The 60,948-nt window shown below is 50.8% G+C and overlaps 6 protein-coding genes across 9 annotated transcripts in view; 4 read left to right on the plus strand and 2 right to left on the minus strand.

Moving 5' to 3' along the window:
• The window catches only part of ARMC5 (armadillo repeat containing 5), a 7,056-nt gene extending 152 nt beyond the window's left edge, over positions 1-6,904 (plus strand). The window contains exons 1-6 of the mRNA XM_061153306.1: positions 1-569; positions 2,593-2,700; positions 2,815-3,601; positions 4,484-4,980; positions 5,589-5,721; positions 5,822-6,904. The exon at positions 1-569 is cut by the window's left edge and continues 152 nt beyond it. Coding sequence (XP_061009289.1) covers positions 92-569; positions 2,593-2,700; positions 2,815-3,601; positions 4,484-4,980; positions 5,589-5,721; positions 5,822-6,641 — 2,823 coding nt within the window. The 5' untranslated portion in view covers positions 1-91 and the 3' untranslated portion in view covers positions 6,642-6,904. The remainder of the gene's footprint in view (positions 570-2,592; positions 2,701-2,814; positions 3,602-4,483; positions 4,981-5,588; positions 5,722-5,821) is intronic.
• On the plus strand, positions 5,623-15,284 carry TGFB1I1 (transforming growth factor beta 1 induced transcript 1). 3 transcript variants are annotated; one of them, XM_061153310.1, is made up of 11 exons: positions 5,623-5,721; positions 10,554-10,654; positions 10,779-10,831; positions 10,926-11,068; positions 11,342-11,429; positions 11,546-11,651; positions 11,768-11,962; positions 13,379-13,552; positions 13,817-13,898; positions 14,214-14,362; positions 14,589-15,284. In XM_061153310.1, exons 2-11 carry the CDS (start codon positions 10,592-10,594, stop codon positions 14,853-14,855), a joined length of 1,320 nt encoding a protein of 439 aa, XP_061009293.1. In that variant the 5' UTR covers positions 5,623-5,721; positions 10,554-10,591; the 3' UTR covers positions 14,856-15,284. The 3 variants fall into 3 exon arrangements, with proteins under 3 accessions (XP_061009293.1, XP_061009291.1, XP_061009292.1); XM_061153308.1 differs by lacking the exon at positions 5,623-5,721 and adding an exon at positions 9,170-9,241; XM_061153309.1 differs by lacking the exon at positions 5,623-5,721 and adding an exon at positions 9,171-9,241 and having other exon boundaries at positions 10,493-10,654.
• A 5,390-nt stretch (positions 15,285-20,674) lies between these two features.
• On the plus strand, positions 20,675-26,588 carry SLC5A2 (solute carrier family 5 member 2). Of its 2 annotated transcripts, XM_061153312.1 has the most exons (13): positions 20,675-20,746; positions 20,823-20,927; positions 21,964-22,128; positions 22,422-22,527; positions 23,254-23,334; positions 23,486-23,715; positions 24,041-24,176; positions 24,412-24,519; positions 24,647-24,797; positions 24,910-25,078; positions 25,156-25,371; positions 26,133-26,262; positions 26,350-26,588. In XM_061153312.1, the coding sequence occupies exons 1-13, from the start codon at positions 20,678-20,680 to the stop codon at positions 26,574-26,576; spliced, it is 1,893 nt and encodes a 630-aa protein (XP_061009295.1). In that variant the 5' UTR covers positions 20,675-20,677; the 3' UTR covers positions 26,577-26,588. The 2 variants fall into 2 exon arrangements, with proteins under 2 accessions (XP_061009295.1, XP_061009294.1); XM_061153311.1 differs by lacking the exons at positions 20,675-20,746; positions 20,823-20,927; positions 21,964-22,128; positions 22,422-22,527 and having other exon boundaries at positions 22,960-23,334; positions 24,412-24,437; positions 26,133-26,588.
• On the minus strand, positions 26,588-41,087 carry RUSF1 (RUS family member 1). Its single transcript, XM_061153313.1, has 13 exons — positions 40,717-41,087; positions 40,390-40,504; positions 36,433-36,478; positions 34,811-34,843; positions 34,624-34,729; positions 32,176-32,277; positions 29,848-29,918; positions 29,584-29,768; positions 29,445-29,502; positions 28,469-28,539; positions 27,640-27,783; positions 27,454-27,531; positions 26,588-26,961 (listed from the first exon to the last, which is right to left on the minus strand). The coding sequence occupies exons 1-13, from the start codon at positions 40,996-40,998 to the stop codon at positions 26,864-26,866; spliced, it is 1,389 nt and encodes a 462-aa protein (XP_061009296.1). The 5' UTR covers positions 40,999-41,087; the 3' UTR covers positions 26,588-26,863.
• On the plus strand, positions 40,515-46,894 carry AHSP (alpha hemoglobin stabilizing protein). The gene is made up of 5 exons (XM_061153314.1): positions 40,515-40,637; positions 44,982-45,189; positions 45,962-46,090; positions 46,237-46,311; positions 46,574-46,894. Exons 4-5 carry the CDS (start codon positions 46,237-46,239, stop codon positions 46,775-46,777), a joined length of 279 nt encoding a protein of 92 aa, XP_061009297.1. The 5' UTR covers positions 40,515-40,637; positions 44,982-45,189; positions 45,962-46,090; the 3' UTR covers positions 46,778-46,894.
• A 9,732-nt stretch (positions 46,895-56,626) lies between these two features.
• Positions 56,627-57,595, minus strand: LOC133063231 (olfactory receptor 7A17-like). The gene has a single exon (XM_061152352.1). The coding sequence runs from the start codon at positions 57,593-57,595 to the stop codon at positions 56,627-56,629; it is 969 nt and encodes a 322-aa protein (XP_061008335.1).
• Positions 57,596-60,948: the final 3,353 nt, after the last annotated feature.

The raw sequence follows: 60,948 nt of genomic DNA on the forward strand, positions 1-60,948 counted from the left end.
GAGAGGCGGTGCTGGCCACGCCCCTCTTTTCCAGTTCCGCTCCCTTGGATGAGCTGCGAGGAGAGGGGCGGAGCCTTAGGCCTGAGCCAAGATGGCGGCTGCGAAGTCAACCCCCACGGACTCGCTCTCGTTCTGCCTCGCGCAGCTCACGGCGGCGGCCGGGGAGGGTCTAGGTGGGGGAAAGGACACAGCTACCAACGAGACACCCTTGGGCCGTGCGCTCTTAGCCCTCCGTACGCGCCACGTCAAGGCAGCCGGGGGAATAGAGCGCTTCCGGGCACGCGGCGGGCTCCGCCCCCTTCTCGCGCTGCTACGGCGAGCGGCTGCAGCGGGCCCCGCCCCGTCCCAGGCTGGCGCAGGCTCCGCCCCCTCGTCGGTCGAGTCAGCGGCTTCTTCTGGCCCCTCCCCTTCGCCGGGCTCCGCCCCCTCTGCTGCGTCGCCAGCGACACCCTCGCCACCAGCGCGCCTGCGCAAGACGCTGGACTTGGCGCTCAGCATCCTGGCCAACTGCTGTACGGAAGGGGCGTGCCGGGCTGAAGTGCGCAGACTCGGAGGCATTCTCCCGTTGGGTAAGTGCTCCGCCCTCACTTCCTAGAAGGTTTCCACCCATACCTCTGTGTGGGCCTGGGCGGAGTCTCGAGTTCTTTGTGCTGCAACCTGAAAGATTGTGTTTTAGGACGGCGCAGCGCCCTCTGTTTTCTTGTTGTCGAGACCCGTGACGTCACTTCGCTTTCTAGAAATGATATGCTAGCCCTACTAGATCTGATAATTACAGCTAATTACCTGGGTATTGATTGAGGATCACCTCTCTCGCATCTGGGCTAGTGGAGGCCAAAGGGTTATTTGGTGACTTTGAAATGATTCTTAGTCTTCATTTATGTTCCTAGCAGGCACTCAGTGCCTGCAGTGTCTAGCCTTGTGCAGAGCTCTGAAATCCCATTTGATGAGCTAGATGTTAGGTGTAGTGCTTCAGAAAGTGGGCTCTGCAGTCAGCTAGACCCATCAGAGGATTGCAAAATGAGGTAATAATAACTACCTTAAAAAATTGGAATAGGGAGAAAATAAAATACAAAGAAGGAGCACAGATACTCCAAGTATGAACTGGGTACTGCCAGTTATTAAAAACTAGCAAAATAAGAACAAATTCTGGGAAATCCCTGGTGGTCTAATGGTTAGGACTTGGTGCTTTCACTGCTGGGACCCAGGTTCTATACCTGGTCAGGGAACTGCAAGCCTCCAGGCCCAGCCAGAAAAACTAGAACAAACCCTAAGCCAGTGTTATAACTAAAAATGGAATGTAACCTTTAAAATTTGGGAATCACTATACTGTACATCTGTAACTTATACAGTGGTGCTTCTTAGGTGGCTCAGTGGTAAAGAATCTGCCTGCCAATGCAGGAGATGTGTGTTCAATCCCTAGGCCTGGAAGATCCCCTGGAGGAGGAAATGGCAACCCACTCCAGTATTCTTGGCTGGAAAATCCCATGCACAGAGGAGCCTGGCAGGCTGCAGTCCCTGGGGTCACAAGGAGTCAGACATGACTGAGCAACAGAGCATGCAACTTATATAATATTGTGCATTGTCTACATTTCAGTTTTTCCAATGAGAACAAACTCAGAAGATAGCAAGCTTTTCTGTTTACTAGCTAAATTGGCACCTTCTAGTGGCAACATTGTGAACACAGCGTTCTTCATTGCCTGCTAGCTATAAACTTAGGCCTATTTTTGTGAAATCTTTATTTTTTTGATAACATAAAACATTATTTTCAGTTTTCATAAAATGTATCTGGACCATAATGTATTTGACAAGAGGCCTGCACATTAAGTCCTCAAAATATAAGTTTTGTTGTTAGTGTATAAACCCCATCATTGATTCACTGTTCTGTACTTTAAATATCTCCTGAATCCATCCCGCTGCTTTGCCTTTTTCCATCACATGCTCAGAGACTGTGCTGGGCTGTGCTGGTATCTGGGTCAACCCATCTTCTTACTATTGTGACAGCTTCTGGGTTGCTCCCTCTGCTTTACTGTTTTCCCCTGTAATCCATTCTCATGACTGCCAATTTATATCATGTCATGTCCATTCTTAGAACCCTGTATGGCTCCCAGTGCCCTCACATTCAAGTCCTCATTTCTTGACCTGATAAGGCCCTTTGTGAAGTCACAGCATAAACACTAGATCTCACTTCTGGGCCTTTGCAAGGGGTGCTACCAAACCCGAAATGCCCTATAACACTCCCATCCACCATCCACCTAGCAAACACCTACCTATTGAACCTTCCAGATCCCGCAAGTGTTAGGCCTATTCTGGAGGCCTTCCCTGACTCTCTGAGGCCACATTCTTTTTTTTTTTTTTTTTGATTTTAATTGGAGGCTCATTACTTTACAATATTGTAGTGGCTTTTGACATACATTGACATGAATCAGCCATGGATGTACATGCGTCCCCCATCCTGAACCCACCTCCCTCCCCATCCCATCCCTCAGGGTCATCCCAGGCCCTGAGCACCCTATCCTGAGGCCACATTCTTGAGGTGATTAACAAGAGAGACAAGAAGGGGTAGAACCCTCAAGAGGCCAAACTCTCTCGCAGTGACTATTCTTCAGTGTGTGAAGACAGACAGCATCCAGAACCGAACTGCCCGTGCTCTGGGGAACTTAGCCATGGAACCTGAGAGCTGCGGGGACATCCACTCTGCTGGTGAGTGGGCTTTGAGGGTGGAGCCGGCTAGGGCTTGGGGATGAAAGAAGGGGTGGGGGGGGCTGGGGTCTGTCCTCCCTCACCCTCCTTCCCTCCCCCATCCCCCACCCTCAGGTGCTGTTCCCCTGCTCGTGGAGAGCCTGACGGCCTGCCAGGACTCCCAGTGCCGCCAGAGTGTGGTCCGCGCCCTCCGCAACCTGGCGGACTCACCCCAGCACCGCCTGGCCCTGGCCCAGCAGGGAGCAGTGCGCCCACTGGCTGAACTTCTGGCTGCAGCGCCAGATCCTGCGCTGACCTTGGCCTTGGTCCGTGCCCTCCTGGAGCTGAGTCGAGGCTGCTCCCGGGCCTGTGCTGAGCAGCTCAGTCTGGGTGGGGGACTCGGCCCACTGGTTGGCCTGGCCTCCCATCCCAAAAGAGCCGTGCGTGAGGCCACCATCTTGATCCTCGCCAACCTGTGTGCCCAGGGCCTGGTGCGGCCTGCCCTGGGGAATGCTGGGGGCGTGGAGGTGCTGTTGGGTGAACTCCGGCGGCGCCGGGGCCTCAACGGGGCAAGCCCAGCCTCCCAGCAGCCCCTGGTGCGGGCCGTGTGTCTGCTGTGCCGGGAGGCTATCAACCGGGCCCGGCTGCGAGATGCTGGGGGCTTGGAGCTGTTGATGGGCTTGCTGCGGGATCCCCGTGCCAGCGCCTGGCACCCTCGTGTGGTGGCTGCCCTCGTGGGCTTCCTGTATGATACAGGGGCCCTGGGCCGGCTTCAGGCTCTGGGATTGGTACCTCTCCTGGCCGGGCAGCTGTGTGGTGAGGCTGGCGATGAGGAAGAAGAGGGAAGAGAAGCTGCTTCCTGGGACTTCCCTGAGGAGAGGACCCCCGAGCGGGCAGAGCCCGGAAGCTTCCGAAGCCTCCAGTGAGTTCCCACCTGATGCTGTGGGGTGGGGCCTCTTCACTACCCTCACTCACCCGGCCCCCACCCATTCTGTCTTCGTAAGACTTTGATTCTGACTCCTAATTCCTTGTTCTCACTGAACATGACTGCCTTCCAGACTCCAAATACACCTCTTCTCTCTTGGAGCCACCTTTGTTTGACCTTGGCTCTTTGCTGGTGGCACAGTGGTAAACAACCCACCTGCCAATGCAAGAGATGCAAGAGACCCGGCTTCAGACCCCAGGTCAGGAAGATCCCCTGGAGGAGGGCATGGCCACCCACTCCAGTATTCTCACCTGGAGAATCCCATGGACAGAGGAACCTGGCAGGCTATGGCCCATAGTGTCGCAGAGTCAGACATGACTGAAGGGACTTAGCCTGTGTGCGTGTTTGCGTGCGTGCGTGCGTGCGTGCGTGCGTGCGGGCAGGGCCTCTGGTTACTGTTACCTGTGCCCAGGGCACTCCTCCTCTGAGATGCCTTGATTAGATCTTACTTTCATGGGGACTTGATTTGAAATGTCAGCTCTTTCCTTACCACCTTCCCCTCCCCCACCCCTCCGTGTCTCGGTTCCCTTTTCATTTTCTCCACAAGTATCACTTCACACCGCTGAATAGAAACTCTAGAAGGTCATGACCTTTTTTTGCTGATGCTTCTCGGTAGTACCTGAAGCGCACTCAGCATGCAGGAGGCAATAGGCAGTGGGGAATTGCTGAATGGGGGTGGGTGGGTGTTGGGATTCCCTCCCTTTTTCCCCTGTCCCCCTCAGGCTGTCTCCTTTTGCCTCAGTCCCCTCTGGAGGACTGATCTTTAGACCTGCTCCCTCCCCTCGGCTCCGGGTTCCAAGTCCTTTCTCACCTCTGCAGGTCCTGGCTGATCTCCGAGGGCTATGCCGCAGGCCCGGGAGACATCTCTCCCGACTGGTCCCCGGAGTGCTGTCCGCCGCCGCCAGAACCGGTCGATCTGACCAGCCCCACGTCGCTGCGGACGCCCCGCGCCCTGCGCCCGCCCGGCCGCAGCCCCACCGCCTCTGCCGCCGAGGAGCCCTGGGGCCGCGAGGGGCCGGCGCTGCTGCTGCTGTCGCGCTTCTCCCAGGCTCCCGACCCCAGCGGGGCGCTGGTGACCGGCCCGGCCCTGTGCGGCCTGCTGGCCTACGTGACGGGCGCTCCGGGCCCGCCGAGCCCCCGCGCGCTGCGCATCCTGGCGCGGCTCACCTGCAACCCCGCCTGCCTCGAGGCCTTCGTGCGCAGCTACGGGGCGGCGCTGCTGCGTGCCTGGCTGGTGCTCGGCGTCGCCCCCGACGACTGGCCCGCGCTGCGCACCCGGCAGGCTCGCCGCAGCCAGCACCAGCACCGGGAGCTGGGTGGGTCCTGCGCCCCTCACCCTTCCCCTCCCACTGCACCTCGCCCACTCTCTTCACCTCCATCCCTGCGAACTACCTCAGCCACCAGTTGGTGGCCGAGAAGGACTCCCTTCTCCTCCATTGTCCTCACACACAGCTCTTCAACCTCTGACTGTATCTTGGGGCCCAGGGACCCCAGCACCAGGTTTGGCCTGAACAGCTTAGAATCTGCCTCTTCTTCCCCAGTCTCTTCTCATTTCCCCGTATTCCTAACTTCTGCACTGTCCTTGACTCCACTGGGCACACTGATGTGAACTGCGGCTCAGGCATCACATCCTCCCAGGCTCACGTCCTCCCAAAGCCCCCTTCCAACCCTGTCAGGGACTGTCCAGTCTTCTGTGCCCTGTTTTAGCCCCCGAGGGCCCAGAGTCATTCCCTAACCACCCCACTTCCTATTCTGGCCCTTAACCTTCCAGTTCCTGGTGTTGGGTTGCCATCCCTCTGGGGCCTGTGGTTGTCATCCTCTGCCTTGCCCTGAGGTCACCCCCTCCTTCCTCCCAGGGGCCTCTCTTGCCCACCCCCAGCCCCACCCCAGCTCCCAACCTGACCTGCTCTGCCCACCCCTGCAGGTGAGATGCTGCTGCAGAACCTAACAGTGCAAGCCGAGTCGCCCTTCGGAGTGGGGGCCCTCACCCACCTGCTGCTCTCTGGGAGCCCGGAGGACCGTGTGGCCTGCGCCCTGACCCTGCCCTTCATCTGTCGGTGAGGGAGACGTGGGTACCTCGCGGGGGCGGGCTCAAGATTGCTGTTCTCCAGCCCCGCCCTTTTCCACCTTCTGAAAGATTCTCTTTTCCCCTCAAAGGAAGCCCTCTCTGTGGCGCCGGCTCCTTCTGGACCAGGGCGGCCTCCGGCTCCTCCTCTCGGCGCTCACCCGGCCCGCTCCGCACCCGCTCTTCCTCTTTTTCGCTGCAGACTCCCTTTCCTGCCTCCAAGGCCTGGTGTCTCCCACAGGGAGCCCAGCCGACCTACCTGCAATCCCCTTGGACCTAGACCCGCCCTCCCCTTGCCTCTATGAACCTCTGCTGGGCCCAGCCCCCATGCCAGCCCCCGACCTCCACTTCCTGCTGGACTCAGGCCTCCGGCTCCCTGCCCAGCGAGCCGCCTCAGCCACCGCCTCCCCTTTCTTCCGGGCCCTGCTGGCTGGCAGCTTTGCCGAAGCCCAGATGGACCTAGTGCCCCTCCGAGGCCTGTCGCCCAGCGCGGCCTGGCCCATCCTGCATCACCTGCATGGCTGCCGGGGCTGTGGGGCCGCCCTGGGGCCTGTCCCTCCGCCAGGCCAGCCCCTGCTGGGCTCTGAGGCTGAGGAGGCCCTGGAGGCCGCTGGCCGTTTCCTGCTGCCAGGGCTGGAGGAGGAGCTGGAAGAAGCCGTGGGCCGCATCCACCTGGGACCCCAGGGTGGCCCAGAGTCTGTGGGGGAGGTGTTCCGCCTGGGCCGGCCGCGGCTGGCTGCCCACTGCGCGCGCTGGACCCTGGGGCCGGAGCAGTGCCCCCGGAAGCGGGCCCTGGCTCTGGTGGGGCTTGTGGAAGCAGCTGGCGAGGAGGCCGGGCCCCTGACCGAGGCCTTACTGGCTGTGGTGATGGGGGTGGAGTCGGGGGGCAAGGGTCCCAGCCTAGACTGTTGATGTATCCTGGGAGGAGACCCAGGGATAAGTTAGCTAGGAGAAGGTCTCTCTCGATGGGAGGAGGCTGAGCAGAAAAACTCACCGTCACGGGCCCGTGAAAGGATGGACCTGGAGCCCTGGGTGATGGTCTGAAGACTCAGGAGTGAGAAGCCAAGGCCAGGGTCTGGGCATGGGGCCCTCGAGATGGAGAACAGCTCAGGGCCCCAGGAACCTGGCCTGGCCCAGCTTTATGGAGTTGGAATTAAAAGCTTTGGAGTCGGCTCCCCCTGTTGTGTGGTGTCTGCTTCCTTTCCTGCGGGAGTACCCGCACCTCTTAACCCATGCAGCAGGGTTGTGTCCAGGTGTCTATCTCAGTGGCCTTGTCTGGTGGCTCAGGGGTAAAGAACCTGCCTGCTCATGCAGGAGACACAGGTTCAATCCTGGGGTCTGGAAGATCCCCTGGAGAAGGAAATGAGAACCCACTCCAGTATTCTTGCCTGGGAAATCCCATGGACAGAGGACCCTGGTGGAGCTCGTAGAGAGGACATGATTTAGCAGTTAAACAACAACAACTGTGTCTCAGTACAGGCCAACCTTGGCGTTCAGGAGTTTAATAAGTAACTGTGCAGGTTCCTGGAGCCCCTGGATATGCTGCAGTTGCCAGGCTGCTCCTGAGGATGTGGTTTTGGGCCCCAAGGGAAGCCTGCTTCCTGCTCAGGCTACTTCATTGCTCAGGCAGCCACCCAGCTGGATACAGACCCTGATCCCGGCTGAGGGGATGTGTGGGTGGGGATGGATGTCCAAGACCTTGGCACTATCGTTTCATCACCCATCACCCATCATGGACCTTCTGTCTCTGGGTCCATTTTCGTCTCTTGGACCAAGTGTCCTGCTGTTTTTCTGAGAGAAGACCTATTGTGTTCTTCAAGTCCCTGAGGCCACTGGTCACGCCCAGAGGGAGCTGGAGCCCTAGGCTGACATTGCTTTGGTTGCCCCGGCCTGGTCTCCATAAGCCTGGCTCCCAGATCATTGACCACTTAGGTGGCAGCCTGACTTTGAGGACAGGGCCTGGACTGGGGCCGTCCACTAACTTATGGGAAGCCAAGGGGGCCCCTTGCTGCCTCTGAGAGTATCCACATCTCTGTTCTCAGGATGTCCTTTACAACCATGCAGAGTTTGTTTTTTTTTTTTTTTTTTAATGGAATATATAAATATTTATGTAAGGACTTACTCATTTCTCTCTCCAGCTTTTTTTTCTTCCTTTTTGGCTGCATGGCATGGCTCGTGGGATCTCAGTTCCCTGACGAGGGGTCCAATCTGTGCCCCCTGCAGCGGAAGCTTGGAGTCCTAACCACTGGACCACCAGGGAATTCCCCAGAAAACTTTTTTAAAAGTACTGATGCCCAGGCCCTTTCTAACTGAATTGGACTGAGGGGAGAGTGCCTTAGGCATCAGTATTTTTTAAATTTCTTTTTAATTAGTGGATAATTGCTTTACAATGCTGTGTTGGTTTCTGCTGTATAACAATGCTTATCAGCCATAAGGATACATATGTCCTCTCCTTCCCAGCGGAGCCCCCTCACTCTGCATCAGTATTTTTTTAAAAAGCCCCTGAGTTGCCATTTCTGTGCTCACTTCTCGACCTGTGTCTGAGTTGAGACCCACAGTCTGTCTGCAGCACTGCTGTGTCCGCCCACACCTATCTCTAGAGTTTCTCATTTCCAACTTGATTTCTCAGTCAAGGGGAAGCCTCTTGTTCCTTTGTGGCCAGAATCTGTGTCTTGCTTTCTTCTCTATATTCATCAGTATCTTGGGAAAGGGCTCTTGGGGGACAGGTCTGGGTCACCTCGGTGCAGGGGACAGCTGGCTGAGGTCTAGCTGCCTGGAAGCATTTCTCCTGAGTCTGCGTGGGAGTTGGGCCTCAGGTTCTGTTTACCTGTGTCTGTATGTCTGTTTCCAACTATGGCTGACAGTCTGTGGATGGGATCATCATCTCTGTCTCAGAGATTTCTTTGTATCCAGTTTGTGTGCCTTTGGGGACCTCTGTTTATGTCATTGTCACAGTCTCTTAGGGAAGATTTCTGAACCTGGGACCTGACAGATCCTTAGAACATCACCACTGCCTCCAACTCCAAAATTCTGTCTAGAGCAATCCTCTGGGAATAGCAGGGGGTGGGAGACAAGCTCTGTCTAGGACTCAAGGTACTAACTTTGGGGATGGGGGCAGGTGGGCTTGGGGGCCTCAGTCTAAGAGTCTCCCTGAGCAGAGGATCCCGGGCTTTTCCTGGAGGAGCCACTTCTCTTACTCTGACTCTGGCCGCCTGGGGCTCCCTGCAGCTGAGGCCAAGGCTGGGGTGTGGCCGTCTGCGCAGCAGGCAGGCGGGCTGGGCCTGGGTGGGCCGGGGCCCTCCCTCCCTTACAGGCCCCCACCCCGGGTTCTCCCGTTCTCCCCCCCCCCCCCGCCCCCCCAACAGCCTTATCCCAGCGGGTCCCGGCTTCCTTACATGGTCACGGCTGGGCCTCCAGCTCCCGGACGTCCCCCGCCCCCCGCCCCCACCGGACACGGCCCCCGCCCTGCTCGCCCCGCGCGGTCTGCCCGCGCCCCGTCATGGAGGACCTGGGTGAGTGGGGTCCGGGTCCCCTTGTCCCCAAGCCCCTCACCACTGCCTGGACCCGCTTCCCCATCCTGGGGCCCCCTCGCACTCCCGGCATCGCCCCATCCCTGCCTCCCGGTCTTCTCGCTTCTGGTCTCTGCCGGCGCCTCCTTTCCGACTCCACGTCCCCCTTCCTGCCGCTCCCTTCCTGCCTTTGCCAGACTGGTCGCTCCCTCCCTTCTTCCTTCACTTCGCTCCCCCGTCGCTGGCTGCAAACGGATGGGCAGGGAGGTGCAGCGCCCGCGGACGCCTGGGTTCAGGAGCTCTGGGAAGGGAGGAGTTAAAAGGACCTTGGGTCCAGGGACTGGGAAAGTAATCGGGAAGGGAGACTATGACAGTAAGTTCTGGAGAAGAAAATAGGCTTGCCCTAGGGTTTGGGGAAGGAAAGAGTTAAGGGCCCTTTAGTATGGTAGGGTCAGGTCCTTGGGGCAGAAAGTAAAGATAATAGATGGGTGCTGAGATGCCAGGGAGAGTCCAAGGGTTCCATCAAGGCGCTCAGGGATGCAGAGTAAAGGGGCAGGGACTTTAAATCTGGAAGGTAAAGAGTTCAAAGATTCTGGATCTGGGATGGAGAGGGGGAGAGTTGGGTTGTGTGCTTTGGGGGGTGGTGCTGTCTGTCCCTCCGACTTGGGGCAGAGAGAATGACCCACGCATCTCATCCTCCCTGTCCCTTGGAACTGGGGCACGAAGGCTGTGCGCTCTGTGGGAGAGAAGGCGTTCCAGCACCCTGCAGTAGGGGGTGCTGCTCAGAATGACTAACGGGCTCGGGTACTGAAGAATAAACCAATCAGAAAGCAGGTCCCACCAGACTCACCAATGAGGTGCATAGGGCGGAGCCCAGTGGCATCTGAAGGTGGGCCAGGGCTGGGAGGGGCCTGTTTAGGTGTAGGGGGTGTGGCAGAAAGAGGATCCAATCAGAAAGCAGGTGTCAGGAATACAGCCAATTGAGCAATTTGGGGTGGAGCCAAATTTGCCTCCAGTGAAGAGCCAATTTTGACTGTATTACCGAAGATTCAGAGAATTAAAGAGTCAGGTAGATGAGTTTGTAAATAACTCTTAGGGAGAGCCACGTGGGATGTTGTGACCGTAAATAGTCCTTGCTGCCCTTCCACATCTCTGCCATGGTCTGCCTTGTATTTCTTCTGATTCTTGACCTCTACTCTTAATAGTGGCTTCTGTCCTCAAGTACTTAGAACGCTTATTCTCTGATCTCTTAAGGCCCTGTCTCTGCCTTAACCTTGACTTCTCAACCTCTCACCTTGACGGCCTCTCCCTGCAGATGCCCTGCTTTCTGACCTGGAGACCACAACCTCACACATGCCAAGGTCAGGGGCTCTAAAAGAGCGGCCCCCAGAGCCCCTCACGTCTCCTCTGACACAGGTGAGCTCAGATGCTGGGGAGAGGAACAACCACTCGGGCCAGGTTTGGTGAGAGGAAAGGAAACCCAGGCCTGAGTAGGGCAGAGTACAGGCGTATCATCCCATACACATGTCCTTCTCTATAGATGGGGCCTGGGGAATCTTCAGGAGCCTCTGGGGACAAGGACCATCTGTATAGGTGAGAAGACTGGGTATGGGGGGATGGGGTGGCCAATTGAGATTCGGGCTTGTATTCCCCACCCCTGAACCCAAGCTCCCACCCTCTTTCCCAGCACGGTATGCAAGCCTCGGTCCCCGAAGCCTGCAGCCCCTGCCACCCCTCCATTCTCCTCTTCCTGCGGTGTCTTGGGCACGGGGCTCTGTGAGCTAGACAGGTTGCTTCAGGAACTTAATGCTACTCAGTTCAACATAACAGGTACCAGGGTTACTGGGACAGGCCTTGATGGGATGGGGGGCAGGGCAGAGCTGGGCAGAGACTAAGTGGGGTAGCCATTCCCTTCTCCCAGGGGATATTCCCAACCCAAGGATTGAACCGGGGTCTCCTGCCTTGCAGGCGGATTCTTTACTGTCCAAGTCACTAAGGAAGCCCATAGACTTCCCAGGGTAGCAGCTAAAGGGATGTGAGCCTTAACTGGGAAGGAGGCTAGAGCATGGCCCCAGGCCCAGTGCCCTTCTCTCCTCTCTGCAGATGAAATAATGTCTCAGTTCCCATCTAGCAAGGAGACAGCAGGGGAGCAGAAGGAGGACCAGTCTGAGGACAAGAAAAGGCCCAGCCCGTGAGTCTGGCATTGCTGGTAGGGTTGGGAAAAAGGTGGTCAGTTCTGGACGCTGGAGTTATTGGAGGAAGCGTTACCCTGAGACTCTGAGCTGACACAAGTTGTGTTCTTCACAGCCCTCCCAGCCCCTCCCCTGTTCTCCCAAAGCCTTCAGCCACCTCAGCCACCCTGGAGCTAGATAGACTGATGGCCTCACTCTCTGACTTCCGTGTCCAGAACCATGTGAGTCACTCAGGGAGTGGGGGTGGACCACTGTGGATTTATGGCTCTCAACCCATCTGAGACCTTCTCACCTGTGCTGCCTTGCTGACTCAACTCTCCTGTCCTCACTACTGCAGCTTCCAGCCTCAGGGCCCACCCCACCACCATTGCCAAGCTCCGTGAATGAGGACACACCCTCCCCAACAGGGCCCACCAGCAAAGGCAGCCTGGACACCATGCTGGGGCTACTTCAGTCTGACCTCAGCCGCCGTGGCGTTCCCACCCAGGCCAAGGGCCTCTGTGGCTCCTGCAATAAACCCATTGCTGGGCAAGTAAGTGAAGCTCTGCGAGTAAGGGGGCAGAGACCCATGCGTGCCAAGTCACTTCAGTCATGTCCAACTCTTAGTGATCCTATGGACTGTAGCCCACTAGGCTCCTCTGTCCATGGGATTCTCCAAGCAAGTGTACTGGAGTGAGTTGCCATGCCCTCCTCCAGGGGATCTTCCCCACCCAGGAATTGAACCTGCATCTCTTATATCTCCTGCTTTGGCAGACAAGTTCTTTACCACTAGCGCCACCTGGGAAGCCCAGAGACCTATAGACCCATTTCACTTGGAGCCAGTGAGTATTATTGTTATTCATATTTTGTGGATGAGGAAACTGAAGCTCGGAGTCAGACAGCAAGTGAGTGGCAGAGTACGAATTCCAACCCAGGTTTTATTTATTCTAGTCCTACTTGTGCCAGGCATTATGCTAGCTCCTTTACAAACCCCCATGTAATTTTTTAAATTAATCAATTTATTTCATTTCTCGTTGTACTGGGTCTTCATTGCTGTGCGTGGGCTTTCTCTCCTTGCAGAGATTCAGGCTACTGTCTAGTTGTGGTGCGCAAGCTTCTTATTGCAGTAGCTTCTCTTGTTGCAGAACTCTAGGCACAAGAACTGCAGTAGTTGCAGCCCATGGGCTCAGTAGTTGAGGCTCATAGGCTTTAGAGTATGTGCTCAGTCGTTGTGGTGCTCAGGCTTAGTTGCTCCGAGGTATGTGGGATCTTCCTGGAGCAGGGATCAAACCTGTGTCCCCTACATTGGCAGGCAGATTCTTATCCACGGCACCACCGGGGAAGTCCCCTATCTCATTTAATCTTCACAAAAGCCTCATTGGCTCCACCCACCATCTCTTCGGGACCCACAAAGACTGTTTCTCCTCCACCAGTCTGGTTTGGGAGCTCCAGTTCTTGGCTTATTGACTGAGCAGATGTTATCAGCAACTGTGCCCAGTGGCTGATCTAGATCCTCCTGCTAGATAAAGTGCCCTACCGCCATCCATTTTGCTGAGAATTTCCAATCTCAGCAAAACAGGGTGACATTATGAATTTTCTAAGCACTTTCACCTTCATGGGCCCCTTCCTCCATTAAAAAATACATAAATTGCATTTTATGACTATTGGAGTGAAGATGAATACATTAATATGATATATTAAGTCATTTTCTTCTAGCTCATTTTTTTCTTCTAATTTTAAAAGAAATTATAACATGTTTGTGACCTACAAAACATATGGTGGGCCCAAGGTACTGTGCTGGAAGCCAGCTTAAATCTCCATCGCTTTGGGATTGAGTGACTTGGACATTCGATACTTCATCCTGACTTCTCAGAGATTAGATGTGAAAAGTGCCACGTAAACCTTGGCTCACTGGGCATCTGGCAGCCCAACGGCCACTCTGACTCACGCCTCAACCCCCAACTCACAGGTCGTGACGGCGCTTGGCCGTGCTTGGCATCCTGAGCACTTCGTTTGCGGCGGCTGTTCCACCGCCCTGGGAGGCAGCAGCTTCTTCGAGAAGGATGGAGCTCCCTTCTGTCCTGAGTGCTACTTCGAGCGCTTCTCTCCGCGATGTGGCCTCTGCAATCAACCCATCCGACACGTGAGCCCCGCCTGGACCACAAGCCCCGCCTCTGTTTCACCCGAGGAGCTTCATCCACTTACGCATTTCCCATCCCCATCCCAGCCGCTTCCAGGGTTCTCTTCCTCATCTCTTCGGACTCTGCGCTCTTTGATTCCCAAGTTCCTGCTTGGGTCTCCCGCAGCTTCAAGTCATACTTCAAGCCACTCATTTATTGGTTCAGGGTGGAAGGGGAGAGGAAATGGGCGGGGAGGCACGCTGAGTGTTCCCTTTCATTCCCCGCAGAAGATGGTTACTGCCTTGGGCACCCACTGGCACCCGGAGCATTTCTGCTGCGTTAGTTGCGGGGAGCCCTTCGGAGATGAAGGTGACAGCTTGACTCCCATCTTGAAAGTCGCGGGTCCGCTCGACATCCAGCCCCGCTCCCTTTGGGCCCGCCCACTAGGACTTCCGAAATCCTCAGGGGCCTGAATTTTCTCCTGCTCTCTCCTGGCCCCGGCCTATCCCACCTGTGGATTCCCATCCCACTCGCTCCCGCTCTGCCCCCACCCAGACCCTGTCCCTCTCCACCGACTGCGTCCTCTCACTGCGCCGCTTCCGGCCCCCCAGTCTCCGATCTTTGTGGGCTCCCGGTACCACCTCGCACCCTTTTCCTTCCTCCTTACTCTGTTCCCGCTCCTAGGTTTCCACGAGCGGGAGGGCCGCCCCTACTGCCGCCGGGACTTCCTGCAGCTGTTCGCGCCGCGCTGCCAGGGTTGCCAAGGCCCCATTCTGGACAACTACATCTCGGCGCTCAGCGCGCTCTGGCACCCGGACTGTTTCGTCTGCCGGGTGCGCAAATGTGGGGGGGCGGGGCCTTGGAGGGAGGGGCCAATGGGGGCGGGACTAGGAGTCGGGGCGGGACTTTTCAGAGCGGGACCCCTGGGGAGGCGGAGTTTCATGCTTGTTGGCGGTGCGAGGGGCTGCGGAAGTCTCTGGGAGTTATTCAACTCCAAAAGGGAGTTATTTTGTCTGGAGGTTGGCACTGACCCATCCTTTCGCGGTTGCCCTTCCCCAGGAATGTTTCGCGCCCTTCTCGGGAGGCAGCTTTTTCGAGCACGAGGGCCGTCCGCTCTGCGAGAACCATTTCCACGCGCGGCGCGGGTCTCTGTGCGCCACGTGTGGCCTCCCGGTGACCGGCCGATGCGTGTCGGCCCTGGGCCGCCGCTTCCACCCGGACCACTTCACCTGCACCTTCTGCCTGCGCCCGCTCACCAAGGGCTCCTTCCAGGAGCGCGCGGGCAAGCCCTATTGCCAGCCCTGCTTCCTCAAGCTCTTCGGCTGACCGCCTGCCGGGGTCGCCCCTCCGGGAGAGCGCAGCCCCAAAGACCTCGCCCTTACCCCCCCCCCCCCAAAAGATCGGGCTCTCCAGGCCTCAAGGCCTTGCTGTTGGAGCTTGGGGCTCCACCAGCCCGACTTCTTGAGGCCCCACCCCACTGGAGGAACCGGCCCCGAAGGTACTGTACGTTCTTCGTGGGCGAGTTCAGAAAAGGCCCTGCGAACCCTTACGGCCACACGCCTCCCGAAGTGGGTCCGTACACTGACCGATCCCACGTGAGCCCCTCACTTTGTTCCCAGCCTTGAGGGAGCCCCCCGACTGGAGGAGGGCCCTTGCAATTCCCACGAATCCGAGACCAGGCCAAGACGTCCCTCTCCCCGCCCCTCACTGTTCTGTGCACTTTTTTCTACCTACATAAACACACATTCCACGTCACGTCGGTGCTGTGTCTCTGCGCGGGAGTGGCTGGCTTCGCGACGTCCCGCCCGTTGTACTGCTATGGCCGCCGTGGGCTCTAGGCCGCCGCCTTGTGGCGGGAGCCGGGCCTGCAGCCTCAGCCCTTCAGATGAGCCTGAGGCTGGAAAGGCCGGCCACGTGCGCAGGATTGTATAGATGGCGGCCAGCCAGCCGGGACCGGAATTCGAGCAGAGCCCCATCAAACCTTCCTGTTGCCAACCCCCGACCCATCAGTTCCTTATATTCTCGAACTAAGCACTTAATCTGTACGCACTCTCTTCACTCTTGCCACCTGTCTGGTCTCCAGATTTCCCCCCTCTAATAATTTTTTAAAATCTTTTTCTTTTTGGCCACACTGCACAGCATGTGGAGTCTTAGCTTCCCCACCAAGGATCGAACTTGCACCCCCTGCATTGGAAGTGCCGTTTTAATCACCTGACCACCAAGGCAGTCCCACCCCCTTTCTTAAAAGACCCTCAGAGATGGGGCTCCATTCGAAAGTGCCAATTTATTCCCACCCTTTGGATCTGAGCATTAAATTTCAGCTTCTCTCATGCTAGTATTGACTTATAACATCTCCTTTAGGCAGAAGATGGCACTTAGGGTGGTCAGGGCACTGACTGAGGGAAACTGGGAGCTGTACGAACTAGAAAGAGGCTTCTAACTCAGCTTGGAAGTCAAGGAGGGCTTCCTGGAGGAGGTGACACAGGAGCCAAGCCCCTGCGAGAAGGGTGAGACCAGGGGTTCTTAAGTGCAGAGAGGTTCAGGCTGCATCTGAATCCCCAAACCCTAGGGGTCTTTGTAAGCCCAGTTCCCTAGGAAGGGGGCCTAGATTCCTGCTCTAACTACAGGGTTAGTTAGGGTTTGAGGCTGGAAACAATGGATCCCCAAAGGCCCTTCCAGCTCAAAGAGGGGCTAACAGCCAAGGAGAACAGCTGTGGTGAGGGCAAGAGCCAAAGGTGAGGTTCTTTGCCTTGGCTTTGGGCAAACCACCTTCCCCAGATTGTTTCCTCTCTGAAGCTCCCGTCCTGGGTCTTCCTAAGCCTCTGGCTCTTCCTCTTTCACAAATCCTCCCTGGAGAGTGCTGTCCATCCCTTGGCTTGTAACTGCCTCCCAGTCTTGAGCCATTCATTTCCCAAGAGTTCATTGACCACATATTGTGCTAGGTCCATGCTGGTGCTGAGAAACATGTTCCTTGGACTCCTGGCCTTGTAGGAGAGACAGATGGGAAAAAAAAAAAAAACAAGAAACAAAACTGCAATGACAAGTGTGGTAAAGTAACAGAAACTCCCCTGATGGCCTAGGTAAAGCTGGTTCTTCTCCCTAGTTTCCACCCATAGCACCTCCCTAGTCCCTCACGTATCACTTTTGCAAACAGGTATTTGTTGCTTGTTCATTTATTTATTTATGTATTTTACTGGCCTCTGTAGTTGCGGCAAGTGGGCTTAGGTGCTCCTAGGCATGTGGGCTCTTAGTTCCCCGACCAGGGATCGAATCCTTGTCCCCTGACTTGGAAGGTGGATTCTCAAGCACTGAGCCACCAGAGAAGTCCATGCTTGTTTATTTCTGAAATGAAGGCAAGCTCTTGGGAGCTTGTCTGTCAAACGACACATTTGTTTTGCTGTTATCTGTCCGGTGTCCAAGTTGCTGTCTAGCAGGTGGTAAGTGCTCCAAAAATGTTTGCTAATGAAGGAAGGAAGCGAAGGAGGAAAGGCGAGAAGGAAAAAAAATAAGAGAACTGAGAGAAAGTGGGGAAGGAGGTACGTGAACCAGAGCCTCAGAGAAAGCCTCTGTGAATATGTAATATCTCCATTGAGACTGAAGGTTGAGGGAAGAGCCTGCCAGGCAAAGAGCCTGAGGAGAGCACCCCAGGCAGAGGAAAGAGCAAGCACAAAGGCCAGGTGGTAGGAACGAGCTTGGTGTGTTGGAAGAAAGGAAAGAAGGCTGATGTGGTTGATTAGAGCGAGCAGGGGAGAGTCGTAGGAGCTGCAGTCAAAGAGGAACAAGGTGCCACATCACACAGCACTCTGCAGGCTCTGATGAGGGCAGGTGTGTGCATGCTAAGTCACTTCAGTCGTGTGTGACTCTGCGACCCCATGGACTGTAGCCTTCCAGGCTCCTCTGTCCATGGGGTTCTCCTGGCAAGAATCCTGGCGTGGGTTGCCATGCCCTCCTCCAGGGGATCTTCCCTACCCAGGGACCAAACTCACATCTCCAGCGGCTCCTGCATTGCTGGTGGATTCTTTACCGCTGAGCCACCAGGGAAGCCACAGAGATCTGATTTTAAGTGCCTACAACCCCAATGTGTCCTCTGATACTTGCCTCTAGATTTTTTCCTGACCCTTGATTTTTAAAAATTATTTTATTTGGCTGTGTCGGGTCACCCGACACAGTTGGGGCGCATGAGCTTCTCTCTAGTTGTGCTGCTCGGGCTTTGGTGTCCCACGGCATGTGGGATCTTATGCCACCCGACCAGGTGGGATCTTGACCAGGAATGGAACTGAGTCCTCTGCATTGCAAAGTGGATTCTTAACCACTGGACCACTCAGCCAGACACTTCAAATTCATCACCCGCTGAAGCAGGTGCTGTGGGTGCCCTGCCTGTATCCACCTGACCCATCTGGGAAGTCATATGCAGACACTTCCCAGCCCCTCAGTGTCCCTAGATGCTCCCTGAGTTTCTGTCTGGAGGAGGGCCTGGGTGGATGGGTGGGATTCTGTAACCTCGGAACCTCCAACCAGTTAGAGATAGGGATTGGTGAATAACTATCCTAGCTCTCTGGTTCCTGGGGATCAATTCTGAGGTGAGTTCCCCACAGTGTCTCAGAGGGTCCCCACTGGGATTGTCAAAGTGGTAACTTCTTTAAAAAATATTTTATTTATTAATTATTTATTTATTTGGCTGCACTGGGTCTTAGTTGTGGCATGCGGGATCTAGTTCCCTGACCAGGAATCAAACCCCAGGTCCTCTGCATTGGGAGCTCAGAGTCTTGGCCACTGGACCACCGGGGAAGTCCCACAGTGGTAACCTTTTCATCAACACACTGTTTATTGGCTTTTCTCCTTTCTTTGTCTCTCTTCCTCATTCCTTCACAGCTCTGACTGTGATCAGCTCCCCAATACAGTTCTTGCACCCCAATTCCCATCTTAGAGTCTGTTTTTGAAGGGACCATAATGAAGGCATTCCTTAAACAACTCATCACCTTCCCCTAAAATATTGTTCTCTGTTCTCATTTCCACCGTGAAGCCGACTACTATAATCAGACACCCAAGTCTGGTCAGTTCTTCTAGAAAGATAGAGGAGCGGGTATCTATTTATCAAGCTATTCCCTTCTCACGTCCAGCCCTGTGCTGAGCAATGGGACTCCAGGGATGAATCCAATCATCTCCTGCTCTTGGGGGAGTCACTGGTCTACTGGGGAGGCAGATCTGGGCCCAGGCAAGGTCCACACAATGTACTCAGAACTGTGTCAGGAAAGTCAGAGAAGTCTTTCCCGAAGAGATGCCATGGGCTGAGCACTGAAGGCTGAGTAGGAGCTGGCCATTTGGGAGGCAGGGGGGTGTTCCAGGCAGAAGGCACAGTTTATAGAAAAGTTCGGAGGGTGTGAGAATCCAGGGGCTGGGGAGGGCACGGGCATGGGAAGGAAATATGATTTCATCCTTGGTTTGGTGTGGAGGAGCAAGGGGAAGGGTGGGCAGGGGTCGGGGCACGGCAGGCCTTAAACCTCAGGATGAGAGGCTCCTGCCTCCTCCTGGGTGTGATGGAGAGCTCTGGAGGTTTCCTGAGCAGAGGAGTGACACTGTCAGATTTGAGTCCAAAAACAATTCCTTGGGACTTCCTTCACAGTCCAGTGGGGCAGGACTCGGCGTTCGGGTTTGATCCCCGGTCAAGGAACTAGATCCCGAATGCTGTAACTGAAGATCCTACATGCCGCAAGGAAGATCGAAGATCCCACGACACAACCAAATAAATAAATATTTCAAAAAGAAAGAAAAAGTCTCGGTGGTAAAGAATCTGCCTGCCAATGCAGGAGACACAGGTTCGATCCCTGGTCCAGGAAGATCCCACATCCCACAAGTTGCCACGGAGCAACTAAGCCTGTGCGCCACCATTACTGAGCCTGCGCTCTAGAGCCTGGGAGCTGCAATTAGTGAGCTCACACACCGCAACTACCAAAGCTCAGGTACCCTGGATCCCATGCTCTGCAACAAGAGAAGCCGCCAGAAGGCGAAGGCTGCAACAAAGAGAAGCCCTTGCTCGCTGCAACTAGAGAAGAGCCTGCACAGCAACGAAGACCCAGCACAGCTAAAAATAAATGAAATTATTTTTAAACAATTTAAAAAAAAAGAAAGAAAATTATTCCTCTGGATTAGTTTGAACTGGGGGCTAGCTCAGCCAGGTTCCTTAGGTCAAAGCTGAAGGATAGGCATTTTTAGCTGGTGAAAGAAATCATTTTGAGCCCAAGTGTCTAGAGAATAGATGGGTCCTAAGGCCCAGGAAGGGGAATACCCTTGAATTTGAAAGTGTCCAGCTCCCCAGGACCACAGCCCTCAGCCTCTGTGAGGCCTGATTCAGCTAAACAAAGCCGGGGAGTGGGGGAACTTGTTGGCTCACTGCCCCTGGGGTAACCATTAATCCTTACCAGGGGGGAATCCAGGGGCTAGTGCCCTGAGGGGCAGATCGTGGGCAGAATGGAGGAGCACACAGAGGCAGGCTCAGCACCAGTGCTGGGGGAACAGAAGGCTCTAATTGACAATCCTGCTGATATCCTAGTCATCGCGGCTTATTTCCTGCTGGTCATTGGTGTCGGCTTGTGGGTGAGAAGCTGGGAGATGCTGCTAGGGCCCTGCTTCTGGAGCCTGGGGGGCAGTCTCAGGGAGCCCTATGTGTGGTAGGGGAAGGATGCCTGGATCTTTGAGGGAGAAACCCGGTGTGGGACAAGTAATTCTTCTTTTGATAGTTTCAGGGCGGCCCAGCCCACTTTCATTCACGCCTTGTCTGCCCACTTTGGGGCTGGACTAGTTTTAAGGTGTCGGTGGCTTTTCATCGGGACAGCATTCTAAATGAGGTCTCTGTTCCCCTGTCTGCATAACAGCTAGCTGAGCAGAAACCCATATCCAGAGCCCACAGGAAAGTCAGGCCCCATCTAGCCACTTTCGGGCTTGGGAAGCTGGATGCTTGGTTAGGGCCTGGGTGGATTTGTGTCTTGGGAGGAGGCTGGGGATGGAGTCCGGTGGGGGAAATCATCAGGGGAGCCGCATGCTGGTTAATATTCAGCCTGGAACAAGGCTGAGGAATGTGTTGAGGAGGCTAATGAGGTCCAAAGATGTGCCCCGAACCCAGGCCTCTCCCCACTCCCATCCCCCAGTCCATGTGCAGAACCAACAGAGGCACCGTCGGCGGCTACTTCCTGGCGGGACGGAGCATGGTGTGGTGGCCGGTGAGAGAGGCAAGGCTGTGGTGCGGGAGGAGGCCTGGAGAAACAGTCTGGCTCACCCCCACCTCTGGCCACCCAGGTCGGGGCCTCTCTCTTCGCCAGCAACATCGGCAGTGGCCACTTCGTGGGCCTGGCAGGGACCGGTGCGGCGAGCGGCCTGGCGGTAGCTGGATTTGAGTGGAATGTGAGTCCCTCCTTTTGGCTAATAACCCCCACCACCCCCCGGAAGGGTCACACCTGGAGAGGCTCCAGGTGGGGATGTGAGACCAGAGTTGGGACTTCCCAACTGTGCTGTGAGGCTGGGCTTCGAGTGATGCTCAAGCAGCCAGCTTGGAGGCAGAAGCGGGTGGGAGATCCCAGGATCAGGGCAAGGGTAGGTCCAAAGGAGGAGGTCCAGTGCTGATCATATCAGCATTGGGGGTAAGATGCTTGAATTCATAGGAAGGAGTCTGTTAGTAAGCAGTGTTTTAATAACAAAGTTAATCATAGTATGGCTGTAAAGAAAACTGATCACACAAATAATAGTGTTCGATACTGTGATATGGCAGGTGGTCTGATTCACTATTGCTATGTGAGCCGAAACTAGCCACACCCTCATTGGCCTCGATTTACTCCTCTCTGAAATGGGGTGAACAGTCTCAAAGTTGGTACAGTGCTTCTTCTGATGCTCTTGGAAGCGGTGGCCTATGAGCATCTTTAGGCCAAATGAAAGCCCCTCGCAGAAAAGGGCAGGAGAGGAAGCTCTGGGACTGAGGCTTGCCTCGGACACTTGGGGAGATCAGGGCTTTGAGCTCAGGGCTGCCTGGAGGAGGAGGCCTCTGAGCTGAGCCTTGAAGGATGGAAGGTTTGGGTGGGTAGAGAGGAGAGGGGAGGCAGAGGCTGGGGTTGGGCTGAAGGGTCTGTACTTGGATTCAGGTGCTGGGGGTGGGAGGAGGAGGAGTCTAGGGGTCATCTTGGGAGAGATGGCCAGGGGTCATGGCCTAGGAAGGCAAGAAGGGCTGTAGTTAAGGGCCCAGTAAAGTATCAAGACCTTGTCCAGAAAGCCCAGAGCCCAAGGTCATCGTCTGCATTTGTGTCCTCTGGGGCCCTGGTGCAACCTTGCCTTGGAGTAGCATGTTCCCCAAGAGAGGAAGGTTCTTTAGACCCCGTGCGGGTGAGGACGAGCTCAGAGCAGGATCTGGGGCGGGGAGTCACCCTCCGATGTCGCGCTGTGTCCGCAGGCGTTGTTCGTGGTCCTGCTACTTGGCTGGCTCTTCGTGCCGGTGTACCTGACCGCGGGCGTCATCACCATGCCGCAGTACCTGCGCAAGCGCTTCGGCGGCCGTCGTATCCGCCTCTACTTGTCCGTGCTCTCGCTTTTTCTGTACATCTTCACCAAGATTTCGGTAAGCACGCGTGATGGGCGGAACGGGCCCCTGGAAGAGTGGGACCACCCAGTGGCGGTCTCTAGAAAGCCCCTGAGGGGGCACAACTAAGGAACCATCGCTGTAACAACCCTCATGGAGGCAGGGCCTGGAAGGAATCGGTTTCTGGGGCTACAGCCATAGTGGGAGGTATCAAACAATGAGCGCACTTTTGAGGTGTGGCCACGTTGGGTCGTGATTCTGGGCAGGAGGTGGACCTGGGTTCCCACCCTGGCCCCTGGATCCTGACCTGCGCGCTCGCTCCTTCCCCCAAGGTGGACATGTTCTCCGGGGCAGTATTCATTCAACAGGCTCTGGGCTGGAACATCTATGCCTCTGTCATCGCGCTCCTGGTCATCACCATGATCTACACTGTGACAGGTGGCGGGGGCGGGGTCTTAGGGAAGGGAGCCGTGCTAGCGGCATGGACTGTAGGCGGGGCTTAGGGGTGTGGAGTGTGGGCGGGGCTTAGAGGAGTCACCAAAGGTAAAGAGGGCTGGAGAAGTGAAGTGTGATGTGAGCAGAAGGATCTAATTCTTTGGAAAGCAGATTGGTCCGGAAATTCATAGCTCCGAGCCCCTCTTGGGCTGGACAACAAGGAAGACTTAAGTTTTTATTAACGTCTGGTAGGGGAGAGTGGACTTGGCCAGACTCCAGGATAGCTCACCAATCCCAGTGCAGGTCCGGGGGGAACGGGGTGGGGTCTGAGGCCTGACGCTAGACCAGAGTGGGCGGGGCCTGATGCCAAGGCCTGTTGTACGGCCCGGCCCCTAGGGATGGGAGGGAACTGAGAATCGGACCTTACAGGATCACCTCCTTCTGTTACACAGACGAGAAAACCTGGACTTAGAGAAGGGCCTGTAGTGGAGGTTCTACACGGGGGGCATCTGGCATCCGTGGAACCCCAAACTCAGCCCCACTGTGCTCACCCAGCCCTGCCTCCTGATGCCGGAGTGCAGGAGCTCGGAGAATGGGCCATCATTCTGAAATTTGCCCTCCAGGAAAATTAATTGGAAAAGGGGAACCCTTTTCCAATTCGCGCAAAGACAATCTATGTACTAGAGGCAGCCTGTCTGGGCTGTGCCCTCTGACCCAGGCCGGTTGCAGGAGGGCTGGCGGCGCTGATGTACACGGACACGGTGCAGACCTTCGTCATTCTCGCGGGGGCCTTCGTCCTCATGGGTTACGGTACGGGCTCAGCCCATGGGGGAGGGGCGCGGAGGTCGCAGGTCGCAGAGCTCCCCACCTGGGAGCAGGGACATCGCGCGTCTGGGGCGGGGTGGTCCGAGGGAGGGCCTTGTCGCGGGCGCCGGGTCCCCTGACAGCCTTGCCCTCACAGCCTTCCACGAGGTGGGCGGGTATTCGGGGCTTTTCGACAAATACTTGCGGGCAGTGACGTCCCTGACGGTATCCGAGGATCCGGCCGTGGGCAACATCTCCAGCTCCTGCTTTCGACCCCGGCCGGACTCCTACCACCTGCTCCGGGACCCTGTCACGGGGGACCTGCCATGGCCCGCGCTGCTTCTGGGGCTTACTATCGTGTCCAGCTGGTACTGGTGCAGCGACCAGGTGAGGGGTCGGGGCTGCGGCGGGATGCGAGGCCGGGGTAGAACCTGCGGGGGTGCGGAGCTGAGATGGGTGGAGCCTGAACCCACCTGGGAAGCCAGGTGGAAGGCGTGGTCCGGGCGAGGGGCGGGGCGGGCGGGAGGCCTGCCAAATAGACCTACCCAGATGGAGGCGGTTCCAAGGGGCGAGGTCTGCTCTTGGAACTGAATTGTCCGCCTCGAGGGGCCAGCAGCGGGGCCCGGATTAGAGAGGCGACTTGGGGTGAGGCCAGAGAGACGGCGAGTTACCCGGGACTGGACGCAGGTAGTTTGAAAGCACCTCGTCGCAGGTCATCGTGCAGCGCTGCCTGGCTGGGAAAAACCTCACCCACATCAAGGCGGGCTGCATCCTGTGCGGCTACTTGAAGCTGATGCCCATGTTCCTCATGGTCATGCCGGGCATGATCAGCCGCGTTCTTTACCCGGGTAACGGTAAACCCCGCCCCGACCCCGAATCCTGAGCCCCATCCAGCCCCTTTCTCAGTGGAGGATACAAGTGCCCGTCTCCCATTTCCGTTCCGGTTTGGAAGATGTGGGCCACCCAGTCCCGCCTCCCACCTGGGGATCCCATTTCTCCACTGGGATTCCCGGTCCCCACTTCGGCGATCCGAAGTTCCAGACCCGGCCGCGCCCTAGCCGCATGGCGCCCTCCTTCCCGCAGACGAGGTGGCGTGCGTGGTGCCCGAGGTGTGTAAGCGCGTGTGCGGCACCGAGGTGGGCTGCTCCAACATCGCCTACCCGCGGCTCGTCGTGAAGCTCATGCCCAATGGTGAGGGCGGTCCCCGGGTTGCCCCCCATGCCTACAGGCGCCAGTGCGAGGCGTCACCCCTCGCCCGGCCCGCACCCTTCGGGCGCCCCCTCGCGGCCGCAGGCTCACGGCTGCAGTTCTCCCGCAGGTCTGCGCGGACTCATGCTGGCGGTCATGCTGGCGGCGCTCATGTCCTCGCTGGCCTCCATCTTCAACAGCAGCAGCACACTCTTCACCATGGACATCTACACGCGCCTGCGGCCCCGCGCGGGCGACCGCGAGCTGCTGCTAGTAGGACGGTGGGCCTGGGTTTTCCATCTCCGGCCCTACGACTCGGCCCCGAGGGAGGGGCAGTAGGGACAGGGGGAGACCGGGTCCTGGGTGAAACCTCCCGTTGGCCGCCCACCGCAGGCTCTGGGTGGTGTTCATCGTGGCCGTGTCGGTGGCCTGGCTGCCCGTGGTGCAGGCGGCGCAGGGCGGGCAGCTCTTCGATTACATCCAGTCGGTCTCCAGCTACCTGGCGCCGCCGGTGTCTGCCGTCTTCGTGTTGGCGCTCTTCGTGCCCCGCGTCAACGAGAAGGTGAGCGTGTGTGCACATCGGGCGCTGGGGCCGGACTTGGACGCCCGAGGAGACTGACACGCTCTTGGGCCCCGCAGGGCGCCTTCTGGGGACTGATCGGGGGCCTGCTGATGGGTCTGGCACGCCTGGTTCCCGAGTTCTCCTTTGGCTCCGGCAGCTGCGTGCGCCCCTCGGCGTGCCCCGCGCTCCTCTGCCGCGTCCACTACCTCTACTTCGCCATCCTGCTCTTCGTCTGCTCCGGCCTCCTCACCCTCGTGGTCTCACTGTGCACACCGCCCATCCCGCGCAAGCACGTAAGTGCAGGCCTCCCGTGGGGGCACTAAACTTGGGCAGGTGTGGCCCCTCTCCACCCCGAGGCTGCAGTCTGCTTCCCATGACTCCCAATGGGGAGGACCTGAATGTCTGTAAGGTTTGGTGAGGGCAGACCAAGGAGTCCAGTTTGAAGCTTTATTTGCAAAGCAACCACAATGTTTTTATTTAAATCATATTTATTTGCGGTGGTTTGGAGGTGGCCTGAAGATCATGGGGGAGGTGAAAGCCCCCCAGAGTCTTGGCCTGAGTGGTGGCCGGGAGGGACCTGGTACTATCCCGAAAGCCCCCAGAGGGCTTGGTCTTGTGCTGCGGGAAGGTGGGTGCCCCAGGACAGAGCTAATTGGGGGGCAGGACAAAAGAGCTGGGGCCCAGAAGGAGGGGCAGGACTCCACAGGTGCAGAAGGGGCAAAGGCAGCAAGAGGAAGCCCTGGTAGCAAACACCCACAGGGAGGAACACCGCATTGGCAGGACTGGAAGACTAAAGTACTAGAATTGAATTGTGAGTGTAGACCGGGGACATGGGGGTGATGAAGCCGAGGGCAGAGCATGGCGAAGAGTTTTTAAACACTCAGTTGAGGAGCTCGGGTTTAGCCTGAGGGCAGCCATGGAAGGTGGTCCTGGGCTGCTGTGCAGGCTGGACAAAGAGACGTGAGGAAGTGCTGGTGTGGACGGGAGACCTCCTGCTCTGGGGCGAGGTGGGGGGACGGCACTCCCACTCGGCCTGTGCTCCCCCCTTCCCCAGCTCCACCGCCTGGTTTTCAGTCTCCGGCACAGCAAGGAGGAGAGGGAGGACCTGGATGCTGAGGAGCTAGAAGGTCCGACCGCAGCCCCCGTGCAGAACGGGTGCCCTGAGCATGCAGTGGAGATGGAGGGTAAGGCACTGCCCCCGGGACTTGGGGCTGGGGAGCTGGGGGAGCCGAGTGTCCTCAGACTCACTGTCAGGCCTCAATTTCTCCCAGCACCCCCAACCCCAAGGCCAGGCCTGTTGCGGCAGTGCCTGCTCTGGTTCTGTGGTGTGAGCAGGGGTGGGGCGGGCAGCCCCCCACGGCCTACCCAGGAGGAGACAGCTGCTGCAGCCAGGCGGCTGGAGGACATCAGTGAGGACCCACACTGGGCCCGCGTCGTCAACCTCAACGCCCTGCTCATGATGGCCGTGGCCACGTTCCTCTGGGGCTTTTATGCCTGAGGCCCACTGTGTTGGACACCCTGAACCATAGCCTTGAAATGAGTCGGGGTGGGGAGCCCGCAGCGGTGAGAAGGGCCTGGGGCCGGAGAGTAGCGGGGAGGCCCCGGGATCCCTACTGTCTGCCTTGTTTCTGCCCGGGGCCCAGTCCATTTGACTAGTAGCCACATCCTGTGAGGCCTTGGCCAGCTGGCCACTGTGGTTCCCCCAAGAACAAATAAAGCTGCCTTGCCTAGGTCCTGCTGTGGCCAGTGTCCTTGTTCCAGGCCCCTGTCTGAGACCTGGGCTGCTCACAAGACCTTCTTTTCTGGGCTCAGGAGCCACGTGGCCCTCCACTCATCCACCTCTAGCTGGTGCTTCTCAGTGCTCCAGCCCGCATCCTGTAGACCTGGGGAGAGGGCAGAGGGGTGGTGCTGTGGGGGAGACTCTGGGCTAACCCTGGGGAGAGGGGTAAGGCGCAGCACGGGCTGGGTGTGCTGCTCAGGCTCCCCTTGCCTCTGCGGGGTGATCTCTGGTGTAAAATGAGGCTAAAACCTCATCTGGTTGCCATATGAATTCATTAAGCAGCACAGGGAAAAGGGCTAGAATGGAGTAGGGGCTAAATGAAAGATCATCAGTAATTGTGAGCCTTCCCCCTCCCCCCAAACCCTCCACCCCACTCCTCTTCTCCAGTGCCAACTGGGTTTCCATAGTCTGTCAACACTGAGTGCCTCACAGACCATCCTAACCTCCCCATCCTGCAGACAGGGAAACTGAGACCCAGACTTGAGATCACAGAGAGAAATCCAGGTCTTCCACCTCCCAGATAGAGGGGTAGGGATGGGGCTAGGCAGGGCCTCTGGGGAGAAGGTCCAGGAGCCGTGGAGCAGAAGGATGTTACCTTTCAAGAACTTCGGGAAGAGCCTGTCCAGCACTTGGTGTGTCTCCCTGACAACGAGCCAGCTCTCCTTCTCAGGACCTGGACGGGGTGAAGAACCAGAAGCTCCCAGGTGTCCCAAGCCGAACAGGCTCCTTCCCCTCTCCACCCTGCTTTGGTCAGCAGCAGCCTAGACTGCGAGGCATTTACCTGCCCGTACTCGGTTCCTCAGTTCCTCCAGCTCTCCTGGGAGGGGTCCATCTCCCCGCAGGGCTCCAAGCACCAGCCCGTGAGTGGCAGCCCTTAGAATGGCCTCAGGTCCTGCCATCTGACTCAGGACAACCTGTACCTGGTCTGGAGAGACCCATGGACAGACTGGTACCAGGGAAGGGCCAACTCTGAAACTCTCTCAGGCCTACCAGCCTGCTTCATCCCTGTCTGGCCCAAAGGCCTTGGCCTGGCATGAAAGGCCAGCTCCCACCCTTTCCTTTCCAACTTCAGCTCCTGTCGCTCCCCAATGCTTTGGTCAAGCTAAAATGCCCAATTTCCAAGATACAACTTCAAAGCAGCTCCCTGAGGTGGGCTTATTTTGCATGTCTTTAATAGATAGTAAGAATAAGCATCTTTTAACATACAACCAGCAGACCATTAAACTTTAGTGCCTGTTTCCTCAAGAGGTGACCTGAACAGGAGACAAAAGTGGTTCCTCAGGGAGAACCAGAGGCCACAATCTCATTTGTGTGTGCTACAATGTAAAAGTGCTTTTACATAATTACCTTCTTTGATCCTCACAGAAACCCTGAAGATAATAAGGCAGGTATTATTAGCTCCACTTTACAGAGTGGTCAAGGGAACTTTACAGGGGCATGCAGCTATTTAATTTGAATGAATTCGATCTCAGCTTCAAGCTCCCCTGAGGACAGCAGGCAGACTCCAAACTGTCCAGCGTGTGTCCAGAGCTTGGGGCCCTGGGGCTGGAGGAATGAGAGGCTGAGCCCAGGAGGGTGAGTCTGAAGCTGGGAGAACACAGCACACTTACTTCGTGACTGGTCCCAGCGAAGGAGGTAGGGTTCCCGGTGCCCCTCAAGCAGCTGCTGCAGCTCAGAGACACTGAAGGAAACAAGAGTGTGCAGTCGGTCGGGGGCGGGGAGAAGACAAGGCAGGCTTGACCATGCAGTCACTGCACAGCCACCTAATCGTTAACCAGAGCTGTCCTGCACCTCTTTCCCATCTGCCCCTCAGCTGTTACCCTCCCCCGCATCCAACAAACACATCAACAAACATGTCTTCTTTGTCTTACAATAGTCACTTGAGTAGCCCTACACTCAGGCAAGTAAACATCCGCAGAGTAGAACTACTTTATTTGGTGGTTCAGAAAGGCCAATCTGGGATTTCTCTAGCGCTCCTACTACAAGGGGCATGGGTTCAATCCCTGATCAGGGAACTAAAATCCCACATATTCATGGTGTACACCGCCTGCCCTCAAGCACCCACAGTGACATCCCCCCCACCCCCCACCGCCAGTGGAAATGAAGAACCAGAGAGGTAGGGCTTGGTCAGGGGAAGCCAGTGATAATCAGAACAAGGAGCGCAGGCTTCCCTGGTGGCTCAGTGGTAAAGAATCCACCTGCCAATGCAAGAGACATGGGTTCGATCCCTGATCCGGGAAGATCCCACATGCCACGGGGCCACTAAGCCTGTGCACCACAGCTATTGAGCCTGTGCTCTGGGAGCTGCAACTGCTGAGCCCAAGTGATGCAACTACTGATGCCCTCGAATCTTAGAGTCCATGCTCTGCAACCAGAGAAGCCACCACAAGGAGAAGCCCCTGCACTGCAACTAGAGAGTAGTCCCTGCTCTCTGCAACTAGGGAAAAGCCCTTGCAGCAATGACCAAAAAACCCAGCACAGCCAAAAATAAATAAATAAACTTATTTAAAAAAAAAAAAAGAACAAGGAGCACATGGTGGGGGGCGGGTGATAGCGGTGATGGGCGGGAGACATTGGGCCGCTCACCTGGACGTCACGCAGTGTAGGGGGACCCCCAAGGATAGAGACATAGATGACCAGAAACCTGTGGGAAGCTGGAGTCAGGATGCCGGGGCAGAGGAAGGAGCTAGGAGACATAAGGCTTGAGCCCAAGGGGTTGGGTCACCTGTCCACAGTGGCTCCATCTGATTGGCTGATGTGGGGCCAAGTACCTCTCCCCGCTGGAGGAAGTGCCTCAGGGCCAGCCAGAGCCGCTGTTCATTCAAGGTCTCTATGACAAGGGCCCTGACGGCTCGGTAGTTGGCGTAGATGTGGAGGGCAGTGAGGAAGAAGAAACAGCCGAGGCTTAAGCTGGGGCGAGAGAGTGAGCGGGTCCGTGGGAGCAGAGGCCCAGCTGGGCGCCTCCTCCCTGCCTTGGATCCCGGCTTACCTGGGGCTATCGGACACCAGGGGCAGCATCAAGAGGCTGACCAGGAGCCCTGCCAGGTTTACCAGCGTCTCCTGGAAAATGGCAGAGGGGTTGGGAGCTGGAGGCTCCCCTCCAGGCCAGACTGAACATCCCTGAGTGCCGTTCACCACAGTCCTCCCTGCCCCAGATGCTCCCTACACTGATACGGGTGCCTAGGAAATTTTTAATGTTTTTGATGAGTGAGCCATCATGTAAGATACATCTGCTTCTCTGCCCAGCTAGATGCAATGCCTGTGGAACATTTCTTTGTTTTGCAAGCATCACCTGTGTAGCCCTACACTCAGGCAAGTAAGTGTCCACAGAGTAGAACAACTTTATTTGGTGGTTTAAAAAGGCCAATCTGGGACTTCCCTGGCAGTCCAGTGTTTAGGACCCCATGCTTAACACTGCAGGGGCCATGGGTTCAATCCCTGGTCAGGGAACTAAGAATCTACATGCTGCATGGTGTGGCCAACAAAAAAGGCCGATCCCCCCAGCCCCTTGGTATGCAATAACAGGCAGATACTTCTGCAAAGGGGTCAACGAACCACCTAGGAAGAAATGCACAAAAATTCCAACTTCCCTGGAGAATCAATGTTATCAGACCCCACTGATGGCCCAAGATGGCCTGACTAAGCCTACCTTAGGGGAAAAGACCCATGGCCACGACCCCTGATTCAGCAGGAGGGAGAAGAAGTCTGAACTGGGGCCCCTGACTACGGGGGTCCCTGGGATAGGCGGTCCTGGTGCAGAGGGGTATGCTGTGAGTGTAAACTGGGGGTCAGGGGCCTTGGGAGCTCAGGAATCGAGGGCCCTCCCCGGGGTGGGAACAGTCATCTCCAGCAGCCGCATGGAGTGGCAGCAAAGCAACAGTTTCAGAAAGCAGAGGCCTGGTCCTGGGCTGAACACCGGTCTCGGGTGCCCCAGTGGCCTTACCGCCTCTGTGAACTGAGGAAGCCCCAGGGCCCTGGAAAATGGGCCTGGAGGTTAGAAAGAGAGCAGGCAAGACAGCAAGCATGGGGCTGGGAGATCCTAAAGAGCAGGGCCTGGTGTACTCACTCCCTAACAACCTTGGAAGAGACAATGGGGAAGAACTCGTCCAACCATTTCTTGAGAGAAGAGACAAGCCCGGGGGACCCAAGGAGATTCAACCTTTCTGTGTCTTTTTTGCCTCAGCTGTAGAGTGGCGAAAATGACACCCTGCATGAATCCACTGTAAGGATTTCATGAGTTCAGACAAATGAAATACTTGGCACATGGTTAATGCTTAAAAAATATTAAATTGTGTTGGGATTTCCCTGGTGTCCAGTGGTTAAGACTCTGCTCCCAGTGTAGGGGACACAGGTTCAATTCCTGGTCAGGGAACTAAGATCCCCAATGCTGCACAGCATGGCCAAAAGAAAAAACAGAACTTGTGTTAATATTATTGAAAAGAGTTAATTTTAATTTTTTTAAAATGAAGTTCTATTTCACAGAATCATATAAGAGAAGGCCAGAAAGTAGGACTGGAGAGAAAAGAAGTTTTTTTGTTTTTTGGCCAAGCCCCCCACTCTACCACGTGCCCCCGACCCCCACCCCAGCATGTGGGAGCTGAGTTCCCTGACCAGGGATCGAACCCACGCCCCCTGTACTGGTGCGGAGTCTTAACCACTGGACCACCAGGGAAGCCCCGAGAATAAATGTTTCTAAATTGCTTCAGTGTCAAAGAAAACCATGTCACACTTGTGACCTCCCTGGGCCTCACTTTCCACATCTGTAAAATGGAGATAATAATAGTATCTATCTTAGAGGCTTGGTGTGAGTTAAACAATTCACATAAGCACTTAGCACGGGGGGTACAGAGGGATCCCATTCCTTAATGGTTTGGCCCTCGGAATGTCCCCACCCCGACTCCAGGCTCCTCTGGTCAGGCGAGGGGCTGGGCGGGAAGGGCCTGCTTAACTGCCAAGGGGAAGCCTCTGGCCAGTGACTCCAGCCACCTCACTTTCTAACCTGCCAGGAGCTTTAACATGTGGGGCCTCACCTGGTCAGAACACGTACCTCACAGGGTGAGGTTCTGCTTAAGGAGTACAAGGTCCAGGGCAGGGCTCACTCCTGGCCACAGGGGCGGCGCGCAGGGCCTAAGATGACCGGCCTGGCCTTGATGCCACGGAGTCCGAGCCCTCACACCTGATGACCTGTCCGCAGACTCACCGACACTTCCTCCCGCCTGTCTCCCAGCTCCCCCCAGGAGCCCTCAGCCGGGTCGCTTCACATTCCCACACTGTGCCCCCACCGCCCCGCTCCTTCCCTCCAATCCCGGCTGCTCACCTGGCTGCCGTCCTTGGCTGACACGTCGGCCATGTTGTTTCTCCGGGCCTGATGCATGGTCAGTGCGGCCCGAGTGGCCCCGCCGGCCACACCCACGAGGCACTGGGTGGGGAGGGGGAGAGTGAACGTCAGAGGGGCTGTGAGCTGCGGCAACACGAGCGTTTCTGGGGGTGAGCAAACAAATGGCTCAAACCAGTTTGGAAAAAGTAGGCCTCAGGCCACCCCACACTGAAAGCCTGAACGCTGTCCCTGGCCTCCCATTCTCACCCTGCGTTTCCACTAGGCCCACCTCCCATGCTTGTTCCAGGAGAAAACTAAAGGTGTGCCGGCCATGCCACCCTGTGGACCCAGCTCCAACAAACTCGCTTTCTTCCCCCAAGGTAAAGACCCGAAGGCCATTCTTAACCCAGAACTTCCCCAGCCTCCAACGTCTGCTCTAGCTGCCTCTTCCCCTGGCGGAGCTCCCAGGCCCAGTCTGGCTTGCAACTTGGCGCTTACATTCTCCCTGCCTGGAACTAATTCCATTCTCTTCCTGCCCCAGTCGAGGCCTAGCCAAGCCTTCCAGGCCAGTTCAAAACCCACACCAGTGGCCCTGACCTCCTAGGGCTCTCCCTCTGAGATGGGAGAGCTCACTGATTAGGGCCACTGAAGGCTTTCACTCATTTATCACATCTCTCAGACGTCAGATACACATTTCGGTGCTGTGGTAGACTTCAGATACAACTGCTGCCCTCCTGAAACTTAGAAATCATCAGACAGTAAACAAATAAACCAGTGATGACATGATCAGCATCTGTTCAAAGTTAAGAGGAATGCGGTGTGAAAGGAGGCTGCTGTGATGGGTGGGGACCTGATCACACAGAACCACAAACGCCTCGTTAAGGTCTTTATACCAACAGCAACAGGCAGGGGGGGTGACCTGATTTGATTTCCACTCTAATAAGGACTATGGGGTTGCTCTGAGGACTGAAGAGGGGTGAGAATAGATTCAGGGAGATTACCTCGGAAAATTACTTTTTTTTAAGCAATAAGAACCCACCAGGTGACATGGGGATGCAGTCATTAAAGGACTGGAGAGATTCAAGAGGGGAAAATACAGTCGTGAATGGAGGCTTAGGTGAGGGTGACAGGCGACAGGGGGAGGAGGCGAAGGCATGGATGACAGCCAGGCTTCTGGTTGTTGTATCTGGGGGATGGAGGTGCTGGTCACCGGAGACTAGAACTCTGGAGAGGGGTGGGAAGGGTGGAGGGGGAGTTCACAGCCGTGTTGGAGTCCCTTATTTGACAGATGAAGAGACTGAGGCCCTCAGAGCAGAGCTCAATGCAGTATTTTGGCAGAGGTCACAATCTTTCTTTCCTCTGGGGTTTCCTGTCCTCGAGGGGGAGGGGTGCTCACAGCATTCAGTTCTGGGCCAGGGAGCTCAGCGGCCTCCACCATAAAGAGCTGTTGGCTCCTAAATGTCAGTCATGCTGCGTGGAATAACACACAAGATTTTGAAGGGATGGTTGGGCCTTTGCGATAGGTCTTAGGTCTTTTTTTTTTTTTTGCCACACCACAAGGCATGTAGAACTTCCCTAACCAGGGATCGAACACCAAGCCTGCTGTGGTGGAAGCATGGAATCTTAACCACTGGATTTCTAGGGAGATCAATTACGTGTCTTCTGGACTCTTTACTCTGTGCCAGGTACTTAACCCTGTAGGGAAGACAGGCTGGGCCTCAGGTTCGGTCTTCAGATGAGGCCAACCTGAAGGAACCACCAGGGTGAGCAGCCTGGCAGAGAGGAGGAGCCCAGATTCACCCCACTTGCCCCTCCAGCCGCGCTGTCTGGTCTGCACTCCGTCTTGCCACTGGACCATGACCCACAATGCTCTTTCTGCCCACAACGCCCACCCTGCAGCTCACACTCATTCTTCAGGGCCCACTCTCAGGCAAGACCTTCCTACATCCCCTGAGCAGGCCAGAGTCCCTGCTGACCCTTCCTGCAGTCCTGTACTTCTCATCTGAAATACCTATAGCTATCATTCAATAAACATTTAATTATGTGTAGCTTTCTTTCAAAGATGGGAGGGCCTGTATTCTGCGCCAAACATGCAGCAGGCACTCTAAATATTTTATGGAAAAAATGAAAGGTGGCCAGAGGGCTGGTCCCACGATGTTGACAATGGATCTCCCCTTCTATCTCTTACTCAGAGGTCTCTCACCCTCTCACCCATCCCCCAGCTCCAGACACCACCTTAGACCATCTCAGACTCTAGAGGGTGTCTCGCTGGGGAGGAGGATCAGAATACACTGCTGGGTCCGAGAAGAGACATCTGAACTTTTTCACTCTTCTAGAAGTGCCTTGAACACAGGGCCCAGGCTGGGCTGCCCTCGGGGCTCCAAGTGAGCCCCACAAAGCACCACCAGGGCAGAAATCTTGGGTATGGGGGTGCCCCAAGATGGGTACCTTGGCCAGGTTGCTGATGCAGATGGTTATGGTGAAACAGAAGGGCAAGATGGGAGCCATTATCTCGAGGAACATGGCGATGTCATTGAGGACGTCAGCAAAAAGCCTGGGGAAGGGATAAGGGGTCAGAGGTCAGAGACCTTCATGCTAGAAGACTCCCCTCTCCTCGGTTCCAGCCCTTTCTCACCTCCACTGCTTGGCATTACAGTCCATTTTGCTCCTGTGGAGGAGAAGACACTGGTCAACAATTTGGATTTAAGGGGAAAACACATCCTGTGGGCAGTGCGGGCCATCCGCAGGACTTGGGAAGGTCTAAAGGGCTCAGAAGAAAAACCTACACCCTAGCCAGACCTCTGTTCCCACACCCTGTCACTGCTGCCTGAAATGCTACCATCAGCAGGGAGGACCTTCAGTGGTCACTCACATTTCCCCCTTACTAACCCATGAGACACGGAAGGAAAAAACTGATTGTCCCGTGGCTGCTCCCCATCCCCTGACCCTCCTGGGAGAGAGGCCATCCCTGGGTTCCTCTGCCATCTGCCCTCCTCTCTTCCTCCTGCTTCAGAGGGTACCCAGCAAGAAGCCCGCATATCCTGTAAGCACTACATTTAGCGTAAATGCTGCCCTGCGTGTTACAGACAGCCAGCCTGGAGAGGGGTACAACTGCCCTCAGATCACGTGGAGAACAGGGATGGAATGGCCAAGAGAAAGAGCCAGGCTCTGACACCCAGCCTAGGACATCTCTATTTCGCGTCACCATGGATGGTTCCCTCCTCTGCAGGTGGAGTGACTCCTGGACCCTTGTACAAACCCCCAGAGACCCCTTCTCCAAGATCCCAGTGGCAGGAGACACTATAGCCCCTGGGCGAGCTCAGACTTTGCAGCATTAACACTCACCCTGAATGTGAAATCTTCTAGACAGAAAGAGAGCATTCCTGGGTGGGGCATGGGGTGCACATGGGGAACTCCTGAGGGAACTAATACACAACAAAGGCAGGACTAGAACCCGGGGGCTCCGATGCCTCAGAAAGAGCAAAGGCTTTAGGTTCAAATCCCATCTCACCAGTTACAAGTTCTGTGACCTGGTCTATCTTACATCTGGACAAGGTACCCATTCGATCCTACTCTCCATAGGTGTTAGAAGGATTAGAGAGGATACACAGAGAGCTGGTGAGGCCCAGTTTGGGTTGGTAATCACAGCTGGCGTTTACTGAGCACTTATTACGTGCTAAGCACTTTGTATACACTAGCTCACTGCACCTCACAACCACGATTGATGGCAGATATTAAATCATTCCTGAGGTGCTCTGGTACTGACCGGAAGAGGAAGCAGGCAGCACAAGGCCCTCAGTCCCTTCTGGGTAGATGGTGACATGTATCCCATGTGGGACAGGGATTCCGATGACCTCCCCAAGCCCACTCTCCACAATTCAACCACGTGTCTAAGCCACCACACTGCAGGAGGGTCATTCCTTTTGAGCTGAGCACTGTCCCACCCAGGCATCTCTTTCAACAAGCCAGCAAAGGATGCTCAGAGCATCCTGGCTCCCTCTGTTTTTTCCCATGATGGGCATCAGAGGGGCCAATCAGTGCTCTTAAAGGCAGATCTCATCCTGGCAGTGGCTCTATGGCTTCACTGCTTGGTGACCCCAGGAAGCCACCTGTACTGGGTGCTCATTAAAGACTCCTTAGCTCTGATGTACCTGCTAAATTTCCCCTCCCTTGGAGATGGGTAGGAAAGAGGGGGAGCTGAAAACACAGCCAGGGATAAGACAGACATGACTCTGTGGATCAGGAAGAAAAACTCACCCCATCCACCAGGCAAAGACGATGCGGCCCAGCATGCCAGTTGAATCTGGGGGAAAGAGGCATTGGTAAGGAACAAGCAAGAGCCTTGGGTGCTGTGGGGCCTGGCACCAAGATGGCTTTCCATCTTGGGTCACTGCCTTTGGGAGCTTAGTCCAGTTGAGTAAGTTCTAGCTGCACGATGGGGTCAGAAGTGCCTAGACTTAGTAGTCCCTCAGTACGTACCCCAGATAACTAGGTACCCACACACACCAAGAGACATGGACCAGAAGGAATCTTTGCAGCACTGTTTATAACAGCAAAAAACTGGGACACCGAATGCTCACCAACAGGAGAATGCATAAATGAATTCTGGCTCATTTACTCAGGGGCATATTAGACAGCTATGAAAATCCAATGGACCACAACTACTCACATCAGCATGGATGGATCCTAGTATCATCATCCTATATGAAAAAGTCAGTCATGAAGACTACATACAGCACAATATGCTGTTTGTAAAAGAAAAAAAATCCCTGATGCTTTCATAAAAGAAAAGACCCTGATGCTGGGAAAGACTGAAGGCAGGAGGAGAAGGGGGCAACAGAGGATGAGATGGTTGGATGGCATCACTGACTCAATGGACATGAGTCTGAGCAAACTCTGGGAGATGGTGAAGGACAGGGAGGCCTGGTGTGCTGCAGTCTATGGGATCGCAAAGAGTCAGACACGACTTAGTGACTGAACTACAAATGCTCTTCATAAAGCTTGAAGACAACTGAAACTAAACACCATAGTGTTGAGGTATATACATCAATATGGTAAAACTTTTTTTTAATAAAAGCTGGAAACCCTCTGTGGAAAATTCAGAGGTTATTGTTGATATTCTAGCTATTAGGCTGGAAAGTGGGTTCACAGACGGTCATTAGAGTATAAATAAATGAAAAGGATTTGAACTGCAGGTTGGGGACAAGAGAGCTGGGAGTATAGGGCAGAAGGAGAGGCTTCCTCAGGCTGGGGTGAGTCAGAGAAATTTCTGGAATCCACTAGACTTTCATTTGCACAAGTGCTTACTGGCTGCCCACTGTGTGACAGGTAATGAGGGTCTGGCTGGGAGGTGTATGTGTGGCAGGGTGTAGCGGACCACAGTGATTCAGAGAGTCATGGTTCCAGGCTCAAAAGCAGAGAGCAACCATGATGAAAGACATACATACGTGACAAGGGGACTATTCTACTGGAGGCCATCTGCAAAGCCCTTGTCAGATGTGGAGGCTGGCACTAGGATACAATGATGACACACATCCTCCCTACTGCCTTTGAAAGTCTACACTGTACACCACTCTAGGAAACTTAATTCCTACCTGGTCCTCTTTGCCTCACTTACAATTGGCTGAACTGCAAGATCCAAAAACTTTCGAATCCTAGTAAGGGATCAGCTGTCCACAAATTGTACTTGGCTCCCTCTGAAAACTCTAATTGGCAAAAGAGTGTGGCGGTTAAGAGTGGGACACAGGGGCTTCCCTGGTGGCTCGGTGGCAAAGAAACCACCTCCCAATGCAGGAGACATAGGTTTGATCCCCAGTCTGGAAAGATCCCATTACTGAGCCTGTGTGTCTAGAGTCCATGTTCTGCAACAAGAGAAGTCCGTGCAACGGAAGTAGAGAGTAGCCCCCGTTTTGCCACAACCAGAGAAAAGTCTGCACAGCAGCAAAGGCCCAGCACAGCCAAAAATTAAAAATTTAAAAAAAAAAATTTTTTTTAAACAGCTGCTAAAAAAAAAGTAGGAGGGGACATATGTATACCTATGGCTGATTCATGTTGATGTTCAACAGAAGACAACAAAATTCCATAAAACAATTATCCTTCAATTAAAAAATAAATTTTAAAAAAATGTAGGACACAGGAGTCAGTCAGTGTGGGTCCAAATCTTGGCCCTGTGACCACAGGCAAATTGCTAAACCTCTCTGTGCCTCAGCTTCCCCTCTGGAAAAGGAATTCATAACAGCATCTACCCAGTATGGCTGTTGCAGAGATTAAGCTATATACTACATGTCAGTGTGCAAAAATGCCTGGCACACAGCAGGCTGTCAAAATACTGGCTGCTCGTAGTATTAATATCACTAGTTATGACAGTTAACACCATGTTCCATAAAGAGACCTGTAACTAAAAATGACCGCATCAAAAAATTCCAAGGAAGTTTTTTATGTGAAGCTCTGCATGCAAATTTCTCATGTTTGATAGAAACAAGTATGTAACATCCTTTCTAATGAATGGGGCTTCTTTTAATGTCAACAACAGGCTTTATAGTAAGTGGATATTTTTTTGTCTTAAAATGGTCTTGTTTTTTTCTTAATAACCTGCCTGAGCTGAAGACATATTAAATATGTTGGTGATTAGACTAGAGTGCTTAGAAATGACATGAAACTACTGACCCCAGCTCCCACTGCATTCCAAACACTTAAGCAACAGGAGTGCAATAGAAAAGATCCAAATTAAACAGTGTGGAGGTACGAAAATGTACCCTACAACTAAAACTCCTGGGTTCAAATCCAAGCCCCACCACTTACTGGCTGTGACCCTGGGCAAGTTACTGTTCTATGTCTCAGTTTCCCCATCTACAAATTGGACACAATGACAACACCCACCTCAGAGCTATTGTGAATACGGAATCAATACATTTGAAGACTGGTATACTGAGACATCCCTGGTGGTCCAGCAGCTAAGATTCTGCCTTCAAATGCAGGGGACACAAATTTGATTCCTGGTCAGGGAACTGGTATCCCACATACCTAAGCCCGAGAGCTGCAACTACTGAACCCTCAAGCTCTGGAGCCTGTGCTCTGCAACTAGAGAAAGGCTTCATGCTCAATGAAGAGTCAGCACAGCCAAAATTCAAAAAAAAAAAAAACAAAACAAAGACTGGTACATAATAAGTACTGTGCAGGAACTATTATTAATAATATTAAAAGAAGAGACAACTCAAACAAGAGCCACAGATCACCACCACTTTTCCACTGACATGTACTCTCAGAGAAAGAGCTTCTTTCCAGAGGTGACTCATATTTGGACAGTTTGGTTAATGCTAAGGGTACAAGCAGGAGCCCCAGATTCTTCAAAAGATCCAGGGAGGCTCACCAGAGCTGTGGCCAGGCTGACAGTAGGAGCAATGAGCTTTGGGTCCGATTTAAATCCCCACTGGGAACAACAGTGAAAGACAAAGGATGCAAGAGGCAACCAAGGGCCCTCCTGATGGAAAACAGTTCCCCCTTTCTTTTCTGCTTCACTCTCTACAGGGCATGGTACCAAACCTGTATCTCTGTACACTCCCCACCCCACCTAATGATTTTTCAAAAAGCAGTATACATTCAACAGATGGTTACTATTATTATTTATAGATCATCTACTTTCCCAGAGGATCCAAAACACCTTTCATTCTTCCCCAAACTTCCTCTCTGCCACTCAGGACCTATTACAAAATTGTTTTTGTCTAGAATTAACTAACTTCCCACACCCCAGGCAACTGGCAGTTTTATTCAATTATTAAACTCTTGGCAGTCCTCCACAGATGAGGAGTAAAGGGAAAGGGAACGTCTTGCTTAGGGATCTGGGCTCCAGATGATCAAGGGACACTGAATAGCATGTATGGGGAACAAAGTGCAGCTGCAAGGCTGGTGGCCGTGAGAAGGGTATTCTTGCCCTGTGTTATTCACCAGTTGTCAATAAAGACAACACAAATGTTTTACTCAGTTGAATTTTGCTTTTTAACGGTACAAGGCACTCTTCGAGGAACCGGGGAGACTTGACTTCTGGATTTAATCAGACAGGAATGCATAAACATACTCATCACAGCTCAGTTAGATGTCAAAACACTGGGAGAAGAGAAAAGGAGGGGTTGGGCTTCCCCGTTGAAGGAAAAAGAGGACAGAGACGATGGCAGGGCTGAGAGGAGCGATGGGTGAGACTTCAGGGGCCCAGCTCACCTTTCACGAGCCAGGTGGCCGTGGCAGCTGAAACAGAGGCTTTTGCGTCCCCTACCCCTATGCCCAGCAAGACTGCGTGGGTGGCCAGGGAGCCCGAGAGGCTGGAAGCAAAGGCCTGGAGAAGAAAAGAAGTGGGGTGAGGAGTAAACGCCGGTGCATGGAGGTCTGAGATCTATCATCAGCCACTTCAACGGGGTGTGTGGCCTGGGACGTGTCACAGCTCGTCTCTGGGTCTCAGTGTCCAGTCTGTAAGTGGGAAGGGACGGGTGGCGCTGTCTCCCCTGCCCCGGCTACGTGTCTCTCCCTTCCCCAGTCGGCCAGGCTGACCTGCACGGAATCCCACAGCTGGTAGGGCAGGTAGTCCGGGCTGACGCTATCGGGGAAGCCCTGAGGCAGGAACACGGCCAACAGCCGGGAGAGAGGTGGGGTGGCAGTCCCGGGAGCCACCCCTCCGCCCCCATCTCGTCCTCCGGGTTTCGCTGTGAAGGCCCCGGAAAATCCCCACCAGCTGCACCCCCAGGCCTCCCACTGCAGGCTCCCGTCGGGGGCAGCGCGGCAGCCCCGGGCCGCCCCAGAGCCGAACTGCTCGGAGCACAAGACATCAGCCATCCTGAAACCCTTCCTTCAGTCCTGCAACAAGGGAAACGTGGCCACAAGACACTTCCGGCTCCACTACGGCGGCTGCAGAGGGACAATCTTCCTCCGCCAAAGGGCCTCCTGCTTCTGGCCTCTCAGCCCTGCCTCGACCTCCCGGGGCTGGTCGTTTCTCGCCCTAGTTCATTATAGCATCTTGTTTGGGGCCGCGGGAGCCCTTTGACTCGCCAGACCCTGGAGGTACTGGCTTTGCTGTGACCCGCGACTTCCGGTTATGGGGACAAGGGAACAGGGCGTCCCTAGGGAATTGCATTGCGACCCAGTGCAGTCACAGAATTTTTAGCTGTGTGGCCTTGGGCAAGTCAGTGTCCCCTCTGGGCCTCAGGCGCCTTCTCTGCTGTGAGGTCAGAGGCTATATTTCACTCCTTTTCCTAGTACCCAATACATAGTAGGCGTCTGAACGATATTTATGAAATGAATAAATGCATGCATGTTGAGAACTTGAACCAAATGATCACTGAGGCCTCCTTAAGCTTCCCTCTTGGTTGGTTTGTGAGTTTTTTGTTTGTTTATTTGTTTTCCTTCTGGTGTCTCTGACCCTCCACTGGAAATTTTCTGCCCTTCAGCCTTCCAAATAAATAGATAAAATAAAATATGAACTTCTTGTCATGGCCCACAGAGCTCTGTAGATTGGGCCCTGCTCCATTGCTCAGACTTTACCCTTTACTGATTCATCCTCTCACTGCCCCCACTAGAACATAGAGTCCCAGGGGAGAAGAACTTTGTCTTTGTCCCAGGGCCTGACACAGGTCAGGTGCCAACTACCTTTTTGTGAAATGAATTAATTTATTTTCTCGTAGCCCTTGTAGATATTATTTTATTTCTCATTTGAACAGGAAACTGGAGTTTGCATACCCAAACTGGAGTTTGGTGGGACTTCATCAAACAGATGAAGACAGAGCTGAAAAGCTGCAAGTGTTCATTCACCCAGTCATTCAACAGTTACTTAGTGAGAAGCTGCTATACTTCTGGGCTCTGAGGCGGGAGTCCAACTGGAGGCTAATAGTCTAGAACTACATCATCTTTTTTCTTTTTTGGCTGGCCACGTGGCTTATGGGATCATAGTTAAGCAACCAGGGACGGAACCTGGGCTGTTTGCAGTAAAAGTCCAGAGTCCTAACCACTGGACTGCCAAGGAATTCCCTATTTTGTATTCTTTTTAAGTATTATAAAAATGGAACGATACATTCTTACTGTAAATTAATTCAAACGATAATGTAGATGGAGAATGTCAGATTCTCCCTTGACATTTATCCCTCTTTCCATTTTCAACAAATACCAGTCAATGCCCAGAAGTAAATATTGTTTGCCATTTGAGAGAGAGAGAGAAATCTAGTTGAATGTTTAATACCCACTGCCATACTTTCGGCCTGAGGTAGCCTGCTCTAACTGTAGTTAATTTAACATCTTCGATACCTTTTCGTATCAGCACATGTGTAGCTATCTCATTATTTTAATAGTTGCAAGTATGCCTTGGTATGAATGTGCCAGTTTCTATATCCCCATAATTACTTTACAACGTTGTGTTAGTTTCTGCTGAACAACAACGCGAATCAGCTATAGATGTACATGTATCCCCTCCCTCTTGAGTCTCCCTCCCAACCCCCATCCCACTCTTCTAAGCCGTCACAGAGCATTCAGCTGGGCACGCTGTGCTATATTGCAGCTTCCCACTAGCTATCTATTTTACAAATGGTAGTGTGTATATGTCAATGATACCCTTTCAATTCGTCTCACTCTCCCCTCCCCACCCTATGTGCTTTTTAATTTGAACAAGCATTGTTAAATCATCCCTCTAAAAAAGCCAAACTGGAGCTTCCCTGGTGGCTCAGTGGTAAAGAATCTGCTGCCAATGTGGGAGACATTTTGATCCCTGATCCAGAAAGCCCACATGCCTTGGAGCTACTAAGCCCATGTGCATAAACAAAAAGAAAAAGAAAAAAAGCCTTACCAACTTACACTCCTACTAACAGTGTATGAGAAAGCTCATCATAGTCAAGATACATATTTCTATCTAAAAAAGTTCCCTTTGGCACGTTTGCATTTTAAGCTCCACTCTTGTATTCTGGCCACAGATAACCACTGACAGTGCTTTCTGCCACTGTAGATTACTTTTGCTTATTCTAGAATTTTGTAGAAATGGAATTCCACTGTATATGTCTTCTATGCTTGGCTTCTTTTGCTTAGCCTAATGATTTTGAGATTCATCCATGATGTCATGAGTACAACACATTTCTTTTATTGCTGAGTAGTCTGTTGATTAGTCTGTTTCTTTTTCTTGCTGAGTAGTATTTCATGGCATGAATATGCCACAATCTGTATAGGTACTCACTGGTTATTAGACATTTGGGTTGTCTCCAGTTTTGAGTTATTATGATAAAGCTGCTATGAACATTTGCACTTGCATGTAAGTATTTTTGTAGACTTGTATGGTCATTTCTTACTAACTCCACTTGGAGTGGGATTACTGGGTTATGTGGTCAATGCATGCTGAACTTTATAAGAAATTGCCAAATTATCTTTCAGACTTTTCATTTTACACTCCCACTTGCAATGTATGAGAAATCTAGTTCTCTCAGAACCTTACCAACACTTAATCAGTCTTTTAAACTTTTAGTCATTGTAGTTGGTATGTAGTGGTGTCACACTGTAGCTTTCATTTGCATTTCCCTGGTGAGTAATAGTGTTGAGTATCTCTTTATGTGCTTTTTGGCTATTTGCATATCTTCTTTGTGAAGTGCCTGTTCCAATCTTTTGGCCATTTAAAAAGCTGCAATGTCTTATTATCGAACTATCAGAATTCGTTTTAAATTCTGTATACATGTTCTTTGTCAGGTGCCATGGCGACTATTCCTCCTTGTGGCAACAAATACCTTCTATCCTAAATAAATGAAAACATGTTCACACAAAAACCTGTTCACAAATATTTATAGCTATTCTGTTGATGCTTACCAATAACTGCAAATAATCCAAATATCCTCCAGTGGGTCAATGAATAAACAAGATCGAGTGCATCCTTGCAATACACAGTTAGCAATGGAATGGAACAACTAACTCACTGTTACTTGCAACAACTTGGATGGAGCTTAAGGGCATTATTCTGAGTGAAAGGAGACAGTCTCAAAGGTTACATGTTGTATGATTCCATCATAGTGTGTGTTAGTCACTCAGTCATGTCCAACTCTGCAACCCTATGGACTGTAGCCTGCCAGGCTCCTCTGTCTATGGGGATTCTCCAGGCAAGAGTACTGGAGTGGGTAGCCATTCCCTTCTCCAGTGGATCTTCCCGACCCAGGGATTGAACCCTGGTCTCCTGCATTGATGTCCTCAAAAACACTGAACTGTAGTGATGGCAAACAGATCGGTGGCTGGCAGGGTTTAGGGATAAGAGGGGACAACCACATAGCTCAGTCAGTAAAAAATCTGCCTGCAATGCAGGAGACCTGGGTTCGATGCCTGGGTTGGGAAGATCCCCTGGAGAAGGAAATGGCAATCCACTCCAGTATTCTTGCCTGAAAAATCCCATGGACAGAGGAGCCTGGTGGGCTACAGTCCATGGGGTCGCAAGACTCGGACATAATCTAGCGACTAAACCACCACCAGGGATCAGAGTGGGGGTAGCACGAAGGAGTTTTGGGGGTGATGGAAATGTTCTGTATCCTGATTTTGGTAGTAGTTACATGAATCTACATATTAAAATCCATACATTGTATACCAAAAGGAAGTTAATTTTGCTGTATGTTAATTAGGATAATGGAATAAACAAAAAGCATATCAATAAACTGAGTGCATAGGTGCCAGTGAACATTGGTTTTTGTTTTTAAGATTTAAAAAAAAAAATATTTTTTTAAAGATGTGGACTATTTTTTAAATCTTTATTGAATTTGTTATTGTTTTTGAATTGCTTCTATTTTATGTTTTCATTTTTTGGCCTCCAGACATATGGGATGTTAGCTCCCCCACCAAAAATTGAACCAGAGATGAAGCTCACAACCCCTGCATTGGAAGAAAAAGTCTTAACCACTGGACCACCAGGGGAGTCCCTGAAAGTTGGTTTTTGAATGGAGAAAGATGTGACCGAAAATACATATCTCTTTAATGCTGGCTACTTTGTCGGGGGAAGGAGAAAAATGATCCACTTTTTCAGTGTGTATTTTTATAATGTTTCATTTATTTCAATTAGTATATGGTGATTTACAAATTTGAAAAAATCTATTAAAATGGAAAACATTAGGAAAATATTTTTAAAGATGACAAAAGTTACTTTTGCTTTGTCAAGTACCTGATGATATATATGGTAGAGAGTAAGACAAATGTGTGTCCATTCCAGTGGAACTCAGCCTGGAAGTGTCCAGTCCTCCCATCTTATAAATGTTTCATCTGAAAAATTATGACTGTTATTGGAACTGGCCTAATGGAAGCTTTTATAAGAATACATACTTTGTGAGTTTTGTGGTTTTTTTTAATGTTATGCTGTGTGGCTTGCAGAATCTCAGTTCCCTGACCAGGGATTGAACCTGGGCCACAGCATTGAAAGCCCTGAATCCCAACCACTAGGCCTCCAGGGAACTCCCAAGAATAAATACCTTAATACTTGCTTGAAACAATGCCTCCCACGAAGCATAACTGTAATGTTAGCTGCTATGAATATATCATCTATGAATTGGAAGAATAATTGCCACTACTTGTAGGGGGATGATTTTTAAAGTGCTTGTCTTGCAGTGGGGGATCAGTCACTGTTAATTTTGTGAGCCTTTGGAACCTGGCTTCTGGGATGTGGCAGGGAGGGCAAGGCGGTCCCTGGTGTGGTTTTCTGGGTCTCTCCACTTATCTGTTCTCTTGGCTTTGCTATCTTCCTAATTTCAGGGGAACCTCTCCCTCCGTCCCCTCCCCTGGTTGACATATCACCCTCCCTCAGGACCGAAATGCAGGGCGTTTCCCTCTTTGGCTGACACTGGACCCCTTGTCTACATCTAGCTTGGCACAGAGGGACAGCCAGAGACTGAAAAGTGTGGCTGAGACCTACACAGCACCTCTGGACCTGAAGGTGAGAAATGTGATCTCAGGGCAGTTCAGGGTCAGAAGGCTGGTGCAGGGGAGGTGACCCTGCAGGGCACCGGGGATCCTCAGAGGGGAGGGAGGAGACTGGGAGAAAAGGATGCTTAAATTTCATCTCTTTCTCTAACCAAGCAGATGGCCCTTATCCAGACCAATAAGGATCTCATTTCTAAAGGAATAAAGGAATTCAACGTCCTGCTGAATCAGCAGGTAAGCCTGGTGCTCTGTCTCAGAGGACAGGCCTGAAGTGTTGGGAGGTGGGCGAGGACAGAGAAAGGAGAATAACTTGGAGCGGGGAGGGTAATGGTGGAGTTGATGGAAACCATAAGAGACAAGGAAAAAAATTAGAGAAAAATGGATGTCAGAGTTTCTGGATATTCCTGAGCCACATGTCTGAGCCGGGTCTCCTTTGCCAAATTCTGATCGCCCCCCCACCCCGATCCCACCCTACACACACCCCCCCCCCCCCCAGGTCTTCACTGATCCTGCCGTCTCTGAAGAAGCCATGGTGACTGTGGTGAACGACTGGGTGAGCTTCTACATCAACTATTACAAGAAGCAGATGTCGGGGGAGCAAGAGGAGCAGGACAAGGCTCTGCAGGAGTTCCGGCAAGAGCTCGATACCCTGTCTGCTTCTTTCCTGGACAAATACAGGGACTTCCTGAAGTCCTCATGAGCACCCCCTCACACGCTGCCTTTCTCCTGACCCAGAGACCCAGGCTGCAAGTCTAAGAAAACACTTAAATGCTGCCTCTGTGCTCTAGTCCTCGGGCTCTGCTCCTTCATGGTGTTGCTGCACCCTGACACCTCAATAAAGACCAGTTCTGGTTGTGATGGTCTTCCTGGCTCGTTGGCTCTTCTTTGGTTCCGATCTCTGAATCATGGAGACAGTTGGTCCCTTTTCCCTCAGCCCTGCTTCCTAAATATGGTCTTGAAGATCAAACCTCTTAGAGCAGAGGTTTGCAGCCTTAAGTAACCACTGGGCAGTACTAAAATAGCCTGAAGGAGGGGCCAGCCGAGAGTCTAAAGAGTAAGTGCCGAGGGACAGGGAAGGGGACAAAAAGGGGGAGACAGCGGCTCACCAGGAAGCATGGTCCTGTGACATGCTGTCTAGAAGAAAGTTTTTGGAATCTCCCAGTCTTGTTTACCCTACACTGCAGCATGTGACAAGAGAATCAAACTATGACAAAAGGACAAGACAACCTCGCTGTAGGGGGTTGGGGAGTGAAATGTACTAACATATCAGACTGTGGAAATGATGGAATCTATAAGACTAAGCCACAAATAACTGCATACAAACACTGTGCCCTAGTACGGGTTAATAATTCTGATACTGTTGCACATGCTCATTGGAATTGAACAATAGGTGTAAATACATGGTGGATAACGGGAGTTGGGTTTCTCAATGTCGGAGTGGGAATTTAGGGAGAGGCAAGGTGGTGGGGGGGGGAGGTTAGAATAATCTATGTGGTAATGGATTGGAGTTAGAAATACCAGTACGGACAGACTTGGTGTGATGATGGCATATAGCCGGTGGGTTACGTTGCTCCTCTTTTCCCTCCCTGTCCCTCTCCTCCTTTTTGTTTTTTTTAAAGATTTATTTATTTGGCTGCACCAGGTCTAAGTTGCAGCATGCAAACTCTTAGCTGTGGCATGTAGGATCTAGTTCCCTGGCCAGAGATCAAACCCAGTCCACCTGCATTGAGAGCTCGGAGTCTCAGCCACTGGACCACCAGGGAAGTCCCCCTCCTCCCTTTTTAAACAACTAAGTAGACATCCATAAGGGAACAAAAGTGCCTCTGCACACTCCATCAAGGAACCCAGGAGGTTTCTAACCCACCTGTGTATCTGAAAATTAACAAATAGGACCTCAGTAAGGGCTACAGATTCAAGGGAGATATAAATCTCCTCTATCTCCACTGGTCACAAGGGGGCAGGGGGTGGAGGGGTGAAGCCTGGAGATGGCAAACTGGGAAGAGACCCAGAGACCCTTCTGGAGACCCTTCTGGAGACGTTGTGGAAGTCCAGCCTGCCTGGAGGGGACTTCAGCATGTCGTTAGAGCAAGGTGAGGATGAGTCTGGAGGCGAGAGGAAGGAACTTGCCAAGGTGGCCTGTCTCCCCAGGGCGACTCCACCAACGTTGAGCTTTTCACAGCAGCAGGGGTGACCCCATCAGGCAAAGGAGGTGGAAAGCAGTGACCCCTCTCACAGAGTGGGTGGGAAGCGCAAGGGGTGAGTGACTGCCCCCCATCCCCAGTTGCGCACATTCCAACTGGAGAAACCCCCGTTTCTCTCCAGCAGTACCCAGATTTCTGAAGAGGGATCTCCATAACTGAGGGGAGAGAGGAAACAATGGAAGGAAACCTAAGAATATCCCATGGCATTAATTGTTCATTTCCTGCTGTCCTCCAATACTTCCGCAAGAAGTCTGCCCATGAACCGGTTGGAGAACCTCACCCAAGGAAACCCCTACAAACTGTGGGCACCCCAAGAACCGCAAGGGCTAAACCCATACCTCCTTGTACTCTGCGGCCGGCTCCCAGGCACCTCTGCCAGAGTGAGCCCTAGTAGACACGGAGGGAGCTCAGGCCAAGGGAGAAAATACAAACGGGCTATAGCGCCGCCTTCTGGAAAACAAAAGAAAGGATTCTAACAGCCTGCCTGTTGAATTGTTAAGAACGGAAGGCTTAAAAGCTTAGTTAAGGAAGTTTCTATTTGTAAACTGAATTCTAACCTGAAAGCAGAGGCACATACCTACAAACGCTATTTAAAAATCAAGGAAATATGACGGACCTAGAAATTATCACACTAACTGAAGACACTGCATATAACATGTCAGATGGTGAGCGCTGCCAAGATGAAGAAATCAGTTATAAAGGAGACAGTAGACAAGGAGTGTGATTTTTTTTTTTTTTTTTTTTTTTACTGAGTGTTTAGGTAACACCAGCAAACAAGGTGACTTTTTTTTGTTTTTTGGCCACACTGCTTGGCATGCGGAATCTTAGTTCCCAGACCAGGGATTGAACCAGCGTCCCCTGCAGTGGCATCGCTGAGTCTCAACCACTAGAACCCCAGGGAGGTCCCACGTTTGAACACAGATCTCAAAGAAGATAGGGTTGGATCCAGGAAGTTATCTGAAGTGTATGCCTCAATGCAGGAATGGCCAGCACAACAGCTCTGAGAAAGGTGCTCATTTCAGAAAAATCAAGGCTCCAAAGGAATGAGGTATGTCAGAGAAGTGTGAGCAAGAAGGTGCATAATGAGAGATGGTGTTAGAAAAATCTGAGGAACCTGCTGCTGCTGAAAGGAAGCCAGAGGGAATCCCTCATCCACACTATGGTCCTCTTCCACACTCTTAATTTTTTTGCAAGGGCCTCCCCTGAATTGATTGCCTCTTTAGTACAACCTATTGGTTTATTTCTGGTGTCTATAATGTAAGAGTCACCTTGGAATTATGAGGCCACATACAGGAGACCCGAGTTCAATCCTTAATCCGGGAAGACCCCCTGGAGAAAGACATGGCAACCCACTCCAGTATTCTTGCCTGGGAAATCCCATGGACAGAGCAGCCTGGTGGGCTACAGTCCAGGGCTCTCAAAGAGTCTGACAGGACTTAGCAACTCAACAACATCTCTGCCTTTAAGGATGTTTTCATCCCAAGAGGTACACGAACACCCAAACACATGCACACATCCAACCATGGTCTTCTGGGCTGTACTACCATGCCTTTTCCATTCCCAGGCTTACTGATTAGGTGAGGAGTAAATATAACTCCAGAAGTTCAGAAATCAGAAGACGATTGCTTCTTGGCAGGAAAGCTATGACAGACCTAGACAGTGTGTTGAAAGGCAGAGACATTACTCTGCAGACAAAGGTCCATATGATCAAGGCTATGGTCTTCCCAGTGGTCATGTATGGTTGTGAGAGCTGGACCATAAAGAAGGCAGAATTCCAAAGAACTGGCTTCGAAATGTGGTGCTGGAGACTTCTGAAAGTCCCTTGGACAGCAAGGAGATCAAACCAGTCAATTTTAAGAGAAATCGACCCTGAATATTCGTTGGAAAGACTGATGCTGAAGCTGAAGCTCCAGTATTCTGGTCATCAGAGGTGAACACCTGACTCATTGGAAAAGTCCCTGATGCTGGGAAAGATTGAGGGCCGAAGGATAAGAGGGTATCAGAGGATGAGAAGACTGGATGGCATCACTAACACAATGGACATGAACTTGGGCAAACTTGGGAGGTGGTGAAGGACCGGGAGGCCTGGCGTGCTGCAGTCCATGGGGTCGCAAAGAGTCAGACACAACTGGGCGACTGAACAACAACAACAAATACAACTCACACCAGCCAGATGTATTATCTTGTCTCTAAGAATGTAGAAATGGTACCCAGAATTCCCAATTCAGTAGCCTCTCACACTAAGTGGAGTAAGCCAGACAGAGAAAGACAAATCATATAATATCGCTTATATTTGGAATCTAAGAAAATGATAAAAATGAACTTCCATACAGAACAGAAATAGACTCACAGACATAGAAAACAAACTTATGGCTACCAAAGGGGAAAAGTGGGGGATAAATTAGAAGTTTGAGATTAACATACACACACTGCTGCTGCCGCTGCTAAGTTGCTTCAGTGATGTCCGACTCTGTGCCACCCCATAGATGGCAGCCCACCAGGCTCCCCGTCCCTGGATTCTCCAGGGAAGAACACTGGAGTGGGTTGCCATTTCCTCCTCCCATGCATGAAAGTAAAAAGTGAAAGGGGAGTCGCTCAGGCGTGTCTGACTCGTAGCAACCCCATGGACTGCAGCCAGGCTCCTCCATCCATGGGATTTTCCAGGCGTGAGTACTGGAGTGGGTTGCCATTGCCTTCTCCGAACATACACACACTACTATATATTAAATAGATAACCAATGAAGACTTACTGTTTAGCACAGAGAACTATACTCAATATTTTGTAATAACTTATAAAAGAAAATAATCTGAAATAAAAAATATATATATATATACACATATATGTATAACTGAATCACTTTTCTGTACACTTGAAACTAACACAACATTGTAAATCAACATTTTTAAGCCTTTCATGACAGATAAATCTGGGCCTCCATATTGGTATGGCCATTTTCTTTCATGTACTAAAATTATATAGATACATACATAGAGTAGTTATAATTATGGATATCATTATCTTAATTATATCATTATCAATTTGTTGTTTCTGGGTGGGGACCGATGGTAGAAAGTTCCTTACTGTTGTCTTATTGACATCATCCTAAGAAAGTCCTCTACTTCTTCTATTGCCCATATATTTTAAATATTTGCAGTTTATTTTATGTCATTAGGGAGACCTGGGTTCGATCCCTGGGTTGGGAAGATCCCCTGGAGGAGGGCATGGCAGCCTACTCCAGTATTCTTGCCTGGAGAATCCCCATGGACAGAGGAGACCGGCGGGCTACAGTCCATGGGGTTGCAAAGAGTCGGACACGACTGAGCAACTAAACACCGCATACTCTAGTGAATTAATTAAACGGGAAAAATGAAATGATGCATGACTCATCCTAGGATCTTTTTTTATTGCTGTGTAGTTGCTTCACAGTCTTGTGCTAGTTACTGCAGTAAAGCAAAGTGAATCAGCCCTGTGTGTACACGTATCCCCGCCCCTCTGGATTTCCCTCCCATCACCGCAAAGCATTGAGGAGAGTTCCCCACACTATATAGCAGGCTCTTACTAATTATCTATTCCACGCATAGCAGTGTATACTTGTCATTTCTAATCTCCCAATTCCTCCCACCCCCCTCAGTATCCAGTACGTCTGCGTTTGTTCTGTATGTCTGTGTCTCTATTTCTGCTTTGTAAATAGGTTCATCTGTACCACTTTTTTAGATTCCACACATATGCACTAATATACGTATTTGTTTTTCTCTTTCTGATTTATTTCACTCTTAATGACAGTCTCTAGGTCCATCTATGTCTCTGCAAATGACCCAATTTTGTTCCTTTTGATAGCTTGCTGCCAAAAAATCTTGGCTACCTGTCTATTGAGGCCAAATTTAGAAATATGTAGATAGAGTTTGGAGGAAATAGAAGAGAGTAGCTTTATTTTGCCTGGCAAAAGGGAAACTTGATGGGTTAGCACCTCAAGAACTGTGACCCCCTTCCTGGGGAATTACATGGGGTTTTATAGGTGGAAACTTGTAGTCCAGGGTATGTTATAAGGAAAAAGGTGGTGAAGGTTTTGCATTCTTCTTCTGTGGGCATTATTATAAAACAATCACTTTTGGCATCAGGTGGCCTGGTACTTGGGTCTAACAGCCCTGTAATTGGGTCCATTCATCTCTGGCTTATTGGCCTGCAACCTTCTTTCTGAAAGGCAAAGAACTATAAGTGGTGATCTGCTAGAGAGTGAGGGAGAGGAAATACCAGGTGCAGGAAGTAATTTACATAATATTAGGGGTGATAGGAGGTAAGCTTTGAGATGGACAAATACACATTACACAGATTAGTAATAGTTAAAATAAAACTAAGATTGGTTAGCTCTTTCAGGCCATTTTATGTTTCTTCTCTATCCTGTCCACCGTTCCCTTTATTTTCTGTGTTTTTTAGAAGGAAAAGAAAAAAAAACTCCTTTCTATTTTTGTTGGAGCAGGCTGAGTAATATTCCTTTGTATATATGTACCACATCTTCCTTTATCCATTCCTCTATTGACAGGCATTCAGGTTGCTTCCATGTCCTGGCTATTGTAAATAGTGCTGCAGTGAACACTGGGGTGCATATGCCTTTTTGAATTATGGTTTTCTCAAAATATCTGCCCAGTTGTGGGATTGCTGGGTCATATCGTCATTCTAGTCTTGTTTTTTAAGGAACCTCTGTAGTATTCTCCATAGTGACTGTTATATTACCATTGACGGTGCAAGAGGGTTCCCTTTTCTCTACACCCTCTCCAGCATTTATTGTTTGTAGATTTTTTGATCGTGGCCATTCTGACAGTGTGAGGAGATATCTCATTGTAGTTTTGATTTGCATTTCTATAATAATAATTAGTGATGTTAAGCGTCTTTCAATGTGCCTCTTGGCCATCTGTATGTCTTCCTTGGAGAATGTTTAGGTCTTCAGCCCATTTTTTTATTAGGGTGCTTATTTTTTGATATTGAGTTGCATGAGCTGTCTGTATATTTTGAAGATTAATTCCTTGTTAGTTGCTTTGTTTGCAAATATCTCCCATTCTGAGGATTGTCTTTTCATCTTATGTATGGCTTACTTTGGTGTGCAAAAGCCTTTAAGTTTAATCAAATTCCATTTGCTTATTTTTGTTTTTATTTTCATTACTCTAGGAAGCTGGGTCAAAAAAAGCTCATGCTCTGATTTATGTCAAAGAGTATTCTTTCTATGTTTTCCTTTAAGAGTTTTATAGTGTCCTTACATTTAGGTCTTTAACCCATTTTTAATTTACTTTTGTGTATGGTATTAGGGAGTGTTCTAATTTCATTCTTTTACATGTAGCTACTCAGTTTTCCCAGCACCATGTATTGAAGATGTCAGGCGAGGGTATTCTCCTCGGTTCTGTCTCGTCTCAACAAAAATTTGAAGCGATGGACGTTAGAGCCCTCGGTGTGTCGTAGCTCTCGGACAGACTGTGTTATAGCTCTCGAGTCTTGGGCAGACAATGTTATAGCTCTTAGACAGATCAGTGTTACAGCTCTGTGTTACAGCTCAATTTTATTTAGAAAATAGCAGGAAAATACATCCTCGAGGCATGAGGGCATGCGGACCCAAAGACGCGAAGAGAAGAGAGGGAGAGCGTGCGAGTGCGCGGGAGAGAGAGAAACCCGGCCCTTTGGCTCCTCTTCTTATATGTTTTTTCCTTCCCCCTGGACCTGCCCTATGTAAACTGGGCCAGCCAGGAGTGCTGTTTGTTCTACCTGAGGTCCTCACTCTGGTCCTCGGACCTTCCTTTGTTCTATTTTCACGGGCTTTTCCCTTCCTTGTCTTTTAGCTATTGCCACTCTGGACTCCTGTTTCCTATTCTAACTACCTAACAAAGAGACTGTCTTTTCTCTGTTGTATATTCTTGCCTCCTTTGTCATTGATCAGGTGACCATAGGTGCATGGGTTTATCTCTGGGCTTTTTATCCTGTTCCATTGCCCTTTATTTCTGTTTTTGTGCCAGTACCATACTGTCTGATCTTCATCACAGGTAGCTGAGTCACACTGAATAGGTATATGATACATGTCTTCTAACTGGGAAAAGGGAAAGTGTTATTTATGTCTATATGTACAATGGAGTTAAATTAAGGCAATTCACATTTTAAAGACTCATTTTCTTAGAGACAAAATTAACCTCAATATAAACATGAATGAACTGACTGTAACTGGGTTGGAGACAGAAGAGCACTGCAGCAGTGCACAGATTCATAGACGAGCCGAGAAACACAGTGAAGACTCTGGCAACTAATTGCAAACTGCCTCCCCACCATCATCTCATTCAATACTAAACACATTGCGTTAAACCATTTTATTTTTGCATGGTTAGTTATGCAGCAATAGCTAAAGATACAACAATCAAAGTGAACTTAGTTAAGGGTAGTTGTAATAATCTGTTGTTTCTTCTTCTTTTTAAAAAAGATGTATTTATTTTTGGCTGCTCTGAGTCTTCGTTGCTGTGCACGGGCTTTCTCTAGTTGCAGAGAACAGTGGCTACTCTCTAGTTGGAGTGTGCCAGCTTCTCACTGCAGTGGCTTCTCTTGTTGCAGGCTCTAGAGCAACGGCTCAGTAGTTGTGGCACACAGGCTTAGCTGCTCCACGGCATGTGGGATCTACCCCACCGGGGATTGAATCCCTGCCCCCTGCATTGGCAGGTGGGTTCTTTACCACTAGACCACCAGGGGAGCCCTATTGCTTCTTATTTTTATCTTTTGTTCTGATATTGGAAGACAACATTTCTGATCACTTTGTTATTCACATTTTCATCAGATAATTGTATTAAAAATGACTACGTTGGTATTTCTTTCCAGGTTCTCAGGAGAGTTTGCAAGAATATGCATGTTTGTGAAGAAAAACTGCATTAAGTGAAGAATCATATGACTAAGCAGAATTCAAGTTCTCTTGCAAGTTAGTCTTGATCATACAAATAGAAGAAATTCCTTTCTATATAAGAAATATATAATGGATGATATTGTTCATACACTGTCTGTTTAGTGTTTATGAGAAAATTTGGAAATGAATGAGATATTTTATTTAGAACAATGGAAGAAGACATATTTGTAGCATCACTGTAAGTTTTCAAGCAGAAAGAGTGAGGAAATTCAATGAGAAAACATAAAATCTGCTAACATTCTTCATCTCAGTGAATAAATCCCCTTACACATTGACATTGGTATTCCATAGTTCAGTGAGTAGATGTACAGTTTGAAAAGAAACTTAATGCATGAAATACAGAGTATAATTTAAAATATGTTTCATCATAATGTTATGTCTGACTCTAAGGCCATATTAAGTCAAGCTCCTCAACTTTCTGTTTCAGTGTAGATGCCATTAGAATAAATGTATTTTATATTCAGTTATTTCAGCGACAATGGTAGGCACTGTGTAGTAGACCCTGGAAAAGAGTGCAGTATCTTACTAAAGAGAATAAAAACCAATGACAAAAAAACTAGTAGGTTAAGTCTACATTATCAAGAAGACCAGGTAAGACAGTTTTATATAGAGAGGGCTTCCCTGTGGCTCAGACAGTAAAGGGTCTGCCTGCAATACAGGAGACACAGGGTTCGATCCCTGGGTTGGGAAGATGCCCTGGAGAAGGAAGTGGCAACCCATTCCAGTATTCTTGCCTGGAGAATCCCATGGACAGAGGAGCCTGTCAAGCTACGTCCACGGGGTCACAAGGAGTCAGACACTGCTGAGTGAATAGAGAGAGAGAGAGAGGAATCAAGGACCCAAAAGTGAAAAACTGGTCTCAGGTTTTCCCCTCCTATGAAATTACAGAAATAGCATAGTTGCCACGTTTGGTTGCTTCCATTGGAATGGCAAAACTCATGACTCTTCTACTAAAACTAAAGACATATTACATGGGGTAATATTTGTCATTTGAGAAGAAATTATTCTTAAGAAATCCAAGCAATTCCATGAGATAAATGAAAAGTTCTCATTTTTTTTTTCCATATCGGTGGTTGGGAATAAATTAGAGAAAACAGAAGAAAATGGAGAGAAATATGTTAGATATCAGAGAGAGAAGAAAGTCTAATCAAGTAAATGACTAAATTGTACACAGAAATTGAAAAAAATATAAATTTCAAGGACTTTCCTGGTGGACCAGGGGTTAAGACTTCTCATTCCCAGGGCAAGGGTTCGATCCCTGGTCAGGGAACTGGATCCCACAAGCTGCAACAAAGATCTCGCACGACTCAACTAAAACCTGGTACAGTAAAAAAATTTTCAGAAAATAAATAGAGTAAGTTTTACTTGTGCAGATTGATTGAAGAATTATAACTTCTGACACTGAGACGTTGAGCCCCGAAATCATAGGCAACTCTTCAGCCCTGTGACCACTGTCCCTTTTATAACTGCCATCCCCAGGAATCTTTTCAGAGCCCCCTTTATGTCTTTATTCCTCAGACTGTAGATGAAGGGGTTCAGCATGGGCGTGACCACGGCATACATCACTGAAGCTTTTGCACTTGAGTGTGATCTGTGGGTAGCAGCTGAGCTAAGGTACACCCCTAGGCTTGTACAAAAAAATAAAGAGACAATTGAGAGGTGAGACACGCAGGTGGAAAATGCTGCTTGCTTCCCCTGAGCTGATGAGATCCCACGTATGGAGGAAACGATCTTCGAGTATGAGAAAAGGATAGCAGCCAGGGGACCGCCAGCCAGCAGCACAGCTGCAAAATACATCACCACGTTGTTAAGAAAGGTGTCACAGCAGGCAAGTTGGACCATCTGATTGAGTTCACAGAAAAAGTGGGGGATTTCCACGTCTGTGCAGAAGGACAGTCGCAACACCATTAGGCTTTGTAACAATGAATGCAAGACACTTATAATCCAGGTCACCAGAAGCAGGAGTCCACACAGTCGGGGATTCATAATAACCACGTAATGCAGGGGATGGCAGATGGCCACAAACCTGTCATAGGCCATCACGGTCAAAAGATAGATGTCCAACCCTGAAAAGAATAGGAAAAAGTACATCTGGGTGATGCAACCTGCATAGGTTATGACTTTGCTCTGTGTCTGGATGTTCACCAGCATCTTGGGGACGGTAGTGGTGGTAAAACAGATATCTGCGAAGGACAGGTTGGAGAGGAAGAAGTACATGGGTGTGTGGAGGTGGGAGTCATAGACAGTGGCCAGGATGATGAGCAGATTTCCAAACACAGTGATCAGGTACATGGAGAGGAAAATCACAAATATGAGTGTCTGTAATTCTGGTTCCTTTGAAAACCCCAGAAGAATAAATTCTGAAACTCCTGTAAGATTCCATGGTTCCATGTGATGAAGGGGACTAATAGAGAAGAGGACAATAACATGACTCATTTTCACATAACTGGCAGTACTCGCTGGGTTGCAAGGTCACAATATACATATTTGCACTCAAGAAGTTAATTTTGATATTTTGTGTATGGGTTTGTCTTCTTTAGAGGGTCTCCCATTTCACCTCTGATTAGGAATTTTGGTCACATATCAGCAATTTCCCCAAGAAGTCATGCATTCTACTGCTTTACTGAGAATATCTTTCATGCACTTGAGGGGTACCTATCGAGTGCCCACCACAATGCAGATGCTATCTAGGCAATAAGTACAAGGTGCTGAAAAAAACAAAGCCCCTACAATCCAATGATGGGGAAAGAATAGAAGCAAACAGAATAGTTTACAAGGACTTCCCTGGTGGCCCAGTGGTTATGACTCCACACTCCCAACGGAGAGGACCCAGGTTTGATCCCTGGTCAGGGAACTAGATACCACATGTCTCATCAAAGAGTTCACATGTGTGCATGTTCAGTCGTACCTGACTCTTTTGCATCCCCATGGAGTGTAGCCCTCCAGGCTCTTCTGTCTATGGAGTTTTCCAGGCAAGAATACTGGAATGGGTTGCCATTTCCTACTGCAGGGTTTATATGCTGAAACTAAAAAACCCCACAAGGCACAGGGAAGACAGAAGCTCCCATGTGCAGCAACTAAGACCCAGCACAGTCAAATATGTCTTTTTTTTTAATATATCTTTTTTAGAAAAGAAAGTAAATGGATTCTTTTTTGGAGGTTCTAAAAGGAACCCAGTCCTGCAGACATCTGGATTTTAGCCCACTGAGACCCATTTCAGGCTTCTGAACTGCAGAACTGTAAGAACATAAACTGGTTTCTTTTCAACCAATATGTGGTCTTTTGTGATAGTGGCAATAGGAATATCATAGAGACATTGATTCAATAAAATTGTTTTAGGGAAATGAGTTTAAGCCTATCAAGTAATTTATTTAGTTTCCCTTGAGTAAGGGCAATCTATATTGAAAATTCACATTAAGTAGAAAAAAAATTTTAAATCAGGTTGGATATATTCCACTGTGTCAGCTGGCACAGTAAATCTCTCATTGCATAAATGTAACTGTGGGTCTCACTGTGGGACTTTTCTGGCGCTGAAATATGAAAAGCAACATATTATTAAAATTAAGATTACCCATCTTACTTTAAATCGATTTCAGCTTTCTTTTATTTCATATTAATTCAAATGTTCATTCTTTTTATTTCTATCATTTTCAGTTTTCATATTACCCTTTAACATATGAGATGGACTAAAAGATAGATATCTGTGTGGGTATATATGTGCATATTCTTGAAAAAAATATATACGCACATGCGCACAGATATAACCTTTGCCCTTGAATATTTTCTTTATGCTAAAAATAAATTACCACACATTTCACCATTCTTCACAACATCTATATGAAGTTATATTTAGTATCCCACATTATCTTCAGAAATAAGGAAACTAAGGCTCAGGAAGCTAAATTTTTTAAATTTAACAATTATTTTTAAATTTGTTGACAATTACATAATAAAGTAGCTAAAATTCATGTGCACTGTCTTAAGTTAAACACAAATGGAAGCAAGCAATATGTACCTTGATTTTTGTATAGCTCCTTTAATTCATCAAATGCACACTTTAAATATGCAGTTTATTTTGTGCAATTATACGGTTGTATGCAATTTTTAATATATAAAACTTATAATATATTATTATTTATGCAATTAGACTCCAATAATTTAGATAAAAAGGAAAACTGCATGGTGCATAGCTAAGGGTAGTATATGGAGCACATGTAGCTGATTTTCACTTTATAGGGTGGAAAATATCTCTTTTAACTAGATAGAAAGTCAAGTGCTATATATAGACAGAAGCAATGGAATTAATTTTAATTAATTCACATAATAAACTCATTTTGCTGTAAATAGAAGATTAACCTAAATATAAGAATGTAGTAAACTGATAATAAATTGGAAGAGCATTCAGCCACACGCAGCATGGATGAGCCTTAGATACAGTGTAGAGACTGACTGCTGACTACAGACTCAGAGCACAGAGGAGATTACAGCATACAATTTCATTTGATAATAAAGATATTATGATATCCTACTTGATATAAGATGACTTGTGCATGATGATCACTTAGTGCAGGGAGTGGCAGATGACCAACAAGTGGTCATAGATCATCACGGTCAGAAGAAAGACATCCAATACTACATCCAATGCTACAAAGTATAAGTAAAAATACATATGACTGATGCACCTTTCATAAGTTATAACTTTTCTCTATATGTTCACTAGCATCTTTGGAATTGTGGTGGTGACAAAACAGATGGCTACAAGGGGCAGATTAGAGAGGCAGAAGTATGTGGGTATGTGGAGGTGGGAGTCTGAACTGATGGCTGGGATGTTAAGCAAATTTCCGAACACAGTGATTATGTACATGGAGGAAAAAAGCTCAAATGTGAGGGACTGCAGTTCTGGTTCTTTTGACACTCCCAGAAGAAAACTTGAAAATTGTGTAACATTGCCTGGTACCATATGGTGGTAGTGACTACCAAGAAACAAAAAATAATGACTACTAATACATTGCTAATACATTTGAATTGCTACTATTTATATTAGGCAGTCAAGAAATCAACATATATATTTGTACAGATCTCATCCTCTTTTAAGGGCTTCCTGGGTGGCTCGGCAGGTAAAAAATCTGCCTGCAATGCAGTAGACAGGAGACTCGGGTTCAGTCCCTGGGTTGGGAAGATTCCCTGGAGGAGGAGATGGCAACCTACTCCAGTATACTTGCGTGGAGAATCTCCATGGACAGAGGAGCCGGGGGGGCTACAGTCCATGAGGTTGCAAAGAGTCTGACATGACTGAGCAACTAAGCAAGCACGCATGAGTGCTCTTCAAGGGATCTCCCATGACTTCTCTGACAAGCGATTCCTGCCCCATACTCAGATTTTCCCCAAAGAGGTCATATATTGCAAAGTTTAATGAGAAATGCTTTCATGAATTTGAGAAATAAATGCTGAGTACCAACCATCCTCTAGGAAAAAGGTATAAGGCACTAAGAGAAAAATTCCCTAGAATATAATGATGGTGAAAAATATAAGTAAGTAAATATTATATATCATGTCAGATGGTGACAGGTACTATCATCTGTCAAGAAGAAAAAAAGAGTAGATATAAAAATAGTGGAAAGGGTATTATTTGTCATTAGGAGCTCAAAAAGCCCTGCAAATAAAAATAGAGAACTCAAGGAAAACCGCCTACAAGACATGAGGTTCTCTGGGGTAAATGGTTGCCCTATGAGGACAAGAGGGGC

Source organism: Dama dama, chromosome 10 (genome assembly GCF_033118175.1).
Source record: "Dama dama isolate Ldn47 chromosome 10, ASM3311817v1, whole genome shotgun sequence".
Classification (NCBI taxonomy): domain Eukaryota; kingdom Metazoa; phylum Chordata; class Mammalia; order Artiodactyla; family Cervidae; genus Dama; species Dama dama.

Bases quoted from the DNA above. Each gene is read 5' to 3' on its own strand.
- TGFB1I1 (XM_061153308.1), top strand. The intron at 11,652-11,767 runs GTGAGTCACTCA...TCACTACTGCAG, and splicing joins ACTTCCGTGTCCAGAACCAT to CTTCCAGCCTCAGGGCCCAC. The intron at 11,963-13,378 runs GTAAGTGAAGCT...CCCAACTCACAG, and splicing joins ATAAACCCATTGCTGGGCAA to GTCGTGACGGCGCTTGGCCG.
- SLC5A2 (XM_061153312.1), top strand. From the start codon at position 20,678: ATGTGCAGAACCAACAGAGGCACCGTCGGCGGCTACTTCCTGGCGGGA. The intron at 24,798-24,909 runs GTGGGCCTGGGT...CGCCCACCGCAG, and splicing joins GAGCTGCTGCTAGTAGGACG to GCTCTGGGTGGTGTTCATCG. The intron at 25,079-25,155 runs GTGAGCGTGTGT...TGGGCCCCGCAG, and splicing joins TGCCCCGCGTCAACGAGAAG to GGCGCCTTCTGGGGACTGAT.
- RUSF1 (XM_061153313.1), bottom strand. From the start codon at position 40,998: ATGGCTGATGTCTTGTGCTCCGAGCAGTTCGGCTCTGGGGCGGCCCGG. The intron at 34,730-34,810 runs GTGAGAAAGGGC...TCCCTTCCCCAG, and splicing joins TGTAATGCCAAGCAGTGGAG to GCTTTTTGCTGACGTCCTCA. The intron at 32,278-34,623 runs GTACCCATCTTG...CTCCCCACCCAG, and splicing joins GCATCAGCAACCTGGCCAAG to TGCCTCGTGGGTGTGGCCGG.
- AHSP (XM_061153314.1), top strand. From the start codon at position 46,237: ATGGCCCTTATCCAGACCAATAAGGATCTCATTTCTAAAGGAATAAAG. The intron at 46,312-46,573 runs GTAAGCCTGGTG...CCCCCCCCCCAG, and splicing joins ACGTCCTGCTGAATCAGCAG to GTCTTCACTGATCCTGCCGT.
- LOC133063231 (XM_061152352.1), bottom strand. From the start codon at position 57,595: ATGGAACCATGGAATCTTACAGGAGTTTCAGAATTTATTCTTCTGGGG.